Source organism: Zea mays, chromosome 3 (assembly GCF_902167145.1).
Source record: "Zea mays cultivar B73 chromosome 3, Zm-B73-REFERENCE-NAM-5.0, whole genome shotgun sequence".
NCBI classification, from domain to species: domain Eukaryota; kingdom Viridiplantae; phylum Streptophyta; class Magnoliopsida; order Poales; family Poaceae; genus Zea; species Zea mays.
Genome location: NC_050098.1, coordinates 194,949,527 through 195,021,014, shown reverse-complemented (window position 1 = coordinate 195,021,014; position 71,488 = coordinate 194,949,527). Strand labels below are relative to the sequence as shown.

Genomic DNA, 71,488 nt, shown 5'->3' with positions numbered 1-71,488 from the left:
CTCTTCTCCCTACACCCCACAACAAAATGGTGTAGTGGAGAGGAAGAATAGAACTCTATTGGACATGGCAAGAACCATGCTTGATGAGTACAGGACTTCGGATCGGTTTTGGGCCGAGGCGGTCAACACCGCCTGCTACGCCATCAACCGATTATATCTACACCGAATCCTAAAGAAGACATCATACGAACTCCTAACCGGTAAAAAGCCCAATATTTCATATTTTAGAGTCTTTGGTAGCAAATGCTTTATTCTTGTTAAAAGAGGAAGAAAATCTAAATTTGCTCCTAAGACTGTAGAAGGCTTTTTACTAGGATATGCTTCAAACACAAGGGCATATAGAGTCTTTAACAAGTCCTCCGGACAAGTTGAAGTTTCTTGTGACGTTGTGTTTGATGAGACTAACGGCTCTCAAGTAGAGCAAGTTGATCTTGATGAGATAGGTATTGAAGAGGCTCCGTGCATCGCGCTAAGGAACATGTCCATTGGGGATGTGTGTCCTAAAGAATCCGAAGAGTCTCCAAATGCACAAGATCAACCATCCTCCTCCACGCAAGCATCTCCACCAACTCAAAATGAGGATGAAGCTCAAGTTGATGAAGTACAAGATCAAGCAAATGAGACACCTCAAGATGACGGCAATGGTCAAGGGGGAGATGCAAATGATCAAGACAAGGAGGATGAAGAACCAAGGCCGCCACACCCAAGAGTCCACCAAGCAATCCAACGAGATCACCCTGTCGACACCATCCTCGGCGACATTCATAAGGGGGTAACTACTAGATCTCGTGTTGCTCATTTCTGTGAACATTATTCTTTTGTTTCCTCTATTGAGCCACACAGGGTAGAGGAAGCACTTCAAGATTCGGATTGGGTAGTGGCGATGCAAGAGGAGCTCAATAACTTCACTAGGAATGAGGTATGGCATTTAGTTCCACGTCCTAATCAAAATGTTGTAGGAACCAAGTGGGTTTTCCGCAACAAGCAAGATGAGCATGGTGTGGTGACAAGGAACAAAGCTCAACTTGTGGCCAAAGGATACTCTCAAGTCGAAGGTTTGGATTTCGGTGAAACCTATGCACCCGTAGCTAGGCTTGAGTCAATTCGTATATTATTGGCCTATGCTACTTACCATGGCTTCAAGCTTTACCAAATGGACGTGAAGAGTGCCTTCCTCAATGGACCAATCAAGGAAGAGGTCTATGTTGAGCAACCTCCCGGCTTTGAAGATAGTGAGTACCCTAACCATGTTTATAAACTCTCTAAGGCGCTTTATGGGCTCAAGCAAGCCCCAAGAGCATGGTATGAATGCCTTAGAGATTTCCTTATCACTAATGTCTTCAAAGTCGGAAAGGTCGATCCTACACTCTTTACCAAAACACTTGAAAATGATTTGTTTGTATGCCAAATTTATGTTGATGATATTATATTTGGGTCTACTAACGAATCTACATGTGAAGAGTTTAGTAGGATCATGACACAGAAATTCGAGATGTCTATGATGGGGGAGTTGAAGTACTTCTTAGGATTCCAAGTCAAGCAACTCCAAGAGGGCACCTTCATAAGCCAAACGAAGTATACTCAAGATATTCTAAGCAAGTTTGGGATGAAGGATGCCAAACCCATCAAGACACCCATGGGAACCAATGGGCATCTCGACCTCGACGAGGGAGGTAAGTCTGTGGATCAAAAGGTATACCAGTCGATGATAGGTTCTTTACTCTACTTATGTGCATCTCGACCGGATATTATGCTTTCCGTATGCATGTGTGCAAGATTCCATGCCGACCCTAAGGAAGCTCACCTTACGGCCGTAAAACGAATCTTGAGATATTTAGTTTATACTCCTAAGTTTGGGCTTTGGTATCCTAGGGGATCCACTTTTGATTTGATTGGTTATTCGGATGCCGATTGGGCAGGGTGTAAAATTAATAGAAAGAGCACATCGGGGACTTGCCAGTTCTTGGGAAGATCCTTGGTGTCTTGGGCTTCAAAGAAGCAAAATTCCGTAGCTCTTTCTACCGCCGAAGCCGAGTACATTGCCGCAGGCCATTATTGCGCGCAACTACTTTGGATGAGGCAAACCCTTAGGGACTATGGTTACAAATTAACCAAAGTTCCTCTTCTATGTGATAATGAGAGTGCAATCCGCATGGCGGATAATCCCGTTGAGCATAGCCGCACTAAACACATAGCCATTCGGTATCATTTTTTAAGGGATCACCAACAAAAGGGAGATATCAAGATTTCATACATTAATACTAAAGATCAATTAGCCGATATCTTTACCAAGCCACTTGATGAACAAACCTTTAACAAACTTAGGCATGAGCTAAATTTTCTTGATTCTAGGAACTTCTTTTGTTGTTTTGCACACATAGCTCATTTATATACCTTTGATCATGTCTCTTTCATATGCTATGACTAATGAGTTTTCAAGTCTATTTCAAACCAAGTCAAAGGTGTATTAAAAGGGAATTGGAGTCTTCGGCGAAGACAAAGGCTTCCACTCCGTAACTCATCCTTCGCCATCACTCCGAGCAACACTCCGTCTTTGGTATAATCTTCACTCATTTATTGATGACCAAAGGGGGAGAGAGTTATTCAAGGGCTCTAATGACTCCGTTTTTGGCGATTCATGCCAAAGGGGGAGAAAGTATTAGCCCAAAGCAAAAGGACCGCACCACCACCTAATTTTAAAAAGAGTTTTTCAATTGGTATGATTCTAATGATTCTAAATTGATAAAATAAAAAATTGGCATATTATTGTGTTCAAAAGGGGGAGAAAGTAGCTTTCAAAATTGATATATCAAAACCCTCTTGAACACTAAGAGGAGAATTTCATTTAGGGGGAGTTTTGTTTAAGTCAAAGGAAAAGCATTTGAAACAGGGGGAGAATTTCAAATCTTGAAAATGCTTCTCGAAATCTTATTCATTTACCTTTGACTATTTGCAAAAGGACTTTGAAAAGGATTTACAAAAGAATTTGCAAAAACAAAACATGTGGTGCAAGCGTGGTCCAAAATGTTAAAATTAAAGAAACAATCCATGCATATCTTATGAATTTATATTAACTCAATTCTAAGTAACCTTTGCACTCACAATTATGCAACCTAGTTCAATTATGCACTTTTATATTTGCTTTGGTTTGTGTTGGCATCAATCACCAAAACGGGGGAGATTGAAAGGGAATTAGGCTTACACCTATTTCCTAATTGATTTTGGTGGTTGGATTGCCCAACACAAATAATTGGACTAACTAGTTTGCTCTAGATTATATGTTCTACAGGTGCCAAAGGTTCATCTACAACTATACTAAATCGACTGTCCGGAATACCGTAGATTATTCCGGACAGGAGAAGCTTTTTGGAAAAACAGGCCAAGCGCGGACCGTCTGGGCTCTTGAGGCGGACCGTCCGCAACACCAGGATGACCCTCGGACAGAACCAATGCAAAAATCCAAGTCTGCACTACGGACCGTCCGGAGGAAAAGCAAGGACCGTCCGAGACCTCGCGCGGACCGTTCGGCCTCAGGCGCGGACCGTCCGGTAGGTGAGGAACCAAAAAACCCGAAGGTGACGGGTTCGGAAAAATGAATTATAGCGTCCTCGCGGACCGTCCGGGGTGCACGACCGGACCGTCCTCGACTGGCTTTATTTGACATCTGACGACGCATTAAATGCAATATAGTCGTTACTGCTGACTGTTGCGTTTTCAGCCGTTGATCTACAGGGGCGGACCGTCCGGACCAGGCGGGCGGACCATCCACGCTCAGCAGAATGGAGCAACGGCTAGGAAGTGGTTGGTGGCTATAAATACAACCCCAATCACCTCCATTCACTACACCCAAGCATTCCAACCTTCAACATTCAATACAAGAGCTAGCAATCCATTCCAAGACACATTCAAAGCCTCCATCTCTCCAAGTTTCACAATTGAGAAAAGATATCATTAGTGATTAGTGACTTGAGAGAGAAAGTGATCCGTGTGTTATTTGCCGCTCTTGTCGCTTGGCTTTTGCAATAGTGCTTTCTTTGATTCTTCATTGCGATCAAACTCACTTGTAATTGAGGCAAGAGACACCAATCTTGTGGTGGTCCTTGTAGGAACTTTGTGTTCCAAGTGATTGAGAAGAAAAGCTCACTCGGTCTGAGGGACCGTTTGAGAGAGGGAAAGGGTTGAAAGAGACCCGATCTTTGTGACCACCTCAACGAGGAGTAGGTTTGCAAGAACTGAACCTCGGTAAAACAAATCCACGTGTCTCACTCCTTATTCGCTTGCGATTTGTTTTGCACCCGATTATATTTCTAACGCTAACCCGGCTTGTAGTTGTGATTATTTTTTAAGAATTTCAGTTTCGCCCTATTCACCCCCCTCTAGGCGACTTTCAACCAGCACGGGCACCGGACATGTCCGATGCATACCAGATTGTCCGGTGAGGCCCAGTCTAGCCCAAGTTTGTCCACTTTCGAGCCAAACTTCTTAACTCTTTTTTTGCTCGACTTTAAAAGTTCCCTAGCATTTAGATGAACATTGTTAGTAACTAAACAATTTACTAAGTGCTAGAATCATACCTTTGCAACTTCATTTCAATAGAATTTGCAATATGTGTAAACTCAAGCCCAAAAAGTACTTTTCTCTACAAAATGAGTTAGAGTCCAAACACAAGGATTAGAAACATTGTAAAGGACCTATGCAACATATTTAGAAGTGCAAACCTCACACTTATACTGTTGCTCACAAAGTTGCATATTTGGGTCAACGTTTGTTGCTCTTTATACACATGTGCTCATGCTCATTCCAAGATGGTTAGTTCAAAGTGGTGTGTTGGACAGTTAATCACCAAAATACTTAGAAATGGCCCAAAGGCACATTTTACTTTCAATACTAGCAAACAATATTATTCCAAATGTTGACGTTGTTCATCAAACACAAAAAATTAAAATTAATGGATACAAAATAAAAATATACTATCTACTTGCTAGGATGCAATGCAAGAGCAATATTATTGTCGGAACTTGCTCTCAGAAGAAAAGAAGCCAACAAGAGTGAACAGTGGTGACAACAGGGTTACGTGCTCGGGGGCAATAGCTCTGTTAATCTAGCCTCTCACGGGCACTGTGCGGGGGTATTTATAGGTATCTGAGTGCCCAGCGCCTTGTGTTAAGGACGCATGTGCCCTCAGACACCTAGTTTATCCCCAGAATATTCCCATAAAGCAGGGTTACAAGCTGTAATTACAAGAATGCCTTTACAAACTAGGCCCGTAACGCAAAGGCGGCCACGCGGGGCCCGTTACAATGGGCCAGATCGCACGTGGGCCTCAGAGCAGGACGAGGCCGCGCTGCAGGGAGACGTCACCGCAGGCCTTCGTCTGGTGCTGAATGAAGCGAAGGGTGTCCCTGCCCGTTTTATCTCTGTCAGACCAGCGACTGCAGCGAAAGGCGACGAGCGAAGGGTGGCGTCTTTGCCTTCGCCCCAACATTTGCCCTCCGAGGGACCAGTTCGACAAAGTCACCTGGTGCCGAAGACGTCGCTAGATGGCGGAGACGCTGCCCTCGCTCGAAGTGGTTCCGCGGGGGTTTTCGATGTGACCGTTGATGGACGACGTACTGTTGGATTGCGGGTTTCCCGAAGCGCCGCGCCCTGTCGGATTGCGGGTTTCCCGAAGAGCCGCGCCCTGCCTATAAAAGGGGGCGGGGGTCGGTGCTTTTTGAACTTTGCCTTCCGCGCTCCGCGAAAACCCTAGCCGCCCGCCGTCTTGCTGCTCGTCTGCCCGCCGTGCTCTTGATCGCCGGAGATCTGGCTCGAGTGAAGCAGACCGCCCGCCGCCGCCGACGATACGTAGCAATGCCGTCCTCTTCTTCTTCCGCCGACACCACGCCGCCGGCGGCCGCCTCGTCTGAGGAGACGTTGAGTAGCTTGATGGTGGAGGAGTTGCACGCCGGCGACTCTGTTGATTTTGGTGTGTCACGGATGACGTCAGCCCGCGTTGAAGATATGCAGCGGTTGGGCTACTTTGGCGGCGGAGTTGCTCGTGCTCCGGGGACGGAGGAAGTCCCCGAGCCGGAGGGTGAGTTGGTCGTTTTCGAGGCGTTCTTCGCCGCCGGTCTCCGCTTGCCTGCGCACCGGTTTGTTGGCGAAGTCCTGCGTAGATTCAACGTTCAAATACATCAGCTGACACCGAATGCCATGGTGGCGTTGGCGAAGTATGTCTGGGCGACGACTTCGTACGGCGGACAGCCGTCGGTTGAAGTTTTTGCGAAGAATTATTGTTTGCATTGGCAGAAGAGGATGGTTGGGGACGGAGTTGCCCAGTTCGGGTCATGCACATTCACGCCGAAGACCGGCAAGACCACAATGCCAGTAGTGGAGTTGGTTCCGTGCGCCCGCAACAAGTGGGGCAATTGGAATGAATTTTGGTTTTACGTTGCTGAGGGTGCTGTCGAAGACCATGAGGGACTCCCCGTGTCTGAGATGTGCTCTCATTATTACTCTGCGTATCCGCCCTTTGAAGTGGCAGAAGAGGATGCAGACGAAGGGGCCCTTCGGTGCGCCGCCGGTCAGAGCAGTGGGCGTGATTTAGTTGAAGAGTTCGTGGCGTACGGGGCCTGGCCCTTGGCGCACGGCTGGGCGTTGGGCGAAGTGTGCCCTCGCCAGATGCCTTTTCACGGAGGAAGGGTGGTGCGAAGTCCTGCCTTCGCACTGAACTTGCGAAACCGTGACCCGGCCGCCTTTGTGCGTGATGCGGAGGACTTGGCGGTGCGGCTCGTGGGACGTTACGTGCCGAGGACGGAAGGCCAGCGCAACTTTGATATCCGCGGGTCAAATGACCATTTGAACAGGGTCTTCGAATTAAATCAATTGTCGTACGACGGCTATCCCGGTCAAGACGAAGCGGACCGCCGTGGGAAGAAACCGGCGGTGGAGACTAGAGACGACCCTGCGCCGGCGGCCGCCCCTTCCTCGAAAAAGAGAAAATTAGGTACTGCGATGGGAGGACTTGGGGTGTCTGACAGTTTTGCTAGAGAGTTGATGAGGACGTGTGCGGCCCCGGGGGAAAGGATGTCTTCGCCCGAGCTCCGGGAGTCTTCAGCTCCGATGCTGAGGGTTACCGGGGGCTGCTGGCCTAGAAATGTTCCTATCCCCTGCGCGGCTGAGGAGGACTGTTTTACATCTCGTATGGTTCATCGGTGGAGAGTTTTTCCTTACGGGCGAAATATCGGTGCTGTTGTGTGGGCAGTGATGGACAAGGATCGCCAAGGTGCGGCGCAAAAACGCCAGGCGACTGTCAGGCTGCATGAAGCTAGGCCGAAGAGGCAGCGGGGGGCTCCGAAGGCTGTGGCCTCCGGCGGAGGCAAGCCGCCGCTGGCGGCGAAGGCGGGCGCCTCTGCACCTAGCAAGGCGCCGGAGGCAACGGCGGGCGCTGGAGGCTCCAAGTCAACGAAGGTGGTGCCGCCGGCCAGCGGAGTGGCGGAGGCCTCGAAGGCGGCCCGAGCGTTGCCGTTGTCGGGCAAGCGCGTTGCCGACTTCGGCACTGATATTACTGTAGACGACTATCTTGGTGGTAAGTCTTTGGCCTATTATTATTATTATTTATTTATTTTATTTTTTTTAATTCGAAGATGCGTTGCAGGGTCGGACGAGGGGCAGCTTGCTATGGTTGCGCCTGGCGCGGAGATCGCGACGGCGGCCATAGTGCCGAGGGCGAGGGGCGAGGCCCTTGGCGCCGGAGGCGAGGTGTCGGCCCTCGCGGTGGTTAGGGACGAGGCGAGCGCAGCGACCCGCCGGCTGAAGGGGGTGACGGAGGCGCTGAGTCAGGCGACAGAGGCGCTGAGTCAGGTCCGCTGAGTTATACTCTCTCCCCCACCTCTTTCTTTTGGGGCAACGGCCTTACGTGTGCTCCGCAGGTGGCTGACTTCGCCAGCCGTACTGCATCGGGGGCCCTCACGGCAGCTGTGTCTGCCGAAGTCGAGAGACTTCGGACACAACATGCTGACGCTGTCCGTGAGAAGTCGGCCTCCGACAGCAAGTGCCGTAAGCTGACGGACAGGGTGGCCGCCCTGGAGAGGGAGAAGGCTGACCTCCGGCGCCAGCTGGCGGCGGAGAGGAGGGAAGCCAACGAGGCCGTCGCCAAGGGGCAGGCTACGCAGGCGGAGGCCAAGCTGGCGCGGGCGGAGGGCAATCTTGCCAAGGAGCTCGCCGAACATCTGCAGGAGCGGCTCACCGCCCTAGAGAGCCGCGCGAAGGAGGCCGAGGCCGCGATGCATGCGGAGGCCGAACGGACGCGCACGCAGCTTATGGATACATATCGTGAGCTGGGTGCGCGGACCGGTGACTTCGAGGTGCCGGACCGAGAGCCCGGGCTTCGCTGCCTGCAGTGGGTGCAGGAGGAGCTGCTGGAACTTCCAGCCGTCGCGGGGGGGTTGATGTCGTACGCCTCCCTGGTCACCTGCGAGGGGGCGATGAACGCGCTCTCCCGCGAAGGGTGCCGGCACTTCGAGGCCTTCGACCAGGCGGATGAAGAATTTGAGCGAGATATCTATGTGTTTGCTGAATCTGTGTGTGTTTGCTGAATCTGTGTGTCTTGTCCTAGGCGGAGCGCGGCGAGCGGGTGGACGACTTCGGGGCTCTGAACAGCGCGCTGCCAGACCCGGAGCCGACCCTCGCGGAGGCTGTGACTGGGGTCGCCCTGGAGCCAACCCCGGAGACCGCAGCGATCGCGACGGCTGCCCCCACATCCGCCGTGGTCGGCGAAGACCTGCCCCCGAAGGTGGCCGAAGGCGCCCCTGATGCCCCCGCAGCTGCTGTGCCGAGTGCTGAAGATCCCGCGGCGGTGGCGGCGGAAACAACGGCGGAGGCAGCGGCGGAGGCTCCCGCAGCGTCAGGGCCTTCGCAGGTGGCGTAGTAGGTGTTTAGGGTTGGGGAATTTTTGGATGTTGTGCTGAATTTTGGTTGCTGCGCAGGTTCAAGATTTTGGGCCTGCGCACGCAACCGCTACTACTGAGTTTTTGGCGGCTTCGACCGTGGAAGGTGGGAATGAATATGGTGGGTTTGCATCTGAGTTTTTTGATTTTACGGACTCCGGGAGCTCGGTTGAGTGGACTGAGGAGTCGTCGGAGGACTTGGATTATTTTGCGGCCTTGGACGTGGCTGCGGCGGAGGCTTCGCCACACGCCGCGGACGCGCCAGACGTGCCAGGCCCTAGCACCGGGCGCCGCCGACGAAGGGCGGTTGCAAAACGTAGGGTTAGCGCGGAGGAGGGGGCTCGGCTTCGTGTGAGCAGGGCTGGTCGTCAGGAACTGTTGTCTTTGCCGGCCGCTGCGAGTACAGGGGAAAGGGAACTGCGAAGTCTTTTTGCGGGTGAGGAGCTTTGGATAATGTTATTTAATTATAGAGAGATGGGAATTATTCCTAAGGTTGAGCCGATGTAGAGTGTGGTGCCCTCGCTTGTATATGTGTAGAGGTTTGTACGATGAAGTTGTGTGCCCTCGCGTGCCTGTGCCTGCGAGGACGTTGTGTGCCTTTGTCTGGTATGGTTGGTTATGCTGTGCTGTTGTGATTATAGTCGTTCTTAGCACGGATGGTTTGATGCTATCGTTTCTGCTTTTGTTGTACTAGTTCGGCTGCGCCCTTAGGCGGCTTCTGCGCGGAGTCTTTGCGATAGACTTCGGGTTTTTTCGCGCTTGTTGTGCTAGTCCGGCTGCACCCTTAGGCGACTTCTGCGCGGATAGTCTTCGCGATAGACATCAGATTTTTTCGCACTTGTTGTGCTTAGTCCGGCTGCACCCTTAGGCGACTTCTGCGCGGATAGTCTTCGCGATAGACATCGGATTTTTTCGCACTTGTTGTGCTTAGTCCGGCTGCACCCTTAGGCGACTTCTGCGCGGATAGTCTTCGCGATAGACATCGGATTTTTTCGCACTTGTTGTGCTTAGTCCGGCTGCACCCTTAGGCGACTTCTGCGCGGATAGTCTTCGCGATAGACATCGGATTTTTTCGCACTTGTTGTGCTTAGTCCGGCTGCACCCTTAGGCGACTTCTGCGAGGATAGTCTTCGCGATAGACATCGGGTTTTTTCGCACTTGTTGTGCTTAGTCCGGCTGCACCCTTAGGCGACTTCTGCGCGGATAGTCTTCGCGATAGACATCGGATTTTTTCGCACTTGTTGTGCTTAGTCCGGCTGCACCCTTAGGCGACTTCTGCGCGGATAGTCTTCGCGATAGACATCGGGTTTTTTCGCACTTGTTGTGCTTAGTCCGGCTGCACCCTTAGGCGACTTCTGCGCGGATTTGTCGCACGCGAGGGTGGCTAGCGCTTAGCCTCGCGGTGACTTCGAATTGGTCGAATGCTGAAGACCGTTGTCACGGTCTTTTTTCGACACATGTTTTTGCGGGGGATTTTTCTCACATATATTACATGGCTCCGCCTCGTTAAAAACCTCACCCCCCGGGAGGAAAAGAGTGCAGGCCGGTACAAGATTGTTTGCGGCGAATTACAAGGGCGAAATCAGCCCTAAATGGGTCAAACAAAAAATTTGCGAAGGTTGTCGATGTTCCAGGAGTGCTCCAGGTCCTCGCCATTTGGCGTTGTGAGCCTGTAAGCGCTGGGGGAAGCTTTTGACTTGACTATGAAGGGGCCCTCCCACTTGGGCTCCAACTTTCCCTTGGACTCCGTCCGAGCTGTTCGGATGAGTACGAGGTCCCCTTCGCTGAACTCTCTCGGGATGACTGCGTGGTCGCGCCATGCTTTGGTCTGGGCTTGGTATTTGTTTAGGGCCTGTAGGGCGAAGACCCGGTCTCCGTCAATGAGATCTTTTGAAGTTGGCTCGTCCACGTCGGGGACGGCTGACGGAACTGTATGCGGGGACCCATGCTTTATTTATTGCGGGGTCATTGCCTCCGATCCGTATAGAAAGCGGAAAGGAGTGAACCCGGTCGCCCTGCACTCAGTTGTGTTTAGCGCCCAGACTGCCTCCAGTAATAAATCGGTCCATCTGCCTTTTTTTTCATCGAGGAGCATCTTTTTGACAGCTGTGAAGATTTTCCCATTGGCACGCTCCACGACCCCGTTGGACTGCGGATGATAGACTGAAGCGAAGGCAAGCTTAGTGCCGATGGAGAAGCAAAAATCCCTGAAATCTTGGCTGTCGAACTGCTTGCCGTTGTCAACTGTTAGCTCGGACGGTACTCCGAAGCGGCAAACGATGTTCTGCCAGAAGAATTTTTGGGCAGTCTTTGATGTGATTGTGGAAACAGCCCTCGCTTAAATCCATTTGGTGAAGTATTCAACGGCTACGAAGGCGAACTTAAGGTTCCCCTGAGCGGTGGGCAGGGGCCCGACGATGTCCAGGCCCCAGCACTGGAGAGGCCATGTATGGGCAATCAGCTTTGTATATTGCGAGGGGTTGCCTGACCGAGGAGAGAACTTCTGGCAGGCTTCGCAGGACCTTGTGACCCGATTTGCGGCGTAGATCATTGCGGGCCAGTAAAACCCTTGTCGGATCACCTTGGCAGCCAGGGCCCTTGGCCCTGCGTGCGAGCCGCACGTGCCACTGTGGACTTCGCGTAGGATCTGCATGCCTTCGGTTTCGGTGACGCATTTAAGCATTGGCTGACTGACCCCTTTCTTGTATAATTGGCCCTCAATCAGTGCGAAGTCCCGGCTTCGATGTCTGAGGCGCTTTGCCTCACTGACGTCAGTTGGATGATAGTACCCCTGTAGGAACAGGGTTATTGGTGCCCGCCAGTCTTCGGTCATGATTAGGTTGACTATACGGTGGCCCTCGCTGTCATTAGTTATTTGGAGCCCTTCGGGGCTCCGGACGGCAGGCGTGCCGATGGTGTGAAAGAACACGTCGGAGGGCAAGGGCTCGCCCCTGGCGGCAGCCTTGGCCAATGCGTCGGCCTCCTCGTTCTTGGCCCTATCCACATGCTGCAAGGTGAATCCCTTGAACTGTCTCTCGAGACTTCGGATAGCCGCGAGGTATTGCATGAGCGCGGGGTCCTTTGCTGCATAGTCTTTCTCGATCTGGCCGGCAACTATCTTGGAGTCTGTCCTGATGATACATGTGGTGACTCCGAGGGCCCTTAGCTTGCGGAGGCCGAGGATAACCGCTTCATACTCTGCGATGTTGTTTGTGCATCTGTCGGATTCCAGAGCGAAGCTGAGGCGTGCTGTATATCTGTGTTTGACTCCGGTTGGTGAGGTGACGATTGCAGCGATGCCTGCCCCCGCATGGCACCATGCGCCGTCGCAATGGATGGTCCAGACCTTTTCTGTGGACGGGTCCGGCTGTGCTACTGGCCCAGTCCAGTCGACGACGAAGTCTGCCAGGACTTGCGACTTGATGGTTGTCCTGGGCTCGAAGCTGATGTGGTAGCCGGAGAGTTCGGCTGCCCACTTGGCAATCCTCACCGATGCCTCCGGGTTTCTGAATAGTTCGCCGAGCCCCCTGTCAGAGGTGACTCGGACCTTGAATGCTTCAAAGTAATGGCGCAGTTTGCGCGAGGACATGACAACTGCGTAGGCGATCTTCTCCAACTCCGTCATGTTGCATTTGGACGGTGTCAGGACTTCGGAGACATAGTAAATAGGGCACTGTCTGACTGTGCCTTCAACAGTCTGCTCCTGCACTAGTGCCGCGCTGACCGCGTGCGGCGAAGCCGCGACATAGAGCAATAGGGGGAGCGAGGAGTCGGGGCTTGTGAGGATGGCCAGCTCTGATAAGTACTGTTTTAATGAGGCGAAGGCCGCTGCTTGCTCCGGCCCCCAAGCGAAGTCTTTCGCACCGCGAAGTGTTTTGAGGAAGGGGAGACTTCGCTCGGCGGACCTGGAGATGAATCTGTTGAGAGCGGCCAATCTGCCTGTCAGACGCTGGACGTCCCTGACGGACTGCGGAGGCGACATGTCGACGATGGCCTGGATCTTGGTTGGGTTGGCCTCGATGCCGCGGTGCGACACCAGGTAACCCAATATCTTGCCCTGGCGAACACCGAAAACGCACTTTTCCGGGTTCAGGCGGAGTCGTGCATCTCGCATGTTCGCGAATGTCTCGGCGAGGTCGGCGAGGTGGTCATCCTTATTCTTGCTGGCGACGACGATGTCATCCACATATGTAAATATGTTTCTACCGACCTGCCCTTCGAGTACTGTTTTGGTGAGTCTGGAGAAGGTGGACCCCGCATTCTTGAGTCCCTCCGACATCCTGATGAAGCAATAAGTGCCGAAGGGTGTTATAAAGCTGGTGCTAGCCTTGTCTTCCTCCTTCATGTATATCTGGTGATAGCCGGAGAAGCAGTCGAGGAGTGACATGACCTCGCATCCGGCCGCGCTATCGACTATTTTGTCGATCCGCGGCAATGGGAAATTGTCCTTCGGGCAGGCCTTATTGAGACTGGTGAAGTCTATGCACATTCGCCATTTCCCGCTTTTTTTCTGCACCATTACGACATTGGAGAGCCACGTGGGGTAAGCCACTGGCTCGATGAATTTAGCTTCTAGGAGGCGGTGCACTTCCGCCTTGGCGGCCTCTGTCTTTTCGTCGGACATTTTGCGGAGCCTTTGCTTTTTTGGTCGCACCGAAGGGTCAATTCCCAAGCTGTGCTCAATTATGGATCGGCTGACTCCGACCAGGTCTAGGGCGGACCAGGCGAAGACATCTTTATTCTTGGCCAGGCAGCAGAGAAGCTTCTCTTCTTCATGTGATGTAAGGTCTTCGCTGATAGTGACTGTCTGCTTGGGCGTGGCCTGATCAAGGGGAACAGTCTTGGTTCCGTCTTGGCTCTGCAACTGTGCCTTCTCGTGCTGCTTGTCGGTTGGGCTGGCGGGCGCAGGGACCTCGCGCTGGGTCGTGAGACAGTGTACGTTCCTCTGACCAGGCACGAAGTCTCGCTCTATGTTGTGCGCCGTCTGCTGGTTGCCGTAGATCGTGATAGCGCCTAGCGGACCTGGTATCTTCATACATAGGTACAGTCCGTGGATGGCAGCTTCGAACTTATTGATGGAGCCCCGGCCCATGATGGCGTTGTACGGATATACCATGTCGACAATGTCGAAGGTTACTTGCTCACTTCGGGCATTGGGTGCTACACCGAAGGAGAGGGGAAGCTCTATTTTGCCAACGGGAAAGGTGCCTTTGCCGCCGAAGCCATACAACGGATTGTCCGAAGGCTTGAGCAGGCTGTGGCTTATACCCATGCGGTCGAAGGCGTGGAGGAAGATGATGTCCGCCTGACTGCCGTTGTCGACTAGGACTTTGTGTAGGTCCCAGCCTGCCACGCTGCAATTGATGACCATAGCGTCGATGTGGGGGGCGCTGCGCAGGTCGACGTCTCGTGCGTCGAAGGTTAGCGGTATGTGGGACCACTTCGTCTGCACGACTGGGCCGGTGACCGTGACATGGTTGATGCTGCGGTAGTGGTCCCGCTTCTGCCGCTTGGTGTCGAAGTCAGTGCTGGACCCCCCTGTTATCATGTGAATGACTCCGCGATATGGTTGATCGGCGAAGTCTTCCTGCTTTGGGGCGTGGGGGATGTTTTAGTGTTGTTGGTGTGGTGGTGGGGGTGGAGGAGGTACGATTTGTACTTCCTGATGGTGTTGGTAAGCGTGGTGCGGTGGATGCGGGGCGGGAGCGTGGATATATGGTGGAGGGGGTGGCTGGTAATTATGCGCGACAATTCTGGGATTGTCGGCTGGCTGCGCCCGCGCCATTCTGTCTCTGGTGGCCTTCGTCTCGGGGCAGTCTTTGGTTTGGTGGGCGCAGTCTTCGCCGTGGAAAAGGCAGTAGAACCGGCGCGGCGGCTGCGCGCCCCCTCGGCCCCTGCCACGAGTTCCGTTTCCGCGGCCCTGGGGGGGATATTCCTGGCGACGAGGGGGATCAGCAGCAGGCTGCTGGTTGGCGATGTTGTGCACTTGCTGCTGACTGCGGCCATCTCGACCGGAGTCTGGTTGCGGAGTCCTCGTCCACGTGCGGCTGGACTGCGGGGCGTCTTTGGGCTTCCGCTGTGACTCAACCTTGCGCTGGTGGAGCTCTTCGGATTTGGCATATTTTTCAAAGAGCTGATATAGCTCCTGGAGGTTCTTGGGTGGATCTCTGATACAGTGGCTGTATAGGACGCCGGCCCGAAGGCCACTGATGGCGTAGTGGATAGCCTTGGAAGTTGAGGAGGAACTTGTCCCTGAGACTTCTCCACGAATCAATAGACAGCGGAGGCAATCTGGTGAACCAGGTGAGTGCTGGGCCCTCTAGGGCGATGATGAAAGACTTCGCCATTGTGGCGTCATCCCCTCCGGCGGATGCAACGGCGACTTGGTAACTCATTATGTATTGCGCCGGGTCGGTGCTGCCGTTGTACTTGGGATATGCCCCTGCTCGGAAGTTAGCTGGCCAAGGCGTCACTTGCAGGTGTGGCGCCAGGGGACTTCGCTCGTCGAGGTAGTTGACCCCTTGGAATGGCGCGCCGTGCTGGAAAGCGTAGTCATGCTGGGGGAAACGCGGGTTCTCCGGCTGCGCCCGGTGTTGCAGGGGTGGGCCATGCTGCAGGCCGAGGTGGCCTTCGCGCGTGTCTTCCGGTTGCGCGTGCTGCTAGAGGGGTGGCTCTTGCTGTAGACCGAGGTGGCCTTCGCGCTGCATCAACGCGATCTCGCGCTCGAGGTCTTGGGCCTTCTGCTCCTCGTCGCGTATCATTTGCCGCACCTTGGCCAGTGCGGACACACGCTGGCGCTTGGCCTCCAGTATCTCTTTCTGCCTCTGGAGATTGCGGTTCTTGAGGCGCAGGGCGCGCAGCTGTAACTGTTCTTCTGTTGAGACGCCGAGGACCTCGCCGTCCTCGGTGAGATCCGCGCCCTCCAGTGGGGTGAAGCCTGGGGGCGGCTGCGATTGTCCTTCGGGCCCGCAGGTGCGGAAGGTGTCGTCCTCGCAGGTGCGGGGAATATTGTCTTCGGTGGGCTCTTGATGGGTGGATTGGGTGAGGGCGAGGGCCTTGCCCTTCCTTGCGGCAAGCAGTGCTGCCTTCGCAGCCTCGTCAGCCTTCGGGTTAGCTCTCTTGGGTGCCATCGCGGGTGGTTTGGTCGTAGCACGAACGGTGGGCGTCAAATGTCGGAACTTGCTCTCAGAAGCAAAGAAGCCAACAAGAGTGAACAGTGGTGACAACAGGGTTACGTGCTCGGGGGCAATAGCTCTGTTAATCTAGCCTCTCACGGGCACTATGCGGGGGTATTTATAGGTATCTGAGTGCCCAGCGCCTTGTGTTAAGGACGCATGTGCCCTCAGACACCTAGTTTATCCCCAGAATATTCCCATAAAGCAGGGTTACAAGCTGTAATTACAAGAATGCCTTTACAAACTAGGCCCGTAACGCAAAGGCGGCCACGCGGGGCCCGTTACAATGGGCCAGATCGCACGTGGGCCTCAGAGCAGGACGAGGCCGCGCTGCGGGGAGACGTCACCGCAGGCCTTCGTCTGGTGCTGAATGAAGCGAAGGGTGTCCCTGCCCGTTTTGTCTCTGTCAGACCAGCGACTGCAGCGAAAGGCGACGAGCGAAGGGTGGCGTCTTTGCCTTCGCCCCAACAATTATATGATGTTAAAGAATATTATTTTTAAGAAAGTTTGAATATACAAAATCTTGACATAAATGTCCCTTTATGTGGTGTTACAAATGTTAGCCTCCACCTATATCCATAGTCCACTTTCTCCCATTCTTGGACCATGCACCAAAATAAAATTCGACAAAATTCAATACCACTAGCAAGCTTAAAAATTTGAATTTATGATTTTGGTATTTATTATGGGTTGGTCTTGCTGATTTGGTATTTCAAATTCTCCCCACTGGAATCAGACACCAAAAAGGAATATATTAGTTGCACTAGGGAGGGTAAAGTTTTTATGATCGACATATGTGGGAAGGAATTGATCACAAAACTTGACTCTCATATTACATAGATAAGCTCCCTCTGAGTGTATACATACATATGATGGATGGCAAATTATATGTATAACTAGTATTTTAAACACAAAGAGAGTTGGTGCTGTCTCTTTTATAGGTTTAGCTATAAAAATATTGTGAACGTAGTGCAAATGTGCACTAGCTATGGCTATCTTTCCTACTATCTGGACTTTCATATTGTTGATATTGCTATGTTTTTCTTCCCTATCTGCTTGAAGGTTATAGCAGCATGAGTTGCTTGTAACCCTGGAAACCAAATGAAGCCTACTCTGCTTGGATTTTGGATCTTAAAAAATGGGAAGGTCAGGTTTAGTAGTTTTAATTTGCAATCATAGCATTTTGTGGTGTGAGATTTTGTGGCTAGAGACTGGATGATGAAAAAGTTTAGATTTAATCTAGGAAATGACACTTTAATTGTGAAGATCGCTGGGCTGCTAGGTGATGGAAATAAATGCTAGGATTGACTCATATTCAACCATCAAATTCAGAAATAAATCTGAAATTCTGTAACACACAAGCTTAACTCAACATTGGGCAAATCAAACATGCATGTTACTTATTATAACTTTGACCATAATGACTGAAACATAATAAATTCTTCTTCATAGAGAGTACATAAAAGATATTTCTTAAATTGTACTTCCATATCAACTTTGACGCCATTGGCGACTCTTTTTTCTTTATCAACTTTTCTTAGATTAATGTCTAAGTATTCCTTTTTTCATTTCAAGCCGTTCTTTAAGGAGAACACAACCACCATGCAATGACTTTCTTTCTGAGTCACAAGTACTTAGGACATTTTCTTATTGCCTTCAAGAATGAAAGCATGGAATTTTTTGTCTGAAAAATATTCAACAATAATCAACATTAATGCTCATTAAACTTTGACATATTTGTGTTCAATTCTATATAACCGTTAGGCAGAAATAGAATAAAACATCATTCTTCTACATTAACTCCACATCACTGTTGGGCATAAATAGAAATAATGTACTCAATATCTTGAAAACATGTGACTACTCAAATTAAATTCTCCATTTGGTTCGAATTTAATTAGAAGATAATCATCATTATTATGATGCAAAAAATACATTTCTTTATCATCATTTTTCATGTTAGCCCAAATACATTTCTTTAGTTTAAGAACGTTTCTTGATCTCTATGTATTCTCTGGAAATTGGTCACTATGATGCAAAAAAAATAGAGATTTGAGCTTTAATGTAAAATCATAAAATCATGATATTGCTATCATCAACGTTGGTAAGAAAATAACAATACCACAACTAACTTTAAAAAAATCTATTTATTCTCCTCTAATTAAATATTAATAAACATAATCTCAATTTTTTGAAATAACTTTGCAACGGAAACAATAAATATTCTATTTTTTCAGAAGCAATTTCTTTCTCCAACAACCCTAGCCACTGGATGCAAATTACGAAACAGATCATACCTTTTACCGTTGTTAGATCCATCACGTTCACTAGTGAAGTTGTGCGCTAAGACAACGATAGTTAGGGAAACGAAGTCGCTAACAATGAAGATCGACGATGAACTTCTTGTTGCCGATAGCCTTTCCTCTAGATCGGTTAGGGTTTCAGGGGGAGGAACGCTTGGCGAAAGTGGACCTTGTGTTTTCCGTCAACCTCCACCTCCCTATTTGTAGGGCTGCGCAACAGGGGGTCCACCAGCCTCGTCTTGGGCTGGACGCCCCCGATCAGGGCGCGAGGTCAAGGACCTAGTTAAAAGTTGGGTCAAGTGGTCGATATCAATTCTAACATATGTTGGATCTCTTACATTCTACAATGTGTATATAAATAAGCTACAAGATGATTTTGGGATAAGTTAAAAAAATGTTTTGCCTGCACGCCTGCATGCTGGCCAGCATCCTCATATCCAAGCAACCAATAAGAATTTCGTGCTTGGTCAAAGCACGTGGAGAGACTGGTTATCTCTATACAGGCAACCAATCACGTAGTATGTGAATCAATATGTCCTGTAATGAGACCCACCATCCATATGATGTGCTCATTGTCAGAGGCGGAGCTAGGTTATAGAGTGTAATCGAAAAACTAGTTATTGCCTTTAAAATTTGAACACATTTTCTTAAAACTTAGACATGTCTTCTATTTCTATAAAGTGTCGCATCCCTCTAGTTCTATCTAGCTCCGCCCCTCTGCTCCTTGTACTCTTCAAGAAGAAGAAGAATTCATGTCATCATGTGTTCTAGCGACGTGGCCACGTGGATGGTTGTTATTGTCTACGTTGGCTACTCGGCTTACAGGTTTCTAGATGCAGGAGCAACGTTTGTTTATTATGGTGCTAATGACAGCACAGTACAATCAGTAGAACTTTTATAATTTCGCTGATCATTCCTGGCATGCTCTTGTGGGTGCCAATGAAACTAATGATCATGTCTTTCTCAAGAGTAGCAGGAAAAGACAAAATTAATTCTTTCAGAAAGGAACAACTGGCCAACAAAACGAAACCTCCTACCTTGTTGACCGTTCCCGTTTGCACGAAACCGATCTGCGTAATCGTGCCAAAGCTTAGCTGAACATCTGCAAATGCTTCACCTGAAATATTTTTTGCGTAAAACTCAAGTACGTACGACCATTAATGTGAACCATTTCGTGCGTTCATAAGATAACCATCCAACTGACTTGTCGTTAGATATTGTACTAAGGGCTTGTTCAGTTAGCTCTCAATCAACGTGGATTGAATGTGATTAGGTGGATTTAAATCTTAAGCAAGTTAAACTTATTTTTTATTTTTTTCCAATCACCATCCTATCTATGTGTAATTGAAATAACCGAATAAGGTCTAAAATGGTTGTACCTACGTATAGCAGTATTTCCTGAGCATTCACATATAACAGATTTTTTGTGGGCAAAGTATTTTGTGGATGCACTCATGAACAGATTTCCAGTGAGATAGATTCGTCGTTGTGGACAGCTCAAAGCATTCAAATTATTTTGTGGATGCACTCATGAACATATATATTTTTCCCCGTGGGAGTAAATAAACAAGTGAAGATGACAATTCACACTATATAAAACCTGAAAATTGGAAATTACAATGAGTGCCCATGCACAACCAGTCCTACTCCGGCCTCTCTTTCCAGACATTACAAGGTGAAGAGCACAAACGCAAAACCAAAACGAAGCCCATAACACCGAGCAAGATGTCAGCAAGGTAGCTTGAAGCCCATGTATTCCCCGGTGGTGTACTGCATCCAGACGTCTAACGCTCCGAAGCAGGTGACGATGACAGCGCTGAGCGCCATGATGGCGGTGACGAGGAACACGATGAGCGAGACCCGGCCAGACTTGCTGACGGCTCGCTCGATCACGACGACCCCCGCGACCGAGCCGGCGAAGCATACCCCGGCGTAAACGCAGGCCTGCCCGACGCCTTCCACGCCCAGCAGGATGAACTGGACCATGGACATGGACGCACAGAACAGGACCATGAACGAAGACGTCGCTGCCGCGGTCTGCAGATACATAGAATTGAATGATTCACTGGTACGGTACCTATATATATGGACTTTGCAGCAACATTAGGGAGGAACGCGAATGCCCGGGGCGTCGTTGTTGTGTACCGTACGACCTGCGGGGGAATTCCGATCTGAAGAAGGACAGGGTTCAGAAGCAGCCCTCCTCCGATGCCGAAGAGGCCGCTCAGAGCCCCGGTGACGAAAGCGGCGAGAGGTAGTGTAGGTAGTGGCAAGGCTTCCACTCCTGCGTCCGCAAGGTCTGCCTGCATGAGCATGCATCATCGTCAATCCAGATTGCTTTGAGCTTTGCCACGGCGACGGTATAATTAATAAAGGCAAATTACGATGCTACGACCTTGCTGCCGTCCTCTTGGCTTTCGCTATGAACAGCGCGTTTCTTCCTCTTGGCGTATACAATATACCCTGTGAAAGCCACAGCGGCAGGTAGCTGGAAGAAGGTGATCAGCCAGTACGCGACGCCGCAGGGCCTAATCCTGATCACGCCCTGTGTGCAGATGAGATAAGACACATGTTGGACTGGAACATATTATATCAGAACGAGGACAATGTAACTGACGTCTACAATAATAAACATTTGCCATGCGAGTTGCATTGCATTGGAAGATTGCAATTAACATTTTCAGAGGTCTGAATTTGTTTGTGTACAGTGAACATGGAGAAACAAGATGTTAGGACTCGGATAAAAGGATTCAGAAATGGCCCAGAGCGCAAGTCGGCCTAGCTAGCTGCCACAAACATGCATGCATTTGACGCGAACCTTCCACTAGACTAGATTAGTGGCTGGACAAATCCAGTTTGGCAATCTTCTAGACTTTGGCTTTATCTCTATATGAAATATATGAAGAGGATACGAGATGATCTAAGCATGATCTAGATAGGACGCCGACGAGACGAGGCAAAACAAAAGGTGGCAGCACGATAAGGCCGGTTACTATCTCGCCTAAAAATGACCGAGACGTTCCACTCAAAGCAGAAAAGCAAAATGCAAACAGGGCTAGGCACTACACACTACTTTCCGTTTCCGCTATTATTATGGAGAGAAAGAAGGCGCATGATGTACAAGTTGCAAAAAAAAGCCCAAGTTACGAAAAGGCACATTACTTTACTTTCTTGCTATGTTTGTGCTTCTCATGGATCTGTTTCCCAATTAAGATTTGTTCGATTCATCCTTAATCCATATGGTGGATTGAATTAAATTAGGTGTGTTTAAATCTCAAACAAGTCATTTTTTTAATTTTTTTTCTAATTACCTCCAATCCATATGTAAAGGCGCCCCGTTGTTACAATGTTCGATGTCTGTACTTCCGGGAATGGCCATACTACAGGCCGATCGAGAGGCTCACGCGCGACGGAACACGTCGAAGTGCGGTGAGTTGATGGGAGGAGCCATGCGTACGTACCTTCCCGTGCTTATCGCCAATGAGGACATGGAGGGCGAAGAAGCAGAGCCAGATGATGACAAGCAGAGCCACGTCTCCCCACGGGAACCCCGCGCCATTTCCGCCGCCGCCCTCGGCGTCGCCGTCGCTGGTGCCGCGGGGCAGCAGGGGCTCCTTGCTGTGGCTGTGTCCACCGCGCGAGGACCTAGCCCCGGACCCGCACCCGCTGCTCTCGGACCGCCAGATCTTGACCCCCGCGCGGCACGTCTTGGCTGTGCAGAAGGCGAGGAACAGGGAGAAGAGCAGGGTGATGAGCCACTCCGGGAACATGACGTTGCACACCACCCCGATGCTCACGCCCAGGAGCAGGCACGGCTGGAACAGTAGCGCGATGTCGTAGTCGATCAGCCTCCCTCTCCCGCCGCCGCCCGTGCAGGCGAGGTTGTAGAGCACGTTCGAGGCCGCGCCGCCGGTGACCATGAAGGACGAGTAGGCAGTGGCGCGCTTCAGGCTCAGCCCCGCCACCAGGTTCAGGATGGGCAGGAACAGCGACCCGCCGCCCACGCCGCCGGCGCTCGACACGGACGCGGCCAGGAAGGAGAGCGCCCACGCCACGACGGTGCTCGGCCGGACGCCATGCGCCGCCGCCGCGCCGCCGCCCAGGTGGATTTCCCGCCACTGCGACACTTCGGCGACGAGGCTTTGGAGTGACGTGGTGGTGTTGGACGCGGCCGCCGCTGACAGGAAGGAAACCGCGATGGCGGCGACGAGCTGCGTAGTCCTCGTCATCTTTGGCTTCGGCCTCTGTTTGCTTCTCGGAACAGAGGGGAGATATGTCTGTGACTACTTTTGTACGCGATGAACCTTGTGTCTCACACACAAGACTGGGTTATAAGACTTAAAGAAAGATGTGTAAGGCCTGTTTGGATCCTACGAATTGAAACTAATATCTAATAAGTGCTTTCTATTTTATTACTAGACTGGTGTATGCCCGTGTTTTGCTACGGAGTAAACGTGTAATGATAAAATACATTAAGATGTAGAAGCATTAATTATCGTTCTATGCTCACGTGTATTTTTTAAAAGTTAAGTAGGTTTACATAGCTTAAAAATCTGCTAGAGAATATAAAAACATCATATTTGCTAGTGCAATATAATTTTTTGCTACAATGATTGAGTCAATAAATAGCATAGGCATATATAGGTGAACAGAATGTAAACATCGCCTGGTCCACGTCAAAGTCGTTGTTCGCGGTTGTGAGAAGTTTCTCGTTAGCAAAGATTGAGTTGGCCCCACCAAGGAAGCAGAGTGCTTGATCTGGCATGGAGAACCATATTCGGCCTGCTGAAAGCCTCACCGTTGCCCTTGGCATCACGATTCGAGCAGTGACGACCATGCAGATCATTCCCCATATCTCTGTGGAACATTAGTTAGCTTGTGCAATTGAAGACTCGTATATCAGAATTATTAAAAGACGACTGTTTTGTTGTGCTCTCCGAGCTTCACGGTGCCGCCACGATTCACGTCGCGACACGCGTCAAGCGTCCACAACCTCTCCCTCACGCCCCGGCCTCCTCCGCCTCTTCCTTTTCTCACTGTGCTCCACCTACTCGCACCCGTGGTCGGCCTCCTCCGATCTGCCCCCACCACGTACCTACAACACACCTTCATCCTTTTTTAGATTTCCTAACGACCATAATGTATCAAGCACAAACATAAGCGGTAGATGTAGGATTACGAAAAGCGTCAAGAGAATGGCTACATCAAAATAAGATGGGTGGTTTCAGATTTCCTAACGACCATGCTAAACAAGTTAGTAATAGATTTCTCAGGCACATCCGTGTATCTAGATCAGTTTTACCCAACAAATGAGAACAGGAAACCCACAGAGAATCTCTATGCTAAATAGCACCATGTTATTCGATGAGAGGAAAAATCACACCATGTCTCGTGACGCCAAAAACTACAGAAATATTGCATCGAGCTGTACCTCATGCTTCCTCCCCACTGCAGCCATCGTAATCCATCTGCTCCTCACACCCCTGCCTCTGCCATGACCATGAATAGAGGACAAATCCACCAACATTTAGAACATCAAAATTATTTGTCAGATTCTTCACACAATATATTTTGGTAGAGAATTTATATGAATGCAGAGAAAGCAATTTATTTCTATAAATATGGTCAAAGTTAGAGATTTGACTTCAAAATCAATTTATATGAATGGAGAGAAATCAATAATTTGTATGAGATGAGTTCAATGGATCCACTACAACCGATCAATATGATTTCCAATTTGCAAAGAAAAAACGAAACGAACGGATATCAAGGGATTTCAATGGAAGACATTGACATGTACCTAGTGCGTGTGAATTTTAGAACTCAATGGTGTCAATGAGGTGGGCAACAACGCACGTGGCCTGACATTTTCTAATCAAGAATGGCATGGACAGCTAAAACCAGAAACGATAGGCAATTTTCCACTCCCCATACCAAAACTAATCGCCTTAACTTGTTAGCTTGTTTTGAATGCAGCAGCAACAAGTGACAAGTAAGAAAACACGACAAAACTTTTATCTTAGTAAATAAACAGTATAGAAAAGTGCAATATATATAAGTGTAGAAACAAATAAGCCTCAGAAAGCTTATCCTAATGACATATAGATACATATAAAATGGTGAATGAGTGTGTTCATTGTTCAATAGAGAGCTGATTCAATATGTAATAGAAAGTATGAAAGTGAAGTACCAGTAAGGATCAAAAGATAAGAATTACTTGCCCCAAAAATAAACACAAAGAGAATAAGGTGGTTTGCCCTCGAGGCCTGAGCTGTAGGATAGTTCCCTCAGATATGTGCACATGCACATGATTAAGCAGGGAAGGGATCATTGAAGGATCAAGTCAATTTTTTAGTACTGACATATATAAAGAAATCATCACGATGTGAGGCATTTATTTATAAAATCTTCAAGATGCAAGTCATATTGATTAACTACAAAACATGATTTGAACAATAAATAGTGAAATTGAGATGAAATACACATGTGCAAATACAATATTCTTAAAATCAATGGAAATCTTCATAAGTAAGGTACAATTTCATAGAAAAAATACAATAGAGTGGTGGGACATTCAATTTAATTTTTTTAAGTAGACCAGACTTAGGAATAAGTACAAGAATATCATTGAGAAAGATCTGTGGTCACACCTGCTTGCTTTGGTCGAAATATGGTTCTCCCGACTTTGCCATGACCACAACATAATGATGAATTGGATATCTGGCTTTAATTTGGGAGATCGTCAATTACCTCTCCAGACTCTATAACAAAAGTAACATGGTTGCCAAAAGCAGATATGTTTACATTATACACTAGATCGATTCTAGTCATCACACCTACAACAGATGTCAATGGACATTTGCTATACTCAATGCAAATCAAACAAATAAAAAGGATAAGAAATTGGTAGTTCATGGATATTCAGAAGCATACCGGTTGTCGTGTGCTCAGGAGGGAAGCCCACGTAGGGGCTGTCGCCACTGAAGAGCTTGTCGAGCAGGGTCCGCAACGGCGTCACCGGGTACTGGCTCACCGCACTCCTCCTTGAACAGGAATAGGACATGTGGAGACGATCGTGGGTAACTCAACGGTCAACACAGCTGCAATGGTCTTGTTCCTCCCTCCGAGACAACACTGCAAGGGGAACAGTCCAAGCCACCACAGTCCGATCCAGAGAGCACGAGGGGAGGGGGAATTTGACAAAGAGCGACTCGTCGAAGTCCGTGGTGACGTCGCATACCCAGCACGGCGGGGTCTGCACTAAGCCATCCCTAGTCTCCACCTTGTGCACAGACAGCGAGGCGGAACCCCTCCATGGAGGCCGGCACGCCACGAGTAGCATCGACCTCGACCGAGAACAGGCACCCCGTGTGGTGCTTCCTCAGGTACATGAGCGCAAGCGCGAGCATCGGCTTCCACCCCATGACCTGCGCCATAGACCGACTCTGGCGAGGAGTGCGTCGACACGAGCTCCGCCACCTTGACGAGGGTGTTGCTGGGAACGGTGGCCATGCGCTTGATTGATTGACGGAGACACGCTCCCCACCGAGGTTTGGCTTGGCTTGGGTGCGGCGGAGGTGGGGCGCGATGAACACGAACAAACGACGATGTGTGGTGGTGTCGGGGAGGTGGAGCTTGATTCAACTGCATGGGGTGGTCGGGGGCCGACGGGGTTTTTCTGACCCTCCTTCCTCTACCTTAGTGCCACAAGGTGAAAGGGAGCAGTTGCGGGGGAGGGGAGGAGGAAGAGAGCGGAGAACAAGGAGACACACCCGGAGGGAGCAGACGCATGAGAGGGAGCAGTTGTCACGTGAGCGTCGTGCAGAGAGGAGAGAGCGATGCACGACACTGATAGGGAGCCCGCCGGAGCGGCATGGTGGTTGAGGTCACGGAGGCCCCATAGCATCGCAAGGGGGTGGGGCGCACGGTGTTTGCGGTGGAGGTTGTTGAGGGGCGGGGATCCGTGCGCGGATCAGACATGGGGATGAGGACCGGGGGCACAAGGACGGACGATTTAGATTTGATGGATGTAGATGGACGGTGTAGATTTGTGGAAGGCAGAACCAGGGGAGGCAGGCTATCTCTTGCAGTCTTAATATAGTAGTATAGATTAGTCACTGAGAGCCTGAGACCAACAAATGTATGTTTCCCTGTGCAAAAGTGAATTAATCCAACCTAGGTGCGGTGAGCATCTTAAGTAGTTTTTGTCTATGAAATCAGATTCCTATGTGCAGCAATTGGGCAAAGTGATTAAGAGAAGCGAGGGCGATGGATCTGGGACCTAGCTCAGCGCGCAGTGGAAAACGAGGGTGTCCTTGCCGCTGGCGGCCCGCACCAACTCCATGCGTGGATTAGACGTGGGGGCAAAGACCTGGGGCACATGGACGGACGGTTTAGATTTGATGGATGTAGATGGACGGTGTAGATTTGTGGAAGGCAGAACTAAGGGAGGCAGGCTACCCCTGAAAGGGAAATATGCCCTTGGGCCATTTCTATAAGTGTTTTGGTGATTAAATGCCCAACACATATTGATTTAGTTCTTATGTGCTAAATGAGTGAGAAGTGCAAATCGAAGAAAAAAGGTATGTGTCCGGCCCTAGTAAACTGTTTTTCAGTACTAACATATGCATCGAGGTGCCAGGAAACATTGCCGAGAAGAAATGATTTGAGTTGAAGAAGAGTTGGCTAAGTCAGCCAAACCAGCGCAGTCTGTTGTGCACTGGACTGTCCGGTGCCCCAGGCTGGCCTGGCAGCAAACTGGCCGCTCTCGGGAATCGGTGGGGCGATGTGGGTAAAAATCGCCGGACTGTCCGGTGGTGCACCAGACTGTCCGGTGAGTCTTCAGCGCCCGCGCCCAAGTCCTTCGGCGACGAACTCGTCGCTCTCGGGAAAAGGAGAAAGCACCACGGCTAAAAATCATCGGACTGTCCGGTGGTGCACCGGACTGTCCGGTGAGTCAGAGCCGCCCGAGCCAATGGTCGCCAGCGCAATCAGTGGGCGACGCATGGCCCGCGCCAATGGTCGGTTAGGCACACCGAACTGTCCGGTGTGCACCAGACAGTGTCCGGTGCACCAAAGGGACCGCCGGCCCAACGATCGGATGCGCCAGATAAGGAAGGAGATCGAGCACCGGACTGCTACAGGACCTGTCCGGTGGTGCACCGGACTGTCCGGTGCACCACTCAACAAAAGGCAGGATTTGCCTTCCAAGTTGATCTCCAATGGCTCCTAGCTGCCTTAGGGCTATAAAAGGGACCCCTAGGTGCATGGAGCAGGACACCAAGCTTGCAAGAAACATTCTAAGACGCCTAGACTCTGCAATCACGCAATCGGGTCATCATTCTTGAGATTTGAGCATCGTTTGATTTGTAAACTCCCTGCGCCGTGTTTGTGTGCTCACTTCTTCCCTTGTGTGCGCGTGTTTGCTGCGATTCGAGTCTTATGTGTGTTGCTTTCCCTCCCTTACTCTTGTGCTTCTTTGTGATCTATATTGTAAGGGCGAGAGGCTCCAACTTGTTGAGATTCCTCGCAAATGGGAGAAGAACACTAAACAAAAAGACTGTGGTATTCAAGTTGATCATTGGATCACTTGAAAGGGGTTGAGTGCAACCTTCGTCCATTGGGATGCCACAACCTGGAAGTAGGCAAGTGTTATACTTGGTCGAACCACGGGATAAACACCGTGTCTCTTGTGCTGCTTTTCTCTGTGATTGTTTTGTTCGCAAGAACTCGCTTCATAGCAACTTGATTAACTCGCACTAACACTTTTATAATCAAGTTTGTGGCTATTTAGTGTTTGATTTCATAGGATCACCTATTCACCCCCCCCCCCCCTCTAGGTGCTCTTAATTGGTATCAAAGTCGTACTCTTCATCTAAGGGACTAACCGCCTGAAGAGATGGATCATAAGGGTAAGGGGATGGTGGTCAACGACAAAGAGAAGGAGTCCATCTTCAACGAGCCAAGAGACGACAAGCCAACTGACTCAGGCTCGAGTCACAATAAGGGAGACGGGAAGAAGAAGATACGCATCAAGAAGGTTATCTACTACGACAGTGATGCCTCTTCCTCTTCACCAAGGGATGACGACGACGACGACTCCTCGTCCAAATGAAAAACGGTTAACCAAAATTACTCGTTTGATTATTCTCGCATCCCTTATAATTCAAATGTTCATTTGCTATTAATTCCACTTGGGAAACCCCCACACTTTGATGGAGAAGACTATTCTTTCTGGAGTCATAAAATGTGTAGTCATTTATTTTCCCTCCATCCTAGTATCTGGGAGATTGTTGAAAACGGAATGCATTTTGATAGTACTGACAATACCATTTTTATAAATGAGCAAATTCATAAAAATGCCCAAGCCACTACTGTTTTGCTAGCATCTCTATGCAGGGATGAATATAACAAGGTCAGTGGCTTGGACAATGCCAAACAGATTTAGGACACCCTCAAAATATCTCATGAGGGTAATGACACCACCATGATCACCAAGATGGAACTGGTGGAAGGCGAGCTGGGGAGGTTCACGATGATCAGGGGAGAGGAGCCAACACAGACCAACAACAGGCTCAAGACCCTGGTCAATAAAATCCGAAGCTACGGGAGCACAAGATGGACGGATCATGATGTCGTCCGACTCATGCTCAGGTCATTTACAGTTATTGATCCCCATCTTGTGAATCTTATTCGTGAAAACCCCAGGTACACCAAAATGACGCCCGAGGAAATCCTCGGAAAATTCGTAAGCGGGTGCATGATGCTTAAGGAGGCAAGATATGTGGATGACGCATTGAACGGTCCACTGCCCGTCTACGAGCCACAGCCCGTTGCTCTCAAAGCAACAAGCAGCAGGGAGGCGCTACCGAGCAAGGTAGCACAAGTAGAGGCTGCCGAGCTCAATGAGGATGAGATGGCACTTATCATCAAGTGCTTCAAGACCGCGCTAAAAGGACGCAAGGAGTACTCCAACAAGAACAAGTCAAGGGAAAAACGCTCCTGCTTCAAATGCAGTAAGACTGGTCATTTTATAGCTCAATGCCCAGATAATGATAATGACCAGGCACAAGAGAAGCATGGGAAAAGAGAGAAGAAGAAGAACTACAGGAAGGCCAAGGACAAGGCGCACATCGGGAAGGAATGGGACTCCGACTGCTCCTCCTCCGACTCTGAGGATGAAGGACTAGCTGCCTCGGCCTTCAACAAATCTTCGCTCTTTCCCAACGAACGCCATACATGCCTTATGGCTAAGGAGAAGAAGGTAAGTATTTGAGATACCCCTAAGTACTCTTCTTCTAGCGATGAGGAATCTTCCGATGATGAAGTAGATTACACTGATTTATTTAAAGGACTAGATAGAGCTAAAGTAGACAAAACAAATGAATTAATTGATGCTCTTAATGAAAAGGATAGACTGCTAGAAAAGCAAGAGGATATTTTATATGAGAAACATGACAAGTTTGTTAGTGTTCAAAAATCTCCTGCTTTAAAAATTAAGAAAAATGAAATATTGTCATTTGAGTTATCTTCATGTCATGAATCTACTACTAGCTTAAAGGATTTAAATAATGATTTGAATACTAAGTTAGAAAAAGAAAATGCAACTAGTTCATGTGTGGAACATGTAGTTATTTGCAATAGGTGTAAAGTGTTAATTTTGATGAACATGCTGCCACTATTGCCAAATTAAATAATGATGTTGCAAGTCTTAATGATCAACTTAAGACTTGCAAAAATGATTATGATAAACTAAAATTTGCTAGGGATGCCTACACTGTTGGTAGACACCCCTCAATTAAGGATGGAGTTGGTTTTCGAAAGGAAACCAAGAACTTAACAAGCCAAAGAACTTCTGTTCTCAACAAGGAGAAAGGGAAGGCCCCGATGGCTAGTAGTTCTCAAAAGAACCATGCCTATATTTATGATAGGAAATTTACTAGTCATTCTTATAAGGATAGATGCTATGATCATGATGCTACATTTAATTCTCATGCTATGGTTTCATCTAGTTCTGCTTTTGTTCATGGTAGAAGTAGGCTGTCGGTGTTTTGGGTCCGACCGCGCACCCAGGGTTGCCCCTCGAGGTGCTTTTCGGAGTAGGATGGTGTTACCAACTGTAGCTCGATGGTTCGTGCCGAATGCACGAGAGACAGCGGACGGTTTTGTACAGGTTCGGGCCGCTTTCAGACGTGTAATACCCTACGTCCTGGCATGGATATGTTGTGTGGTGGGTTACAAGAGGGTTCTCTAGTATCGAGGATGTTAGAGAACTGAGTAGATGGCTAAGTAGTGAGATGATCTTGAAGGGGTGCCCCCTAGGCCTTATATATTCGACCGTGGGACGTTACATGCGGATACGATAACCACGTATTCCTAAGTAATAGTGAACCGACTGAGTTTATCTTCCTATAACCTCGCCGACTTATAATCCTTCGGCTCCGACGTCTGAGGGCGCTGCGCGGGAAAGTCGGATCAATGCTGCAGATAGCGTTTGAGTTCAGCGTACCGCATGGGCTCGAGTTGATCCGTTCTGTTGAAAGTTCCTCCCCTAGCCCATGAAGGGATGGCCTCACGAAGTAATGAGCCTGGGGCCTTCCGCGAGGCCTTCTTGCCTTCTAGTGGACCCGAGGGATATCTGTCCCCCACAAGCCCCCAATCTTTGTGCTGATTTTGAAATAATCGGCCCAAAGATTCCAGGTCCAGTTTACGATTTTGGAACATGTCTGCTAAGTTGTTACCTCCAGCTCTGAGTAACTTGGTAAAAACAATCTTCTGTCATCTTCTTCTGGCATCATTCTACAGTCTTTTACTTTTAACCTTCAATAATCGGTGTCCTGTTTATGCTTTGGAGGTCGACGTTTCATTCTTAGGGGTTAAGGATTCATTGGGTGTAGCCCCCGAGGTTTGAGTGGATTACTGAAAATAATCCATTCAAAGGTCTTCATCCCATACTTCTTTAGGAATCGTAGCTTCTGACTTAGACTTATGCTTTAGAAATCAGCATTTTGCCATCAGCTTTAGAGATCAGTATTTTGTTTTCGGGGTCTTATGACTCATAGGGTGCATCGAAGGTGCACCCAATGGGTGTAGCCCCCGAGCTTTGAGTGGATTACTGAAAATAACCCACTCAAAGGTCTTCATTCCACGCTTTTTTAGAAACCATTGTCTTTGACTTAGACTTATGCCTTAGAGATCAGCATTGTCTCATCTTCACTTCGTGCCTTAGATTTCAGCATTACATCATCAGTTTATGCTTTAGAGATCAGCATATAGTTTTTATCTTTTTGTGATCATCAATACGGCCTAACCATGCACCAGCTTGAAATTTATTTGATCAGCGACGGATTGGACATCCGGTAGATGGCCCTTGGTTAGTCTTCCTTTCGCTTCATGCTTCAATGCTTCTGTTGATTAGACTTGTACTTCATCAGCTATTTTTTGGCTTTCTTCCGATCTCCATGGATATCTTCTTTTTGTCCTGATACATTCATTGCGTATACTGTATGGATGCGACTGCTTGGGAAAATCTATTGAAAATTCCTGGACGTCCCCCCAATGGGTGTAGGCAAGGCACGGCTTGGTGCGCTGAGCGTTTAGCGAACTGTCCCTGAGTAGTAACTTGATGTGACCGCGGGTGTAATCATATCATCCATGCAGTTGACTTGAGTCCCAATGGGTGTTGTGTTACGTGAAACGGCGTCAGCCGCCTAACTTGTTTCCAGGCGATTTGAATTGCTTATTGAATACTTGCGACTGTTCAGTGACCGTGGTAGGAGATGAGCGGTTGCTTTCTTCTTCTATAAATAGAGCGCTTGCTTCACTGGTGTCTTCACACATTTCTCAACCGTTGCTTGCTTATTCTCCTCTTTCCTGTTCCACCATGGGCAAGAGCAAGAAGAGCGGAAGTTCGCCGCACCACTCTGGTGACAAGCGGAAGCGCGAGCCGACCCCTCCCTTGGAGGATTTCGGTGATTCTGAGTACTCGAAGGAGGAGTTCTCCTTTGAGTCTGAGGGATCGCCGGTCTACACCTCGCCCCCGGCATCGTCCGAAGACTCGGATGATTCCCAGGGGATCGCCGCCGAGGTGTGGTCCTACATCCGGGCCGTCGAGCGCTCTGGGCTCGAGAGCTCGGATGAGTCGGATTTCTCCTCGGACGAGGAGGATTCCTCTGACTCGTCCGAGGAGGGGAGCGGCGGTGATGGCAACGGCGAGGGCGACGGCTAGGACGGAGGCGATGGCGGGGGCGATTACAGCAAGGGCGACGGCAAGGGCGGTGACGGCAGCAGCGGCGGTAAGGCCAGTGGCAAAGCGCCACTGGCTTAATAATATTAGTATAGATAAGTAGTATTAGTATTAGTAGAATAATGTATTAGTAGTTAGTAGTATAGTGTAGTGTAAGTAGTGTAGTAGTAGTGTAATGTAGTAATGCAATGTGTCGAAAAGTGGGAAGAAATCCGGCTCATAATGAGTCGGCCTTTTGCTTTGTGTGAGAAATTCCCCCTTATATAATGAAGTGAACTCGGGCTTGATCTTTGTGCACACCTTTGTCTTTGCCATGCTTCTTTATAGTTGATCGACAATTTGTGCTTGTATCCAATGCAGCCGTTGTTCTTAGAAGTAACTCTTGAGTAATGACTTGCCATTGATGTGTCACATTTTAATTCTGTCTGCATTTACGTGGAGAAAGAACGGTCTGGTTTATTGTTGGTGTCTTCAGAGGTAACAGCCAAACGGTTTTTGGCGACGTCGGCGTTATAGAGGTAACAGCCGAGTCACTTCGAGCCACGTCAGCGTTTTAGAGGCAACGGCCGAGTGATTAGGGGTGATGACAGTGTTTTAGAAATAACCGCTGAGTTACGCCGAGCCATGTCGGTGTTTTACAAATAACGATCGAGTGATGACTGGGCACTTTTTAGAAATGGTACCTGACCCGAGAAAACCCCACTTGTACCGCGCCGCCGCATGCCTCTGCATTTTGAGCCCTAGCTTTACTTTCTACCTCCAGACTTCCCCTATTTCCCTTTGATCTCGCTTCCGCTCAGTTCGCCGACGAGATTGAGATGGCGCCCAAGCGGAAGAGTCAGAATTCCGTCGCTGCTGTTATTCCTCCCATCGATCCTAACAGCCAATTGCCTTTCATAGGTAATCACATGTCTGTTGTTTCCGAGCCAGATCTTCTCCACCTCGTCAATGTTGGAGTTCTTCCTCCGAAGGAGCTTTGTTCCTGGCGGATTTGTCATGGGGTTACTGTTCCGACGGAGGATACTCACAAGTCTGTCGTTTACATTCCTTTTCTTCTCCGCGGCCTTGCTCTTCCAATTTCTCCTTTCTTTCACAGTCTCCTTGACTTTTACAATCTGAATCTGACTCATCTGAATCCCAACTCTATTCTGTAAATTTCTATCTTTGTCCATCTGTGTGAGGCCTACCTTGGAATTCTCCCTCACTTCGGTTTGTGGAAACATTTGTATCACTGTCGTCCTGGTATGGCTGGGGGCAGCATCAGCTCGTAGGCGGTGCGAGTTTGGAGATGCGTCGTGGGAGGAAGACAGAGTACCTAGATATCCCACTCAAAGACAGCATTAAAGGATGGCGCTTAGAGTGGTTCATTGTTGAAAATCATGGCAAGTCCCTCCCTCCTCGGTCAGGGAGACAGCCTGACGTACGCACTCCTAGTTGGATTGAGTCCCCCACCACCTTGGAGATAACAGAGGCCAGAGTTCTGCTTGATGAAATTCATCTACTGAAGGAGAGAGGTCTAACCGCTAAAGCTGTGGTTGCAGACTTTGTTTTTAAGAATATTCAGCCCCTAAAGGATAGGGCGTACCCGGCTTACTTGTACAGTGGTGCCACTGACTCAACCCAGGTTACTGACAAGAGGATTCCCACTGTTGATCTGGTGAGCCGACTGGAGATGATATTGAGGGGCAAGGTATCGAATATTGGTGCTCCTGTTGCATATTCTGCTTGGAATTTGCCATCTTCTAAGCCCTTTTTCAGTTTTGTGTCTAAACCTCCTGCTGGTGACAGTGGTTTGGGTCTTAGAGTGCGACCCTCTCCCGAAGAAGTTGAAGCCCTGGTTGCTTCACTTGGTGGCCTTCCCAATGATGAGAAGCAAGTTCACTTTGAGATACCTAGTAATCCGAGTGATGCAGAGATAGGTGCTATGCTGGATATATTGGCGAGGGATTCCTCTGATTCTGCCCTTGTTGAAACGGTGGTTGTTGGAACTATTCCAGAGCCTGAGAAAGCTGTGGATGCTCGAAGGCCTGAGGGTACTCGCCTGAAACGTCTTCGCCAAGTTAGTCATCCAACTGCTCCTGCCGAGGGGAAGATAAAGAAAAAGAGACGGCTTCGGCGAGTATCGTGCTTAGATCATGATGCTGGCCCTTCTGCTCCTGCTGCTGAAGAAGTACCAGTGGAACTCTTTACTAGAGCTGATCCCAATGAGTGTGACCCTATGGATGCTGATCCCAATGGGTGTGACCCTGCTGAAGCTGATCCCAATGGGTGTGGCCTTGCTAAAACTGATCCCAATGAGTGTGATCCTGCCAAAGCTGATCCCAATGGGTGTATTGTTTGTATTGTTGATGAGGGTGAAGAAGAAGAGGAGGAGATCCCCTTAATTCGGAAGAATAGTCGGCGTTACATAGTCAGTGGGGAGAGTAGTGACATCCCTTCTCCAGCTTTGTCTGCTCTCGTCGGTCTGCAAGAATTATCCCTAGAGAATTTTGATCAGGCCCTCGAGGATGTTGTTCCTGAAGACTTGCTGTCCGAGCCCATGGACGGTGGTATGATGGATGTTTGCTCTGACATTCCAGATGTGGGATTAGAGTTATCCCGAGCGGCGTCTCGTGCCTCGTCGACCTTGGAGTGCAGTCTTCGGGGCCAAGAAGCTGGTCATGGTTGTTCAATTCCCATGGAGGTGGCTGAGACTTCTCCAGCCTTAGAGGTGGCTGCTGCAGAGAACCTGGTCCCCAAGGATGGCGCCAGCGGTTACCCAGCCCCCGAGGGTGTTGTCGGTAATGATCCGGCTCGGGTGGGCAGCGCGAGCTACAGCCCAGCCCCCGAGGGTGCTGCCGGTGGTGATCCGGCTCCGATGGGCAATGTGGGCTGCGACCCAACCCCCGAGGGTGTCCACGCGGGCTCCCCTTCTCATACCTCCATGGATGTCCACATCGGGTCTTCTTCTCCACATTTTGATTGTATGGCAGCAGCACGTGCTTCAAATCATGAAGTTGCCTTAGAGACCGGCGCACCTGACGCTAGAGTTTTGATTCCTGCTGGTGATGTTGAGTTCACCCCCAATGATGCTCTTCAGATTGCCTCAGTTGATATTCCTTCGTCGAGTCACCATCTGGCTTCTCATGATTTGGGGCTTCCTTCATTCTTCTCCAATCTTTAGGTAATTTGGCTTTTCCCGATCTGGCTATACTCCGGACAAAATATTGTCTTTGCACTCATTCATTTTCAATATCAGTCTTTGGTTGACGAGATGGCTGGTCAGCTAAGATCACAGGGTGCCTCTGTCCCAGAAAGAGCTCTATCTCTGATGCATTGGAATCCAATGCTGCTTCAGCGGCGGGTATCTGATTTGGAGATGACAAATGCTGGTTAGTGCATTTGTTTTCTTCCTTGATTTCTTGACTAGTCCATTTTTAACGGTGTGCTTTTCTTCAACTATTTTTTGTTAGATATGTCCCGTCGGTACTCTGAACTTGAGGAGAAGTATTCTCAAGGCCAGGACGACTTGGCTCGAGTTTCTGCTTCCTTAGATGATGCCAATTTATTGAATTCCTCTCTCGGTGCTCAGCTTGATTCTGAAAGGGTGGCTAATGAAGTAAGTTTACTTGACTTTCTCTGTTGTGTTCTTACTGCCTGCTGGGTGTTTGAGAGCCGATTCTTGTCTGCAGGAAGAAAAATATGCTCTCGCAGCTTCTCGCGATAACCTTGATAGGTTGTATCGTGACGCCAGTAATTCCTTGACTATCTTGGAGAGGAGCCATCGTTTCACCATGGCAGATTTGGATCATCATCGTCACGAGCTGCAATTATCCCAGGATGAGGTCCTTCGTCTCAGGCAGTTCGTGTCGAGCAAAGATTTAGTCATCAAGGATCTGTGTGCTTCCAAAAGATCGGTCGTCTAGGAGCTAGAAGCTGCTCGACTGGCTATCAAGGTGACACTTCCATCACTTTGAAGGCTCAACGCGACAAGGCTATGGATAAAGTCATTCGCGTAGGGCGGATCTTGATGAGAAGGTCGAGCGTGATCGTTCCTGATGACATAGTTGCTGATGTCAACGCTGCTCCTGACTCCTCGAGTCGCCCTTCTTCGTCAGTTGCTCCTGAGAAGAACATTGCCAATTAGAAACACTGAATGCATTTATGAATTGTATGTGTATGTGGTCAATGTGCTCGCATGTTCTGTTAGAAAGTGTTCCGGGTACTTATTGTTGTTTCTCTATTGTTTGAATTCAATAGTTGTTATGATTGCAAAAGTAAACTAGTGTGATGGTTTTGAAACTTCTTCCTATTTCGTGGGGCATAGAGATCGCCCTGAGATGAGTAATCGTAAGCATGTTTATGCTGGATCAAGTAGACGTGAGCATGTCACACCGCCTTAAGTCATCGCCGACTTAAGCCGATTGCTCCGTTTAGTAGGGTATAGTGGTCACCCTGAGCAAGCGTGAGCATGTCGCACCGCCTTAAGTCATCGCCGACTTAAGTCGATTGCTCCGTTAGTAGGGCATAGTGGTCACCCTGAGTTAAGTAAGCGTGAGCATGTCGCACCGCCTTAAGTCGTCGCCGACTTAAGTCGATTGCTCCGTTAGTAGGGCATAGTGGTCACCCTGAGTTAAGTAAGCATGAGCATGTCGCACCGCCTTAAGTCATCGCCAACTTAAGTCGATTGCTCTGTTAGTAGGGCATAGTGGTCACCCTGAGTTAAGTAAGTGTGAGCATGTCGCACCGCCTTAAGTCATCACCGACTTAAGTCGATTGCTCCGTTATCAGGGCATAGTGGTCACCCTGAGTTAAGTAAGCACGCGAATTGGCAATAGGTCGGGTTCTTTCGAGAATGAAGTCATTTTATTGATGATGTGCTTTTCCCATTACGGAATACAATGCTACCCTGATAGCTTTTGAAGTCTAGCTAGGGGTAAAACTTCCTGAGATGTTCTATATTCCATGAATTCCCTATTTCCGTGCCATTCATTTGAGTAAGTCGGTATGACCTTGGCCGAGTGACTTCTGCTACCATGAATGGCCCTTTCCATAGTGGTGACAATTTATGTCGTCCTTCCCCTGTTAGAATTCGGCGAAGGACCAAGTCTTCCACTGCGAAGGATCAATGTCATATGGCCTTATCATGATAGCGCCTCAGAGTTTGCTGGTACCTAGCCGACTGAATTATTGTATTCAATCGTTCTTCTAGTACATCAATATCCTCCAGTCTGGTAGCTTCTGCCTCAGCTATGTTATCGAAGATTAATCTTGGTGCCCCAAACCTAAGATCGGCGGGCAGCACTGCCTCTGAACCATAGACCATGAAGAAAGGAGTGTTTCCATGCAGAGCTCAGCTAGGTTGAGTTCTTAGACTCCAGACCACGTATGGCAATTCTCTGATCCACTTTCCTGCGAACTTTTCATTCTTGTCGAAGACTTTCTTTCTGAGTGCTTCCAATATCATTCCATTGGCTCTTTCTACCTGCCCATTGGCTCTTGGGTGTGCCACTGATGCATATTTGATCTGGATGCTTTTTTGTTCACAGAAATCAAAGAACTCTGAACTAGTGAAATTGGATCCTAGGTCAGTTATGATGCTATTTGGTATTCCAAACCTGAATATTATGTCTTGTATGAATTCCACTGCCTTAGCTGAAGTTAGAGAAGCGATGGGCTTGTACTCTATCCATTTAGTGAATTTGTCAATAGCAACCAGTACATGAGTGTATCCTCTTTGAGCTTTCTTGAAGGGTCCAATCATATCTAGTCCCCAGCATGCGAATGGCCATGTTACAGGTATGGTTTGCAGTTGCTGTGCTGGTAAATGCTATTGTTTTGATAAGTATTGACAAGCTTCACATCTCTGGACTAACTCGGCTGCGTCACTCTTTGCCGTTGGCCAGTAGAAACCAGACCTGAAGACCTTCCCAACCAAAGTCCTGGATGCTGCGTGTATCCCACATTGCCTAGCGTGGACCTCATCTAGCAGTTGCTTCCCAGTAGCTGAAAGAATGCATTTCATGAGGACTCCTGTCGCGCCTCTTCTGTATAGTGTTTCCCCAATGAGAGTATAGTGAGCTGACTGCCTTGCAATGTGCTCTGCCGCATTTTTGTCATCCGGCTCCTCCTCATTCTTTATATATCTGATGATTGGTTCCCTCCAGACATCATAATCTGACTTTGGTTGGCTCAGAATATTGCACTCTTGTGCCCGATCCAGTGAAATGCTCGGGTGTAGTACTTTTTGGACGAAAACTCTAGACGGGACCTGAGTCCAACTTGATCCCAGCTTTGACAATGTATCAGCTGCCGCGTTACGATCTCTTTCCACATGATGAAATTCCAGCCCTTCGAATTTGTCTTCTAGCTTTCGGACGGCGGTGCAATACTTGCCCATAGAGTCATTCGAGCAATCCCATTCATTATTTATCTGACTTATGACCACCAGTGAATCTCCGTATACCATCAGTCTCTTAATTCCCAGTGACACGACAATATTCAGTCCATGAATCAAAGCTTCGTATTCTGCTGCATTATTGGATGCTGAGAATAACAACTGAAGAGCATATTTGAGTTGTCCACCTCCAAGTGCAATGAAGAGGATCCCTGCGCCTGCCCCTTGCAGCTTTAACGAGCCATCAAAATACATCTGCCATACTTCCACAGTCTCTGGGTTATCCGGCACTTGTTGCTCCGTCCACTCTGACACGAAGTCAACTAGTGCTTGAGTCTTTATTGTCGTGCGAGGTCAAAACTCGATGTCGTGAGCTCCTAGTTTGCAGGCCCACTTGGCTATTCTTTCGATGGCTTCCTTGTTGTGGAGAATATCTCCTATTGGAAATCCAGTGACTACTATGACTTTGTGGTCGTCAAAGTAGTGACGGAGCTTGCGTGCAGTTAGAAGTACTGCATATAATAGCTTTTGAACTTGAGGATATTTCTTCTTCGAGGGCCCTAGAACCTCGCTGATGAAGTAGACGGGATGTTGTACTGGATATGCATGTCCTTCTTCAGCTCGCTCGACTACCAACGCGGTGCTCACCACGTGAGTCGTGCAAGAGATATATAACAGTAGATCCTCGGCCGGCTGACCCGACGTGGCCCAGCGTGGTGGTTTTAGTACTGGTGGTGTTGTCAGGAATTTCTTCAGTGCATCAAGAGCTTCCTAGGCTTCTGAAGTCCATTGGAACTTGTCTACCTTCTTGAGCAATCTGTAGAACGGTAAGCCTTTCTCTCCCAGCCTTGATATGAACCTGCTCAAAGCTGTCATGCATCCAGTAAGTCTTTGTACTTTCTTCTGCGACCGTGGTGCTTCCATTCTCATGATAGCCTCGATCTTTTCTGGGTTGGCCTCAATTCTTTGGTGGCTGACAATGAATCCGAGTAATTTTCCTGCCGGTACCCCGAAGACACATTTTTCTGGATTAAGCTTCCATCGATATCTCCGTAGACTGTTGAAGACCAGTTGCAAATCTTCAATGAAGTTTTCTAAGTCTTCTGTCTTGATCACCACGTCATCCACATAAGCTTCTACACGCTTGCCCTAGTGGTCGGCTAAGCATGTCTGACTGGCTCTCTGGTAAGTCGCTCCAGCGTTTTTAAGGCCAAACGGCATGGAGGTATAGCAGAAAGCTCCAAACGGGGTGATGAATGCAGTTTTTTCTTCATCTTCTTTTGCCAGACTGATCTAATGATACCTAGAGTAGCAATCCAAGAAAGACAACATAGAGCACCCGACGGTTGAATCTACCACCTGGTCTATTCTAGGAAGTCTGAAGGGATCCTTTGGACAATGCTTGTTGAGATCTGTATAGTCAACGCACATGCGCCAATCCACTTTATTCTTTTTGAGTACAAGAACAGGATTCACCAACCATTCAGGATGCAGCACTTCTCTAATGAACCCTGCTGCGACTAAGCGAGCTAGCTCGGCACGAATGGCTTCTCTCTTGTCAGGCGTGAAACGACGTAGCTTTTGTCGAGTTGGCCTCGCCTGAGGGTAGACTTTCAGTTTGTGCTTGGCCAGCTCTCTCGGGACTCCCGGCATATCCACAGGTTGCCACGCGAATACATCTCGGTTGTCTTGCAGGAACTGGACGAGCGTGTTTTCCTAATTCTCTTGGTTTCTTTAGTCGGCCGCATAGAGGTCATGACTTGAGCTTCATTCGCGGGTACCACGAGGTCTTCCTCAGGCTTTGAGTTCGCCTGCGCAGAAGAAGTTGCCGATGGCTTGGTGGTGAGGGCCGCCTGAATGGCCACTCGGAAACACTCTGCGGCGCCTTGGAAGTCAGCACGCACAGTTATGATTCCTTGTGGTCCTGGCATCTTCAATATCATGTACGTATAATGTGGAATGGCCATGAATTTCGCCAGTCCAGGCCTGCCAATCATGGCGTTGTATCCGCAGTCGAAGTTCGCCACCTCGAACCTTAGGAACTCGGTTCTGTAGTTTTCAAGAGTTCCGAAGGTGACTGGCATGTAGATGTGTCCGAGTGGATATTCTCCTTCAGTCGCCACAATGCCGAAGAAAGGAGTGTCTGACTCGGGGAGCTCTTTGAGGGGAACCCCCAAGCCTTGAAGTGTCCGGGGGAAGGTGACGTTGATGCTGCTTCCCCTGTCTACTAACACCTTCTTCACCCTGCTCTCTCGGATCACCGGGTCGACAAGGAGTGGGTACTTGCCCGGGTGATCGAAGTTGAGCCACTGATCTGCCCGAGTGAAGGTGATCGGGTGTTCGGACCATCGATATGGGGTGGGAGGGCCAGTGGCCGCCACCAGTATCTGACGGTTGTTGAGCTTCTGTTGCCTCTTACTTTCCGGCGATCCATGTCCGCCGAAGATGATGTTGACTTCTCCATCGACGCGCGGGAACGCTCCGCCTCCCCCCTCCTGCTGTTGAGGTTGTCGAGGTTCTCCAGGTCCTCCTCGTGGTGGGGGAGGCGGCAGAGGTTGGAAGGGTCGGTCGTTCCCCACGGAGTGCTTGAAGTCTCTGCAGTTCCGGAGGGTGTGGCGCATGTCTTTGTGGTACGTGCACTAGGCGTCGAGGATGTCGTCCAGTGTATGTTCGCCTCCACGAGGTCCTCCTCGGGAGAGAGAGGCGGGTGGTCTAGCGGCGTGGACTTCTTCACGAGGCCTCTTCTCCCAACGTTTGTCGGGTTGTTGGTTCGTGTCACGCCGTGGTGCCGTCGGTGCAAGCTTTGCTCCTCCGATGAGGTCCTGAGCTCGTTCGTCGGTGGTGATGTAGAGGTCGGCTTCCCGGAACAGCTGCTCAGAGGTAGTCGGTGCCTTCTGCAATATGGCTCGGATGAAGGCCGAGTCATTAGATCCCTGGTAGAAGTCCTCGATCACCGCTGCTTCCGCAACCTCGGGGATCCGATTCCTCATAGTCTGAAATCTTTTGAGGTATGATCGAAGAGTCTCATCCCCTTGGCGCTTGATGGTCTTGAGGTCCCATGGCTGCGCTGGCTTATCGGAGAGGGATTGGAAGTTGGCGATGAAACGCTGGCTGAAGTCGCTCCAGTCGTCGATGCAGTGTCAGAGTAGGTGTCATAGCCACTGCAGTGCATCTTGCCCGAGGACGATGGGCAGATACGCAGTCATCACGTCTTCAGTCGCCCCAGTGGCCCGAGCGGCGGTGGTATAGACGATCAGCCAGCCTCTCGGGTCCTGCTTAGGCTCGTACTTGTCAACGTTGGAGACCTTGAAGTTAGGGGGCCATTGAATGGCCCTTAGACGTGAAGTGAGCGCCGATACCCCACACGTGTCCTCCTGCCGACGATGATGATGTCGGCCCCGGGGAGGGGAGTCGCTGACGTGGTGCTTGACCGTCCCTGGGTTGTGCCGCCAGTTGAAGCCATTGCCGACTCAACCCTGGTGGCCTGGCTTCATGCGGGTATGTCGTGATCCTGGTCATACTCTTCTCAGCGCCGGATCTCGTTCTCGTGCCGTCGTTCGCGCGAAGCATTGATGGAGCTCCGCACGTCCCATCGACTGTTGATGGCATGTCGTAGGTCGCTCGGAGGATGGGCGAGAGGTAGAAGATGATTAGCTGCCCGAGTAAGCAGCTGTCGATAGCCCTCGGCATCTGGAGTTCGGGGGAGGCCATCAGCTATCCGAGCTAACACTCCACCGACCTCGCTCGGTGTGTTCATAGCTCGGGCGAAATCAGGGTTTAGGTTTTGGCCGAGAAGAGGGTTCTCTTGGCGTTGTTTTGCTTCCTGTTCGGCCTGCTCTTGAGCTTGCCGACGATCACGCCGTCGGGAATTCCTTCTTTCCCTGAAGACTCGTTCATCCGGGGTTTCTCCCACCTCCGAGACCTTATCCCGCGACACGGGTTGCACCAGATCGCGTTCTCTGGCTTCATGATGTCTCCGAATATTTCGGCGTCGGTTCCTTCGTCGGCGAGATTCTCGCTGAAGGGGTTCTTCTCCCGGCGCGGTTGGTTCGTCATCGGAGACGGGAGAAAATTCTACTCTTCCTTCAATAAAGAGGACGTCGGGGTAGAATGGCGCCACCGTAGTGACAAGCTTCTTCCTGTTCTCCTTTAGGGGTGGAGATACCTGGAGAGCAGCTTGACGAGCTTTTACCTTGTTTGGTTCCTTTTTCCTTGTGATCTGTGTCCATTCTTCCGTGGAAGAGGTGGTCAGCGGAGTTCTCCGGGTAGATGGACCCTCTACTCCTGGCTTGCGGGAGGGAGTCTTCGCTTAGAGCGCTGGAGGTTGCGCTATTTTCGGCTTTGCTCCGACTTTTCCGGAGGTCGTTGCAGAAGGCTTTTTCACCGGCCGATCCGCGATGCGATGCAGAATTCCCTTTTCGTCTGCTATGGATGAAATGGTTCCAAAGCAGAACATGGACCCAGGGCGAAGGACAATCGTGTCTTGAAGGTGATGGCTATTGAGCTAGCTTGGATCAGTGACACACCCCTACCTGGCACGCCGGCTGTCGGTGTTTTGGGTCCGACCGCGGACTCAGGGTTGCCCCTTGAGGTGCTTTTCAGAGTAGGATGGTGTTACCGACTGTAGCTCGATGGTTCGTGCCGAATGCACGAGAGATAGCGGACGATTTTGTACAGGTTCGGGCCGCTTTGAGACGCGTAATACCCTATGTCCTGGCGTGGATATGTTGTGTGGTGGGTTACAAGAGGGTTCTCTAGTATCGAGGATGTTAGAGAATTGAGTAGATGGCTAAGTAGTGAGATGATCTTGAAGGGGTGCCCCTAGGCCTTATATATTCGACCGTGGGACGTTACATGCGGATATGATAACCACGTATTCCTAAGTAATAGTGAACCGACTAAGTTTATCTTCCTATAACCTCGCCGACTTATAATCCTTCGGCTCCGACGTCTGAGGGCGCTGCGCAGGAAAGTCGGATCAATGCTACAGATAGCGTTTGAGTTCAGCGTACCGCATGGGCTCGAGTTGATCCATTCTGTTGAAAGTTCCTCCCCTGGCCCACGAAGGGATGGCCTCGCGAAGTAATGGGCCTGGGGCCTTCCGTGAGGCCTTCTTGCCTTCTAGTGGACCCGGGGGATATCTGTCCCCCACATAGGCCTAGGAGAAATTATGCTCCTTCTCATGCACCTAGGAAAGTTTACAATGGTTCTACTACTATTTGTCATGCTTGCAATGCTTCTTTTGTACTTTCATGTAAAAATGCAAAAGTAGTAGCTAGAAAATTGGGATACAAATACAAGGGAGACAAGACTTGCATTTGGGTTCCAAAAGTTGTTGTGACTAACCTTGTAGGACCCAACAAGAGTTGGGTACCTAAAACCCAAGCTTAAATTGCCTTGCACGTTTATGCATCCGGGGGTCAAGTTGGATTATCAACAGCGGATGCACAAACCACATGACGGGGGAGAAGAAAATGTTCACCTCCTACAACAAAAACAAGGATTCCCAGGATACGATCATCTTTGGAGATGGAAACCAAGGCAAGGTCGAAGGGTTGGGGAAAATAGCCATCACATCCAAGCATTCTATCTCTAATGTGTTTTTAGTTGAATCGCTCGAGTATAATTTGTTGTCTGTGAGTCAATTATGTAACATGGGTTATAATTGTTTATTCACAAATATTGATGTATCTGTCTTTAGAAGAAGTGATGGTTTTTCTCCTAGGCGGCAAGCTCTATTTAGTAGATTTTTCGAAAGAGAATGCCGATCTAGATGCATGCTTAATAGCTAAGACTAATATGGGTTGGCTTTGGCATCGCCGTCTAGCACATGTTGGGATGAAGAACCTTCATAAGCTTCTAAAGGGATATCATGTGTTAGGACTAACCGATGTCTATTTTGAGAAAGACAGACCTTGTGCAGCGTGCCAAGCAGGGAAACAGGTGGGAAGCACTCATCATAGCAAAAATGTGATGACGACGTCAAGACCACTGGAACTTCTTTATATGGATCTCTTCGGTCCCGTTGCCTATCTCAGCATCGGGGGAAATAAGTATGGTCTTGTAATAGTCGATGATTTTTCCCGCTTCACTTGGGTATTCTTTTTACAGGACAAAACCGAAACCCAAGGAACCCTAAAGTGCTTCTTAAGGAGAGCTCAAAATGAGTTTGAGCTAAAGGTAAAGAAGATAAGAAGCGACAATGGGTCCGAGTTCAAGAATCTTCAAGTTGAAGAGTTTCTTGAGGAGGAAGGCATCAAGCACGAGTTCTCCGCTCCCTACACACCACAACAAAATGGTGTGGTAGAGAGGAAGAACAGGATGCTAATCGACATGGTGAGAACGATGCTTGGAGAGTACAAGACGCCTGAGCGGTTTTGGTCGGAAGCTGTGAACACAGCTTGCCATACCATAAACCGGTTCTATCTGCACCGTATCCTCAAGAAGACCTCCTATGAACTCCTAATTGGTAACAAACCAAATGTTTCTTATTTTCGTGTATTTGGGAGCAAATGCTACATTCTGGTGAATAAAGGTAGACATTCGAAATTTGCTCCCAAGGTAGTAGAAGGTTTCTTACTAGGATATGACTCAAATACAAAGGCGTATAGGGTCTTCAACAAATCATTAGGATTAGTTGAAGACTCTAGCGACGTTGTATTTGATGAGACTAATGGCTCTCCAAGAGAGCAAGTTGATCTTGATGATATAGATGAAGATGAGGTTCTGACGACCACAATGCGAACTATGGCGATAGGAGATGTACGACCATAGGAACTGCAGGAACAAGATCAACCTTCTTCCTCGACAATGGTGCATCCTCCAACCCAAGACGATAAACAGGTACCTTAAGAAGAGGGGCAAGATCAAAAGGGAGCACAAGAAGAACAGGTTATGCAGGAAGAAGCACCATGGGCCCCTCCAACTCAAGTCCGAGCATCAATACAAAGACATCACCACGTCGATCAGATTCTGGGTGACATCAGCAAGGGAGTAACTACTCGCTCATGATTAGCTAATTTTTGTGAGCATTACGTTTGTCTCTTCTATTGAGCCTTTCAGGGTAGAAGAGGCCTTGCAGGATCCGGACTGGGTGTTGGCCATGCAGGAAGAGCTCAACAACTTCAAAAGGAATGAAGTCTAGAGCCTGGTGCCACGTCCAAAGCAAAACATTGTGGGAACCAAGTGGGTGTTCCGCAACAAGCAAGACGAGCATGGGTGGTGACAAGAAACAAGGCTCGACTTGTGGCAAAAGGTTATGCCCAAGTCGCAGGTTTAGATTTTTAGGAGACTTTTGCTCCTGTGGCTAGGTTAGAATCAATTTGGATTTTATTAGCCTATGCTACTCACCATTCCTTTAAGTTGTTCCAAATGGACGTGAAGAGCGCTTTCCTCAATGGGCCAATCAAGGAGGAGGTATATGTGGAGCAACCCTATGGCTTTGACGATGACAGGTATCCCGACCATGTATATAAGCTCTCTAAGGTGCTCTATGGACTTAAGAAAGCCCCAAGAGCATGATATGAATGCCTTAGAGATTTTCTTATTTCTAATGCTTTCAAGGTTGGGAAAGCCGATCCCACTCTTTTCATAAAGACTTGTAATGGTGATCTTTTTGTTTGCCAAATTTATGTTGATGACATAATATTTGGTTCTACTAACCAAAAGTCTTGTGAGGAGTTTAGCAGGGTAATGATGCAAAAGTTCGAGATGTCGATGATGGGCGAGTTGACCTACTTCCTTGGATTCCAAGTGAAGCAACTCAAGGACGACACTTTCATCTCCCAAACAAAGTACACTCAAGATCTTCTCAAGAGGTTTGGGATGAAGGACGCGAAGCCCGCAAAGACACCAATGGGAACTGACGGACACCTAGACCTCAACAAAGGAGGTAAGTCTGTTGATCAAAAGGCATACCAGTCAATGATAAGCTCATTACTTTATCTATGTTCTAGTTGACCGGACATTATGCTTAGTGTATGCATGTGTGCTAGATTTCAATCTGACCCCAAGGAGTGTCACCTTGTGGCCGTTAAGCGAATTCTTAGGTATTTAGTTTCTACGCCTTGCTTCGGGATCTAGTATCCAAAGGGGTCTACCTTTGACTTAATTGGATACTCAGACTCTGACTATGCTGGGTGCAAGGTTGATAGGAAGAGCACATCAGGGACGTGCCAATTTCTAGGAAGGTCCCTGGTGCCCTGGAGTTCCAAGAAACAAACATTCATTGCCCTATCCACCGTCGAGGCCGAGTACGTTGCCACAGGACAGTGTTGCGCGCAACTGCTTTAGATGAGGCAAACCCTCTAGGACTTTGGCTATAATCTGAGCAAAGTCCCACTCTTATGTGACAATGAAAGTGCAATCTGCTTGGCGGATAATCCTATTGAACACAGCCGCACTAAGCATATAGACATCCGGCATCACTTCCTGAGAGACCACCAGCAAAAGGGAGATATCGATGTTTACCATATTAGCACCGAGAACCAGCTAGCCGATATCTTTACCAAGCCTTTAGATGAGAAAAGGTTTTGCAGGTTGCGTAGTGAGCTAAATGTCTTAGATTCGCGTAACTTGGATTGATCTATAGCTTACATGTATTCTATGTCTTTGATCATGTTACTTTGAGCATTTACATCATTTATTGTTTATTTGTGGTGCTCAAGTTGTACAAGTCATCCCCGGACCTCACAAGTCCATATGCAAATGATGCACATGTTTAAGGGGAGATAAAGCTACAACTTGACCTTTTTGAGACTAACTTGGTTGTTTGAGTAAACTTGAAATAGTCTCGAAGGAACATTGAAAGGGAAAATGAACTTGGACGACGAAAAGACTTCCACTGCACTCCGGTTTTAGTGTATTTAATTCCAAGTTCATACTAATGCTCTCATTGAATTTTTTCTCTTATTTGACATATTAGTGAGGCAATGGGGTTAAAGGCCAAAAATGATCTCGTTTTGGTGCTTAATGCCAAAGGGGGAGAAATTAAGGCCAAAGCAAATTGATCAGCCAACCACTTGTGAATTTTGAAAATAGAAGAGTTAGAATTTGTATTTCGTCCAAAATCCTCTTATAGCAAAATTTGGTCTCTTATGGGGGAGAATCTTTGATTATGGAAAAAGGGAGAGTTTTTGGCACTTGATCAATTTTACTCCTGGAATATCTCTCTATTTGCCCAAACAAGTGTGTTTGACTTAGAGATAGGGAAAAGAATTTAATTTGCAAATACAAACCAAGTGTTGGCAAAGAGTGGTCCAAATATGCAAAATCCTAAGTAAAGAGAATTTGGTCTTCAATTTGCATTTGATGTTGCACGTCTTTTGTTGTGTTTTAATGTGTTGACATAAATCACCAAAAAGGGGGAGATTGAAAGGGAAATGTGCCCTTGGGCCATTTCTATAAGTGTTTTGGAGATTAGATGCCCAACACATATTGATTTAGTTCTTATGCGCTAAATGAGTGAGAAGTGCAAATCGAAGAAAAAAGGTATGTATCCGGCCTTAGTAAACCGTTTTTCGGTACTAACATATGCATCGAGGTGCCAACAAACATTGCCGAGAAGAAATGATTTGAGTTGAAGAAGAGTTGGCTAAGTCAGCCAAACCAGCGCAGTCTGTGATGCATCGGACTATTCGGTGGTGCACCGAACAGTGTCTGGTGCCCCAGGCTGGCCCGGCAGCAAACTGGTCGCTCTCGGGAATCGGCGGGGCGATGTGGGTAAAAATCATCAGACTGTCCGATGGTGCACCAGACTGTCCGGTGAGTCTTCAGCGCCCGCGCCCAAGTTCTTCGGTGACGAACTCGTCGCTCTCGGGAAAAGGAGAAAGCGCCGCGGCTAAAAATCATCGGACTGTCCGGTGGTGCACCGGACTATCCGGTGAGTCGGAGCCGCCCGAGCCAACGGTCGCCAGCGCAATCAGCGGGCGATACGTGGCCCGCGCCAACGGTCGGTTGGGCACACCGGACTGTCCGGTGTGCACCAGACAATGTCCGGTGCGCCAACGGGACCGCCGGCTCAACGGTCGGATGCGCTAGATAAGGAAGGAGATCGAGCACCGGATTGCTACAGGACCTGTCCGATGGTGCACCGGACTGTCCGGTGCACCACTCGACAGAAGGCAGGATTTGCCTTTCAAGTTGATTTCCAACGGCTCCTAGCTGCCTTGGGGCTATAAAAGGGACCCCTAGGCGCATGGAGCAGGACACCAAGCTTGCAAGAAACATTCTAAGACGTCTAGACTCTGCAATCACACAATTAGATCATCATTCTTGAGATTTGAGCATCGTTTGAGTTGTGAACTCCCTGCGCCGTGTTTGTGTGCTCACTTCTTCACTTGTGTGCGTGTGTTTGCTGCGATTCGAGTCTTGTGTGCGTTGTTTTCCCTCCCTTAATCTTGTGCTTCTTTGTGATCTATATTGTAAGGGCGAGAGGCTCCAACTTGTGAAGATTCCTGCAAACGGGAGAAGAACACTAAACAAAAAGACCGTGGTATTCAAGTTGATCATTGGATCACTTGAAAGGGTTGAGTGCAACCTTCATCCATTGGGACGCCACAACGTGGAAGTAGGCAAGTGTTATACTTGGCTGAACCACGGGATAAAACACCGTTTCTCTTGTGCTACTTTTCTCTATGATTGTTTTGTTCGCAAGAACTTGCTTCATAGCAACTTGATTAACTCGCACTAACACTGTTATAATCAAGTTTGTGGCTATGTAGTGTTTGATTTCACAGGATCACCTTTTCACCCCCTCTAGGTGCTCTCAACCCCTTGCAGCCTTAATATAGTAGTATAGATTAATTTGGAATTCCTCTCGATTCATGGGAGCCAAATAGAGCCCTAAGAAAATTCACATTGACATTATCTGGCTAAGTATAATAGTAATTTGAAAAGGCCATGGCCCCATGCTAAGTTATTGTAACATTATTCATCCAGCATCCCAAGAGGGTGAAGACATTAGCTTTTTCAAAAAAAAAAGAAAAAAGTTGTTGCGATAATAGTCAATGGTCCATACATTGCTACGGTTTCTATATTACACGGGCAACACTTTATATAGAGTAAAGGGTCTAATGTTATCTGAAAGAGAAACATTTGTCATCCCAGTGGGCCCACCGCTCATAGGCTAGGTTTAGCGACTACCTATTGCCTACTGACTACGTATATCTATGCAGTCGTCGATCGACTTTGGGTATTTAAGGCTCGTCCTCAAATCTAAACCAACACTTCATGTAAATATAAGCAAATAAGAGCTCCAATGGTTATATGAGGGAACATGTATTCGGGTGGTCAGGATTTTATCCCTATAATTTTTATATATCTTATCCGTAAAATTTGCTTAATAGAATATTTATTCAAACATAATTATGTTTTTCCAATAATTAATGTGTGTATATATAATAACTTCCTTTAATATGAGAAAAACGCACAAGAGTTGTGCGGTCAGAACCATCCCATCCCTGTTGAAGGGGTCGGTGGATCAAATCCTAGGTGGTCCTGTGCCCTCTGCAATTTTTGTTGCTCACGTGAATTTGGGCAGGTCGCACGCATGGAGATTCACGGGTTGGTTATTGCTAAAACTTGGCTTCCACTAATAATAAATACCTGACCAACTAAAAGCAATTGCTTTGAGCTTAACTCCACATATAGTCCACCTAGCCAAACGGGACATTTGTTGAGTACGTTGATGTGTACTCACCCTTGCTTTCACAAAACACTAGGTTGCTTTTATTGCAACCTATGCTCAGATAAAGAAGAAGAAGGTATCAAGATGGATCTCCAGGAGTTCTAGGACTTTGGCGAGTTCGAGGATTTGGCTAGCGACCTCCCCCAGTCAGCTACCTGTGGTGGGTTAATTTACGTTGGCTATGTTTCCATTATGTGCACTTTGATTCATACTATATAAATGACTCTAGTCTTTAATATTACTACTTACTTTTATTGTTATTCGAAGCATTGTGTTATGATGAGTCATTTATGTAATCGCTGTGTACGTGAATTTCTGATCCTGGCACGTACTTGGTTCGCATTCGGTTTACCTTCCAAAACCGGGTGTGACAGAGTCCTGGCTAAGTCTTGTCTTGGCAACAGGGCTCCGACCTCTAGGTCCTCATCGGCGCTTCCTCCTCCTCTTTGTCGGTCTATCTAGGTGCCTTCTAGTCTAGGGTCCATCCTTGTGGGTGCATCCGAAAGAAAAAAAACCCACCCCCAACATGGAGGCCAACCCCTCCCTTTTATAGGCCAGGTGAGGGGTTGGCCAACGGTGGCTTCCCCAAGAAGGAGCCATCATGCAAGGATAAAAGCAAGCGTTGTACCCGGGGTAAAGCCACTTATGCTCGTGAGCCCCGGGGTCGCATGGCTATCTTGTATTCTTCATGGTGGACGACGCGGGCAGTGTGGGTCCAAGCACCATCATTTGGGTTATGTCGACCCTTGGTCTTCATAGCTTGAGGCTTGGCGTGGCTCGGCGTGTTGTGCTTTACCAGCACACTCCGGCCTAGTCACAATAGGTCATGAGTGCTTAGTGAGAGCAAAGTGATGCTCACTTTCATGAAGCCCAATGATAGGTCCAGGTTGAATTGTTGGATATGATTTGGCAGGAAATTATTCATGCATCTTGTAGTCCATCCAAGGGGTGTTTGCATGCTCCTTTTATCATGAAGATGATTGAAGTTGTTACACAAACCTGGTATGAGAAGGGATGCAAGCATACTCCTTACACTCCCTATTGGATTGACCCTAGTAACCCTACCATATACCTACATTTGGGTCGGGCCTGATGGGCCGGCCCGAAGCACGGAAAAAAAAGCACGCCCAGGCACGACACGGCCCAAAATATTTTAGTGCCGGACCGACATGGCCCGATATATCGGGCCAGGTTTGGGCCAAGGTCGCGGCACATGGGCGGGCACGAGCATGGTCCGTTTAAGGCAGACACGAAATGGCCTATATAGAGGGACAAAAAGGCCCATATATTTATTAAAACCACAAAGCCACACTTTCATGTACTTGTTAAAGAACACAAAGCTAGGGATAATGCTAGTTAGATATTTTTTGTAGCTTTGAATTATAGTATGTGATATAATTTTACTTTTGTTATGAACATTAGATAATGAACTGAACTTACGAACTTTGTATAGAGCTGATTATACTCTTTTTCCTTCTAACAAAATGATTTGTAAACGAGGTAGTCATTGCATAGCTCTGGTAACTTAATACAAATATTAAGTTTGATTTTGGTCAAATTTATTTGTCTTATCTTTTATTTGTTTTATTAAATTTGTTTTGAATTTAGGGCTCTGATGTGAATTTTGAGCCCTAATGTGAATTTTGGGTCAAAAACTGAATTTCGGGCCAAAATTTGAATTTTGGGCCCTAATGTGAATTTCGGGCCAAAAATTGAATTTCTGGCTTTTATAATTTTGGGCCACCCAAAATGAGCCTGGCACATTTAAGCAATTACTTGTCGGGCTGTGGGCCGAGGGCTAGGCACATGGGTTGGCCCGGCACAGCCCGAAATTCAAACAATACAAGCCTTTTCGGGCTTGGGTCGGGCCGAGCGGCTCGAATGTACATCTATACCCTACCAGTCGGTTAAAGTGGGCTCCTGCTAGCTTTGAAGAACCTGCTTCTACTACTCCTCACCATCCCCTTTCCTCTCATGCTACTACTGCAACACGTCTTATGGACCGCGATGGGCGAGGAAGAGGTCGTGGTCGAGGTTTGGGATCATGTTTGGCGCATGGTAGTGCGGTCATATTCTCTATGTGCCGTGACATATCTGTCGACATGCATGAGTTGGCTAGGCGCCAGAGAGCGACTGATGACAACATATGCCTTCAATCAGCTTCCCTAGTGTGCAGATACCACCTCGCTCTTAGGATGTGCCTCATCATCAATCTTTCATCGACATTGATCAGTGTCACCAATATCATTATGGTGTCCCATTCATGACTGCTAAAGATGAAGAAGAGTTTGTTGTTGGCGATGATGTTGATCAGTCAGCTCCCTCCCCCTTTCCATGGTGATATGTGCCCTTCTTCTCATCCTCCACCTTCCTAGGATCCTTTTGAAAGTGCTCCTACTCCAGCTCATCTAGGTGACCTAGGCTTTGTTGCAGATCTCGATGATCAGCTTTTTGGTCCTCCTGGTGCTGGCTCTTATGGTGGGTGGTGATTATGCTTCTTGCTTCCCTTTTGGTGCTTGTTGCCAAAAAGGGGGAGAAGAAGTGGCTTTAGCAAGATGGGTAGGAGATGCTATCTTTATCTTTTGTGTAATGTGTTGAACTCTTGTGTTGTAATAATCTCTATGGTGTCTCTTGGACAATTCGGTTAGAATGTTTGAGATGGATGATGATGGTTGTTAAACTCTTGATTGATCTTCCATCAACTATTGTAATAGTAAAGTAGGGATCATATATTATTTGAGATTGCTATGTTCTGTTATGTCATACTTTTTTGTTGGTTGATTGGTGCATAATATGTCACATGCATTATCACGGATTATATCTGACACAATTTTGCACCCCTTGGATTTTTGTGTTGAGTGATCAACTTCTCTAAATGTGATGCATAATTGACATATTAGGTCAATTTGAAAGTCCATCATATGCTCACATTTAGGGGGTCTCAAATACACAGAAATGTAGAAGTCTGACTAAATTTAAAACTTTTGTGTATATTCTCCTTTTTTGTTTTTGCATCAATAACCAAAAAGGGAGATATTGTAAGTGCAATCCACCTATAAGAGAGTTTTGGTGATCAAATGACAAAACAAATAAAGACTCTAACAAGTTTGCTCCTGGTATGTGCTTAGTTTGTGTAGGATGAAAGAAAGCACAGGCGATATTGCAAAGCAAAATAAGGAGCTTGTGGTTAACAAGGATCATGCATATTCTTTTATCTCTTACAAGTTGCAAGAGGTTCCACGTAGGGATAGATTTAAAATTTATATTTTTTGAGTTACAGGAACCATCGTACAATAAAGAGGGATTCGTAAAAGGTAATGATTTTTGCAATGAGCTCAAACACTCCCCCTTCCAAATTCTTTTAAAAAGGGTTGAGGTTTGGACTATGATGTGCTTAGCTTGGTCCTTATATTTCTTTGACTAGAGAGTTCCCTGGGAAATGCCAGATGAGATAGTCTTTTGAGGTAGCCCAACAAGGTTTGTGGACTTCTCTGGTCAAAGTCGGCCCAATGGCCCTAGTGTCGGCTTAGCCGGGTAAGGTCGGCCGACCTTGTTGCTCAGTTGGGAGATCGACCAAGATGCTCTATGGTAAATCCCAGTTCAGCTAGTTTTAAAGCTGGTTCAACCGGGTTTGGCTCGGTCGAGCCAGGTACTCAGCCGAGTACTCGACCGAGATGCTCTCTGGTCGATCCCGGTTTAGCTGGGTTTAGACCCGGTTCAGCTAGGATTTATCTGGTCCACCTGGCTACTCAGCCGGTAACTTGAACCTGGATCAGCTCTGCTGGAAGCCGGTTTAGTCGGGTTCCATCCCGGTTCAACTAGGATTTACGCAGAAAGTCCAAATGGTCACCAACTTTTAAGGGAGCCCTTTATATACCCCTTGGGCTCTCTCTCTCTCTCTCTTCATTTACTTCAACATCTCCCACGAATTTACTACTGACCAACTCTCAAACAAGAGCATTCACTCCATCTCTCACACCCCAAATCACATCCTCTTCAATCGCTCGGAGGATCCTTGGTGTGAGGTGAAGTTTTTGTGAACTCATTGTTGATTTTCTCTCTCTACTCTCTCCCTCTCTTGGAGCTTGTTGCAAAGTTCAATCTTGTGCGGATTTGTTGCTCTTGGAACCATCGTGTTCCTTGACGGTTTAAGGTTGCTTTGGAGTCTCCAAATTTGTGGATGTCCCTAAGGAGTTTGTATTACCTGCTCTTTGAGCTAAGTTGAGAAAGAGTTTGTCTTGACCTTGGTGGACTGCTTGTGGAGGATTAGGGTTGGAAAAGACACAGCCCTTTGTGGGCTCCTCAATAGAGAGTAGGCACCGTTGTGGTGTGGCGGAACCTCGGGATAAATCTTGTGTTCTTAAGTGCTAAACCTTTAGCAAGCAAGTATTCAAGCTATCTAGTGTGTGTGGAGTTTGGGAAATGTTTCACTTCAATCCATCACCTATTCACATAGATTTTCTCTAGTACTGGTCATAAGAAGGAATCTCTCATTATACTTCGTGTTGTTCTTGATTTACTAAGTCTAATCTAGGTTGAGCTGGTTCAAGGTGATTCAGACGGTTTAATGCCAGTTGAACCGGTTTGCACCAATGCAACTAATTATTTGACTCTATTTCGATGTTTTTGGTGAGGAATTTCAGGTGAAGCCTATTCAACCTCCACCCCTCTAGGTTACTTTCAATTACTAAATGCTCTAGGCTGAGAGCCGAGATTTCTAAAAAACACATACTCCCTCCGTCCTAAAAAGAATGTACTCCCTTTATCTTTGTGTAACGATATCAGGGTAACGTATGTGCCCAAGAGAGATAAAGGATAAAGCCAAGGATGTAGGCCGCTAGAGACACCCTGATCGTGGGTATTGCCAAACTACCAGCTCACAGAAGACTTATATAGGTTCGGGTTATAAATGTGTATACTGTTCAACATAAAGGTGAAGAAGATTACACGCTCAGATATCAGTTGAGCCTCAATACCATCTAGATCTACCTTCTTTTTGGTTCTAGTTGGAGTTCTAGACTGACTGGTCCTTAGTTCACCTATGTCTCCTATGGTTTGAAAGTAAGAAGAAATAAAGAAGTCCTTTCAAGCTTGGGATCCCTTCTATGTTGCTCTATCTCCCCTTTTATAGCTCAAGGGAGAACAGAGTGTTACATGCATGTTGGACAATGGTCTCTGCCTAGTAGAGATTTAACTACTCTTATCTCGTCTTAATCATGAAGTTGTACATGGTGCAAGCTTTAGACATACTTTAGACATACCACAGTGTTGAGATTGTCATGTTGCACCAGTAGATATATCTCATCATAGTGGTAGATATTAAACCCATGTTGTTAGGTACAATGTAGTTGGTAAATGGTAAAAAATCTAAAAATATAGACAAATGAAAATTTTATGGTAAAAAATCTAAAAATGTAGACAAATGAAAATTTAAACCATAGTTATTAGTTCAAAACCTACATTTACACTCACCTAGGTATCAGAACAAATATATTTGTGATTTATACTCTAATAAATTGGAACCGTAGCAATATGGAACCTGACTAGTTTGAGAGGCACGAAGTACAAAAGAAAAGACGCGTCTGAAATGGTGGAAGATGTCTCGTACCTCAGTTGGACACATTATGATTTAAATATTCACAAATTACGTGCTATTATTGCATGTTATTTACAACTTGTAAGATATCGAACTAACATCACCAAAGCTTCCACACCCATAGGGCCAGAATTAAACCTCCCTTCCTATCTTTTCTCTCGGTAAAATTTTCATGAATGCCTATGAATAGAACTATAGATAGAAGAGAGGTAAAGAACTCAGGATGGAGAAATGAAAGAATTCAGCTACACACGCACAATGAAGACTTCAGCGATTAAAGAGGCTCCTCCATCACCATCGACCATCTGCAAGCATGTTGAAAGCCTTAAATGTTGAGATTGAAAGCTAGTGGGGTTTGCTTTTATAAGATACATAGATATAGACATTTGAATGGTAGGATATTAATTATCAAACACATTATCTCATGTAAGCTAAATTACTTACCTTGACATAGTCAACATCACAAGTCTGGGAGTTGCTCTCCACCTCCACCATCCTCCTCGCTATTTACAAATCCGAGCTGGGCCTCTGACTTGAGGCTCCCAGTATTATTTACAAGCTCGGCATGAAATTTAACACTTGGGTTGTTAATTACAGCAGAACTGTTATCATCTACTACATATTTACTGAAAGCACCGTCATCAGAGCTTTTGGGCCCTTCAGACATGCAGTCCAAAGAACTACAGCTGCTTCTGCGAGAGAGTCTACCATCTTCTGAAATCCCAGATTTCTGTCGCTGCAGCAGCCCGCACCTGCTGTTATCAGGAGCGTTCAACCTGGAGGGTAAAAATATAAAAGTCACCACAGGAGAAATCTAATCAGACAAAACAATAGCAGCAATTTCCAAAATCAGGATGAAGGCCTGAATTATCCAGCAATAATTACCCAGCCTTTATCAACCACATAGATGAAATACCTTATGTAGCAGTATTGGCATTAATCAGCCACTAACAAAAGTGCTCAAGTGTACAATTTGAATATACCTTGTCTGTTGAAACCTTGATGTATGGAGGGAGTCGAAGACTGGTATGAGATTCTTTGACCTTGATTCTATGTTGTGGGTCTGGACTTTTTCTACTTCAACTTCCCCTGAAATTACATCAGCATTGTCTGCTTCTAAAGTTTCACCCTCCATAACTTGAAAGTGTATCTGGCATCAGTCAATAAGCAGGCATTGCACTTTATGAGTCCCAGCATGTCAATCAAACATAAAATATAAATGCAGCATTGAAACAGAAAATGGTGCAAGAAAATACCCTGGATTTAGACCAGAGTGGAGTTTGCACAACATGAGTCTGCAACTCACTCTGAGAAATATAGAGATTACGGTTTTCATCAGCACTGAGCTTTTGCCTTTCAACAGAACAGTCAAATGGGTAGATACTAGTCCCTTTCCACATAGCTTTCAGCAAAAGTTTATTATTTTCTCCATTCTCAAAATCACTATATGCAAAACTCTCAGCACTGTCTCTTCTATTTCTTTTATAACAAACATCCCACTTCTGAAGAGCTTCAATAACAAATTTTGTATCAGTTTCTCTCTCTGGCCCATAAGAAATGGGGCTTGTCCGGAAATCCAATCCAGAATCCTGTTCAGCTGAGAGATGGAGAGCATACTGTATGATGCTTCCTGATGGAGAAAATACTAGTAAATAATACTTCATGCGCAAACTGCCATCTGAATCGATGTCACCAGCCATGCGGTTGTGAAAAGTTGAAGCAATCGCACCAGAAATTGGAGTGGAAGCACCAGTTGCAAATGCAGCAGCACCATGGACAGCACCCTTAAACACGTTACTCCCATTTCTTATCCTACTAACAACAGACAATGTGACAGGGGGTCCAGATACGAAGAGAGTCTTCTGACTCAGACTCAAAGAGGTTGCTGAATTTTGGGACCAATGAGCAGTATGATTAACTGATGAATCCACTGTGTAATCATTTTCTACAGGGTTGTTATCACTGTAACGGAATCTTGTTGATCCACAATATGGAGAGATTGAAAACAAATGGCTAGTTCCTCTTGAAGAGCTAATCATTATCCAGTCACTATCATCACTAAAGCTGATGTCTTTTATGATCTGCACAAGGGAAGTGATACTTTTACAGGTCAACCAACTTCACAGATAATGAGCAATAAATAGGTATGCCAACTTACCGCATTGGTTATGCCTCTTTGCAGTTTGTACAGATGAACATAGGTTCCAATTTGACCAGCTTCTGATGTCCCATGTGGAGGTATAATGCGGAAAACATTCATGTTTTGACCATGAACAGATGCTGTCACCAGCAAAGTTCCACTTGGATCAAAGCAAAGTGCAGAAATGGGACTAGTGTGTGCCCTGAACTGAACTATCAATAATTTAGAGACAATATCTCGAACTATGACCTGCCATTGCAATATCAAAATCATGTGAGATAAGTAAAGAAAAAAAATAAAAAATACAGCATGATCATATTAATTGAACTTGTAATGGCAAAAAACCATTTGTATACACTGAACACTTAATCACGGAGATAAGAAAATTTCCATCCATCCGCATCCATTAGGCTACTCTACTTTTGAATTCCATTCCATCCAGATGAAGAACTAATTACCCACCTTACCTGCTATACTATCTCGTCTAGTTTCGATGGATAATATTGTTCACACTTCTGCCACGGATGTAAAATGAAAGCAAACAACTGAACAAAATGGCAGGCATGTAAAATGAAGTACACAATCTGCCACGGATATATTTCTGTAAAGCGTGTATACAAATGCAGGAGACAGAAGATCAGCCGTGGCCAATTCCTGAGGAAGAATAGCAAGATCATCAAATTGTTAGCAAACTGGCCAGGTGAATTCCGTGGTCCCTGACAGCCTTAGGGTTGGTTAGTTCTTACTAATACTAGTATACAGAGATGACATGGTAATGCTAGCAACAATGTTAATCAAGTTTATTGCCAACTCCAGGATAACAGAATTAACGATGAAAATATGTACAAGAGGTCTGTACCGTTCCAGCATATTCACTGTCAATGAGGTGGCCATTTGTTACACCATTTGCTTTGTAAACAGAACTTCTTTGCTTTATGGTACCATTACCATTTGGAATGAAATCTGCATAGTACTTGGACAGCTTATTATATCCAACCTCACCAAGTGTTGCAATGCCAGCTGCCAGTTGCTTGCTTGATTCTTTTGCATAATATGCCACCACACTACCATTTGAACCAGGAGGTGGAACAGAGGGAGATAGACTAAGAAGCTGTGGGCTAACACGTCCAGTATCTGGAACCGGAACTGGATTCCCAGAATATGCAATCCATCTAGGACCCAATCCAAGTGGGCCATAGCCTGAAACTTGTGCAACCGTAGGACTGGTAAGAACAGTATATTCTCTCTCCATGGTCGCGGCATCAAAACAATGTATCTGCAAAAGGTATTTTCCCCATCAGGATCACTCATGATCCAAGAACTGCTCTGGAACAGTGAAAATTGCATACCTGAGTAGCCTGTGAAATAGCTACGACTCTCGGACTGCACCTTATGGAATAAACAGCTGATCTGAACCTCAATGTATGCACATATTCATGGGTTCTCAGTGAATAAAATAGTAAGACAGTAGGAAGGTTTTCACCGCCTATACTATGGAAAGCACCATTGGTTCCATCAAAAACAGGAACATTAGTATCATGGTTCTTTCCACTTCCTGTGTGAGTTCCTTCACAGGCAAGAGCTAGCAATGGTCGTGTGTCTGCAAATCTGTCTCCAGATTCTGTTGTGAAAATTGGATCCTTCAGCACTTGAATAAACGAAACAGCACCATCGTGTCTGGATTCTAGCTGTCTTACATCATCAGCATGTTCCACATCCCACACTTGGAAACCAGATTTATAAGCCAGCAACAAAACTTGCCGTAGCAAGCCACCCCCACATTCAAGTTTATCAAAGCCAGCCCACTGTACCTGCAGATCATGACAGGTAAGAAGGGTTTTAGTTCATTGTTTGTATGGATTAAATACTCAAAAAATTAAAAAACCAAACCTTAGATCATTTTATTGATTTGATGTATATACAGCTTTCATTACAGTATACAACAAACATATAGACACTGCAATTTGTTTTATACACACTATGCAAAAAGCCAAAGATGGTGGTCAATTTCAACATAACTCAAAAGTCAAAACATGCATAAAGAATGATGTGTACAAACAAACAAAGAGTTGCAAAAGATTACATACAATTTTACATGGTTGAGAGACTGGAGGATTAAAATGTGGAGCATACTTTTATTTTACTATATGTATTTTTCAATATGGAACTATAATGTGAAGTCACAGTTTATAACCAACTTTTTGCTCAGCATTGGAGTCTATCTTACATACAGTTCAGACCATGGTGAAATTGAAGTTCGATTTTCATGACAAAGTGGGAATCCATAACTCAGTAAACCAGAGCATAACTTCAGTCCTCAACTTGATATTATAACAATTTAATACAATAACAAACCATTAGAGGGGAACAAAAGGATGTAGCATATATAGTGTCATAGTGTCTTGTCTTGACCAACCATCACTTTCCAATCCCAAGATTAAAAGCAGGACCCAAAGTTAACTTGACTAATTGTGAAAGCTGCATGGTTCCATATCTGCAGCTTGGCTTGTACGATTATACCCGAATCATCTCAGCGTATTTGCAAACTTCTTAGTTCTGAACAAGCACCACTAACTACTAAAATAATACAGTAGCCCGTCTGATCAGCAGTCTCTCAGTATGACACTTCCTATAGCAATATCTTTGAAAAATATGTTGTCGTAAATGGGAATAGCTATATACTAGTATGATAGTATTTTCCATAATGAACCTAGTAACAATGTGAATTGTGTTATCAGTCTATGTTAATTTTTAGAAAAAATTGATAGTCAAAGGTAAAATAGTTTGAATTAGGAGTAGGACAAACCTAAATGGACTTGATAAGACGAAGCACTAAAAGAGCATCTAGTTCAAATAACAGAGATGGTATACTGATTGTCAGTATAAGTGCATGAAAAAACTGACAATAACCCTAAATCCTAGTAGGTATGACTTGGGGCAGAAACAGAAACGGAAGTGCCTTCCAGTTCCAGCCATCAACACACTTTTTTGCTCATTTTAACTAACGCACACGTGAACCAACTAAAAGCTTCCCCAGTGCCCTATAATTAGCAGGGTATCAATATAAACTACTAGTAAATCTTATATTTGCACACACAAAAAAGTAGGGGAGCGACATACTAGTATCGATTAAACAAGCAAAGGTTAACGAACCTGGTCACGACTTGCATCCTCCTCGTGGCTGGCCATCGAGTTGACCAGCGATGCCCCGGCCGAGCGCAGCGTGGAGGCGGCCGTGGACGCCCCCGACGACACGATCCTCATGCAGTTGGAGAGCGACCGCGCCGAGAAGAAGCCCCCGCCGGCGCGAGGAGCCGGCGCGCCGTCCCGCATGAAGCCGGTCCGAGAATCACACCCGTGCACGCTACCGCCTCCCCAGATGCAATCCACACGAAGCAAGCCCAGACTTGGCTTCCAAGCTAGATAGTTGAGGAAGCCGAGGCCGAGACGAAACCACCAATCCGGCAATCAGACCGAACCAAGGCGTTCCGAATCGATCGCTGATGCCCCCGGGCTGTTTCTGTGGGGACTCGTGGGACTCTCGCAGAGAAACAGCCCACTGACCGTATCCTCAGGTGCTCGCCATGGGCGCGGGAGGAGGGCGGCGCTCGAGGTGGGGGAAATCGGCACGCGCGGGGCGAGAGGCCTAGTAGATCGTCCGGCGGGCGGGGGCGGGGAGGACTGGTGGTGGGGAGCGGCCGAACCGGTGGTGGTTGCACGGGGACGAGCAATTCGATCGGAGAAAGCGAGGGTTTGCCTGCGGTTCCGTGTGTTTTTTTCCTCCTCTTTTCGCTGGACGAGACGACGGGATTAAGAGAAATAGAATACTAGCTGCTAAGCAGTGTTCAGTTCGGGTTTGTTTGTGGGTAGGAGAGAAGAGAGAATACGGCGCGGAAGCAGGGCGAGACGGGTGAAGTGGGGTGGGGCGGCCGCTGCCCGTTGGCTTGCCTGGGGAGATAAACCAAACGGCTGGGGGATAAACCAAGCGTCATCTAGCCGTCTACGAGATAAATGTGTACAGCTTGCCGTGTAGGGAAGTACAAGTACTCGCGTCGTTGGCTGCCGCCTACTTTTTAATTTCTGAACGTTGGGGCCTGGGGGTCAGAGCTGAGCAGATCTGGCGTTCTCGACCGGACTTTCATGGCATACCCGTACGATGATTACGTACATAATGTCCCGTTCGGAACACACGGAGTGGAGCACGAACCACGAATGCAGAAAATGTCGTAGCACGAACAGGAATCTTGGTTCCCAAGGCAAATTTGGCTCCTAATAAAGCCCGGATATTGCAAATGCAAGCTGCCAGGTAGTTTGAGTACCCATCCCAACACCCCGCAACTAGGAGTGTAGAATATGTCGATTGCACATGCGAGGATACGACCATAACGTGAAAGCATGCTTTGTGGAACACGCAAGGGCCCGTGTTTAGCATGGGAATCACTTGAGATCCAGCTGAATAAACCGGGCTCTGCTAAGCAACAGAGCGTGCCTGTGGATACTAGTCGCAGCCAAAACAAAAATGCTGCAACGAGCGTGCCGTGATTTTTTTTTCCTTCGCTCAAGAGATCAGGGGAGAGAACAGAGAAGGCATGTACCTGCACCCTTTGGATCCATTGCATTTCTTTTTGCCTTTTTCACTAAGGCCTTGTTCGGCACTTCTGGAAAATTTTTCAGATTGGTTTTTCACCCCACATGGATTGGGTGAATCCAAGCCTTTCACCCAATCCCTTGTGGGATTTAATCCCAAAACTCAATTAACCAATGTTTGTTCGTTTGGTCCATATGGATTATATTCCAAAACCCAAACAACTATGTTTGTTCGTTTATTCCATGTGGATTAAACCCCAAACTTAAATACCAACAAAAGCCAATAAAACCAACAAAATTAAAGCATAGAACAAGTCATTTCTCAAGAAATTTATGTGTCATACGATTCTCGATACATATATTAATTTGTTCAAAAAAATTAAGCATGTAATGTCTCTGTGTGAGCTATATTTTGTTCAAAAATTTAAGCATGCCATACAAGTCTTGCAACAACCTGCCTTCAGGTTCTATTACATGATGAGCCCAAACATGAAGAAATGCAACATATATATAGCTCATACTGGTGTGCAAGGCTCTGCCTCCATATGACCAATATTCCCTGTCTGTAAAGTTTAAATAAGGAATAAAGCAGAAATCAACAGATAAAAATTTGAAATTTATGTAGAAAGCAAACCAAAATAATTCAAATGGTGCTAACTGTTATCAAATTAAAAGTGCAGAATAATGTGCTACCATATTAAATGAACTACAATTAGAAAAAAGCTAGCTACTGGACAAAAGCGAAGCTTTAGATAAGAGATACCAGTTTTCAGGTGCCTACACTATTTGACATTGTTGTACCTATTTGTCTGCACTATTAGATATAGAGATACCAATTTTAAGTTTTCGGGTACAAGTTTTCAACTAGCTTGTTTGCAGATTCTCAGGAAGCTGTTTTGGTTTAGTTACATGTCAACGATCCGCAAAGCAAGTCGAGCTACTGTCACTGCATCAGTGCTCTGCAAGTATAATATAAGTGTTCACTTGTAGATTTCACATTACAGTCTTCAACCTAACAAAGTCTAAAATTAGGCTACAAATCACAAAGGTACAACTTATGGCACAATCTTCACAGGAAGCGTGATGTTGAAGTTCATGTTCTAAAAATAATTTACTCTTTTGTATTACCTTTTAGCTATTAGCTAGAACAAGGAAAAATGACACCACCTGCGATAGTGGATCATGTATCTAACAATCATAGTCAAGCATTTTTAAAAGAGAAGTTGACGAGAAGTTGACAGTTTAACTATGGATCTATGTATTAATAGAAGAGTGGAAAACATAATAAAAAACATTTAAACACAAAACAAAAACAATATCTGCCAACGAAGACAGGTAGCCATACATGCCGTCTCTTCAATTAATCACATCAGGAGATTGATGTAGCAGCAGAACAGTGAAGTAGAGCCACTAAATATAAACAAGTTTATCTCTGGTTAGATGGTAGCTATTGGATCTGTGATCATGTTTATATTCAGTACAATCGTCAGTACTCAGGAGCAACTATCGGTCTTCAGTGTTCACGGGGCATCCAAAATATGGTCTACTTAAAATATGAGAAGAAACAACCATGCGGCTCGCTCGGTGGCCAGCGGCCCAGAGACTCAACTCTTCATTGCTCACGCTCGGCAGTCAGCATGGCACTCGCCGCCATCTCCGGTGACCGGTGCCCCGCGACCCCCGACCCCCTCCCTCAACCACGGCACCGCCCATCTACCATGAACACCGGGACCAAGAAATGACTCGAAACCCTAGCTAACAAAAGAGAGAGGTACCTACTAGAGAGAAGGTTGCCAACACAGTAGAAGTTGCTGGCGACGCGGAGAGCCGTCACGACGACGGCATGCCGCTCATCGGCCGGTTGCGCCGCCGCCGTCGCTCGTCACGCGTATACGTGTTATCGCTCGCTCTGGATTCGTTTCCATACCCTTCGAGTCCTGGCTCTGTTCCATGACCTCCTCTGTCAAAAAAAATCCAAGCCCATGGGTTAAAAATCCTAGTGGGCTTAACCGAACCGAAAAACAAATAGGATCACAGAAATTTACTGGGCTTGGATTTCAGCCTGGATTGGCCCCCAATCCAGACCCAATCCGGACTGGTTGGGTACAACCGAACGAGGCCTAAAAAGGTTTGTTTTATGAGTAGGTCTGTGTAGTGAACATATCTATATACTAACTAGACTGCCCCCGCTCCCTACCCGCACGTGCAACTGCCTCCGTACCGTACGCCTAGCTGTCTTCCGCACGCCGCAACCGCCGCGAAACCCCTGCTCCCTGTCCGCAACGGCCTCCCGCACTGCACGTCCAGCCGTCCTCCGCACACCATGGGGAGGAGGCGATCGGGGCCCGGGCGCCGGCAAGGAGATCCACGCGCATCGTACGTTTAGGCTGCAACCACGACGTGTGCTTTAGGGCGCGTTTGGTTGGATGTACAAGGAGGGATGAAATGGGGCGGCCACAATTTCTATAGTGTTTGGATGAGAGTCAAGCGGGAGCGAGGTGAACACCGGAGTGATTTTTGGGGCGGCGTGATCCCAAAAAATCGAGAGGACGGTGTCATCCTCCGACCTATCCTACTTTGACCTCAAACCAAACACACCATTAAAGAGTAGATAATCCACGTGCTCGACATTATCCACAAGCAAATATCGGATAAGTGCAGGGAAGAAACTACGATATGTCCCCCCAGTTTCGTCGTCTTCATCAATGTAACACCCCAAAATATCATTTTGGGTAATTTAGAAAAAAAAATATTCTGAAGTAAAAATAGTTATGTTTTAAAACAAGTGGTTAAATAAAAAGGTCCAATATGAATGATTGTCGTAGTAAACTATGTAGAATTAGTTAAACAATCTATTAATAAAAGATTATGTATTAGAAAATCATTTCTATCAAAATAGATGAATATGAACTTTTGAATATACTTTTAATTTGACTTCAAACAATGTGTGTATATGTTGCATATTGGAGACATTCTCGAATAAATAAAGTATTTAATATAAAAATACAATTGCATTTCATGCTGAATTTTTGTATGTGCATTTGAACTCAAATCCTAAATTTGAATCTTGTGTGAAATTATAAATTTCAAATAGAATTCAAAAGAAATAAAATAGAAAACTTAAAAGAAAAGAAAAAAAGAGCAGACCTGCGCTTGGGCCGTTTTCCTCACTGTTGGCCCATTAACCCTTAACCCCGTACGGCCCAAACATCCTCCTTCCGTCGCACGCTGACGGCTAGGTCCCATTGGACAGCTCCTGGCTCTCACCCGTGCGCACGCGAACGTCTTCGTGGTCGCCACCATGTGGGTCCCAGCCGGCAGATCCATCCCCATTCCCTCTCCTACCTCTTCTCCGCTTCCTGCGCGGGCGGATGGAGGAGTGGCTCCGCGGAGCTCGGGTCGTTCGTCATGCGAATCTCGCTCCTCGCTGACCGCTTCTCCCCCTGGAATCGAGCTCGACTCTGGGATAAAACCGAAGGCCGCCCCTTCCCCAGCAACATCCACCACGGCTGCGCGGGCGCCATCCATCCCATGGCGGAGGCTCCCTGCCCGGACTGCTCGACCAGACCTTCCTAATCCCCATGGCAAGCTCCTCTGCAGCGCCCCTGCTTTCCCATGGCCCTCGCCAGCCGTCGAAGCTCCACCCTGCTCGCGTCCGTAACAAACCGAACGCAACGGCCGGCGTCGTCAGCTTCTTCCTCAACTGAATCCCGCGCATGGCGGGCGGTCTCCTTCCCCTTCTTCTGGAGCTGTTGGTCGACTCCGATTCCGTTGGTTCAGGACGTTAAATACGTGCTCGCCCGCGAACCCTAGATCCTAAAACCGCATGAACCCAGTCGTCATCCCCCGTGACCGAGAAAACCAATACGTGTGGTCCGTCCGCCGTCGGAGCCGTGTCTCCACCTTCACTGTCGTTTGGAGGCCGGTGTGGGGTCGTAGGTGTTCGGCACTCCGTGTGGAGTGCGTGTGCGAAGAATCAAGACCGGAGGTTGAGACCGGCGTCCAGAATTCCTCGCCGTGACTAATCTCCGCCGTGGCTCCGCCATCTCCCCACGACCAGCGTTCTGCGCGTCAAATCCTCCCGGTATGATGGCTCGATCAACTTCGCAGTGATTCCCTTATCTCGTAGAAGTGAGCGGATTGGAGAATAGGGCATTCGTTAGCCGGTTTTGGGTCTCTCCGGTGAGCTTCGCCGCGGCCTGGTGGGCGGCGCCGCTGTGCGCATCTGCCCAATTGGGGCGATAACCATGCGCCCTCGGATCATTGGCGCACGGCCGAGATTAGAACCCCGCGTATCCTTTCGCATTGAATCAATCGCGTCCGTCGATCTGGAAGTGGACGGTACTGGTTAGGGCGAGGAGGTCGCTGGGCGTTGCGCCGTTGATCAAACCACGGACGTCTCGGATCGGGTCAGGCGTACCTGTTCGGCTAATGGCATCGTGACCGTTGGATCGGTTCCAGACGTCTAGGATTAGATCTGGGGGTAAGCAAATGTGAACCGTGGATGCTAGATCTGGCGGTCGAAAATAGTTATACGTTATTTGCTGCGTAGACATAATCTGGGCCGATGGGCAGAGATCGGACGGTCTGGATTCCCGGATACCCCTTCGTGTGGCAAACTTCATAAAGAGACCCTCTGTTTTCACATAATAAACTCGCCGTCCATGTTCACTGTGTTCTGAGTCTCGGGAAAACTTACGCGCTAGCCCCTGATTTTTCTGGAATTCGAGGCCCAGTCCAGAAGGGATTAAAAATAGAGAAATAATTATAGAAATTAGTTTTTAGAAAAAAACAATTCTAGAAACTTGAGAAATTCATATATAATTCATTTTAGCTCCAAATTGAGTCATTCCTGTTGCAATAATTTTGTATTAATATTGTCTACCAACTAGTAACACTGTTTAGCCATGAGACTTGAATTAAAACTATTCATTTGGATTAATCTATTCTAAGCACTAAATAATTTCCGAAATTCATAACTTGGTAACCGCAACTCCGAATTTAGTGGTTCTTGTTTCTACGATCTAGTAACGTCGCGTAGATCATTATTATGCAGTATATTCTTATGTTTGGTGTGATGTTAATTTTGTCTATATCATGTTTGTCTGTATTGCTACGACTAGCAACGAGGTTACGTGTCATCTGAAAAGAAAGTTGGTACCTGGAATCTCAAGTCCCAGGCAAGTTGTGCCCTTGACCACTTTTTACCCAATAATGTTCTTTAATATCATTTATTCATGCATAGGCTAGTTTTGATGGGACCCAATAGGTTACCATAGATTGTTTATCTTCTTACCTTGTTTACCCCTGAATCACTTGGGTAGTTTGCTATTGCTTTACATGGATTTGGGATAATTATTTATCATATCTATGTTCCAGTTATTTTGTTATTCTATTTATGTTCATGTCAAGATCATTAATGTTAATTGGAACATAGACCTTAACTTGAGAAACACGTGCCACCACAAGGGTTTATGGACGCCCTTAGCTGATTAATTAGGAAAGCTAGTGGAGGACTACCTTACCCGAAAGGGGCAAGGGCAGTAGGGGAGTGGTCAGTGTAGGGAGGTCCTTGGTTGATTTTGCTGCGATGGTGGTCAGGCAAGAACCCTGCATTGGAGCTTCCTATAAACTGTAGCGGGTTTTCTGAAGCTAGTGGAACTTTGTAAAGGCCTCGTAGTGTTACCCTGCCTCGCCTCCTCGGTAGAGGTGTATGGGAAGTCGCGATCCCTTGGCAGATGGGTAACATGACTTGTGGGTAAAGGGTACCACCTCTGCAGAGTGTAAAACTGGTATACTAGCCGAGCTCACGGTCATGAGCAGCTCAGGACTCTCTGATGATTAACTTATGGAACTAAATTCAATTTGTCATATGCATTGCATCGCAGGTGATGTTGTTACTTTTGTTCTACTACTTAATTGGGTTGGTATTTACTTATACTTAGTAATTGCTAATAAAATTTTGACCAACTTTAAAAGCAATGCTCAGCTCTAACCATCCTCTTTGGTAAGCCTTACACTTCACGTGAGCTCCCACCTTTGGCGAGTTCATGCACATTATTCCCCACAACTTGTTGAGCGATGAACGTATGTGAGCTCACTCTTGCTGTCTCACACCCCCCCACAGGTCAAGAATAGGTACCGCAGGATGAGGCGCAAGGAGGATGCTGCGATGAGTTCATGAGAGATCTAGGCCGTCGTCTCCCAGTCAACTTTGGGTTGCTGGACCGTTGTCTCCTTATATGTAATTATTTATTTTGTATAGAACTCCTATTATATAGTAAAGTTGTGACATTCGATCCTGTGCCATGATTCATCATATGTGTGAGACTTGGTCCCAGCACACCTGGTGATTATGTTCGCGCCCGGTCTTGGATCCCTAAAATCCGGGTGTGACAGAAGTGGTATCAGAGGAATGTTGACTGTAGGACGAAACCTAGATAGAACTAGACAACCCTTATTTACTTACCTCTGCTACTCTGATTCTTTCTAAACTTCTCTTAATCTTTTCTCATCTATTTCCGCTTTACTCTGATTATTCTTACCTTTTCATTTTTAAAGACAAATGTGGATTCCACACTTTAAAATCCTGCGCCTAAAGTGACCTTTAGGAATAGGAGACCTACTCATAGGAACAAAAACAAAACTATTTTTATAGGTATCTATGTGCTGCAATGTTTGTTCTTATGATATTTGTTTGATTTGGATCTTTGATTAAGTGTGATGGGTTGTGGAGTAATGTCCACAATTACATCTGCATATACATAAAGGAAAAAAATGCTATAAAAGTAACTAGACGAACTAGATTATCCCTCATTAAAGTATCTAACCTAACAATATCCATCTCATCCTAAAAGATTCTATACTACCCTCATAGATCCATCTTATCTTAAAAGATACTCTATTACCTTAGTAGATTCATCTTATCTTGAAAAAAACAATTATGTCATCCTAATAGATCTAACTGACCTCAAAAACTTCTACCTTATCCTTATGTATTTATCTTGTTCTAATAGGCATACATATCCCACTCTACAGTAACAACCATGATCTAGCCTAAAATAAATAGACCTTATCTAGTTATACCGCTGATCTAGATCCCATATAATCTAACATGATCTAATCCAAATTGAGATACTTAAATAAGTTAGATAATGTTGGCGATATAAATTAGGCCCTAATTCTACAAACATATCTTACCCTAAATTAATACCTTGGACTAACTCGACCGTAAACAATAACCTAACCTACAACATAGGTTGCCCAACCCATTTATCCCAAAAGCAAAGTAAACCGTGTTGGGCCTACCCATCCCAAGCACTGATCTTAACCATATGTCCTTAACACGGATGACAACTCTAGGGTTGAGGGCCAAAGAAGACCAACCACGTCCAGGGAGGATAAGCATCAACTCAAGTCTTCAAAGATCAAGTTGGACCGCCAAAGGAATCAAGATTCGCTATGCATGATGGAGTCCTTGCTTACCCTACTATGTCCTACCCAAGCCTATCCATGCTTTAAAGACATTTTTTTCTTACACATTTTGTGACTATACATATATACCCATGCTTTCATAACCACTTTATAAATAACATGAAACTTATTATTAATTAGAAGTTAAAGGTTAAACTATAAATAAAGCTTTTTACATCCCTGTCCTTACAAATCTCGGGGACGAGATTTCTGTTAAGGGGGTAGGATTTGTAACACCCCAAATATCATTTTGGGTAATTTAGAAAAAAAATATTCTGAAGTAAAAATAGTTATGTTTTGAAACAAGTGGTTAAATAAAAAGGTCCAATATGAATGACTGCCGTAGTAAACTATGTAGAATTAGTTAAACAATCTATTAATAAAAGATTATGTATTAGAAAATCATTTCTATCAAAATAGATGAATATGAACTTTTGAATATACTTTTAATTTGACTTCAAACAATGTGTGTATATGTTGCATATTGGAGACATTCTCGAATAAATAAAGTATTTAATATAAAAATACAATTGCATTTCATGCTGAATTTTTGTATGTGCATTTGAACTCAAATCCTAAATTTGAATCTTGTGTGAAATTATAAATTTCAAATAGAATTCAAAAGAAATAAAATAGAAAACTTAAAAGAAAAGAAAAAAAGAGCAGACCTGCGCTTGGGCCGTTTTCCTCACTGTTGGCCCATTAACCCTTAACCCCGTACGGCCCAAACATCCTCCTTCCGTCGCACGCTGACGGCTAGGTCCCACTGGACATCTCCTGGCTCTCACCCGTGCGCACGCGAACGTCTTCGTGGTCGCCACCATGTGGGTCCCAGCCGGCAGATCCATCCCCATTCCCTCTCCTACCTCTTCTCCGCTTCCTGCGCGGGCGGATGGAGGAGTGGCTCCGCAGAGCTTGGGCCGTTCGTCATGCGAATCTCGCTCCTCGCTGACCGCTTCTCCCCCTAGAATCGAGCTCGA

General features: G+C 47.1%; 2 protein-coding genes and 1 pseudogene across 3 annotated transcripts; all 3 read right to left on the bottom strand.

Annotated features, from left to right (window-relative positions):
- Positions 1–19,982: 19,982 nt before the first annotated feature.
- Positions 19,983–22,784, bottom strand: LOC100276828 (uncharacterized). Its single transcript, NM_001150537.2, has 4 exons — positions 21,867–22,784; positions 20,801–20,950; positions 20,559–20,708; positions 19,983–20,442 (listed from the first exon to the last, which is right to left on the bottom strand). Exons 1-4 carry the CDS (start codon positions 22,632–22,634, stop codon positions 20,134–20,136), a joined length of 1,377 nt encoding a protein of 458 aa, NP_001144009.2. The 5' UTR covers positions 22,635–22,784; the 3' UTR covers positions 19,983–20,133.
- Positions 22,785–22,966: 182 nt separating this feature from the next.
- On the bottom strand, positions 22,967–26,116 carry LOC100501353 (BATS superfamily pseudogene; annotated as a pseudogene). Its single transcript, NR_159509.1, has 5 exons — positions 25,646–26,116; positions 25,339–25,539; positions 25,056–25,241; positions 23,837–23,894; positions 22,967–23,500 (listed from the first exon to the last, which is right to left on the bottom strand). The product of NR_159509.1 is annotated as a BATS superfamily pseudogene (transcript).
- Positions 26,117–56,300: 30,184 nt separating this feature from the next.
- Positions 56,301–62,421, bottom strand: LOC103651130 (autophagy-related protein 18f). The gene is made up of 8 exons (XM_008676728.4): positions 61,602–62,421; positions 59,798–60,259; positions 59,308–59,724; positions 58,467–58,697; positions 57,565–58,389; positions 57,292–57,458; positions 56,753–57,084; positions 56,301–56,613 (listed from the first exon to the last, which is right to left on the bottom strand). The coding sequence occupies exons 1-7, from the start codon at positions 61,779–61,781 to the stop codon at positions 56,769–56,771; spliced, it is 2,598 nt and encodes an 865-aa protein (XP_008674950.1). The 5' UTR covers positions 61,782–62,421; the 3' UTR covers positions 56,301–56,613; positions 56,753–56,768.
- Positions 62,422–71,488: the final 9,067 nt, after the last annotated feature.

Coding starts and splice junctions, on each gene's coding strand:
- LOC103651130 (XM_008676728.4), bottom strand. CDS start 61,781: ATGCGGGACGGCGCGCCGGCTCCTCGCGCCGGCGGGGGCTTCTTCTCG. Junction 58,390..58,466: donor AAAGAGGCATAACCAATGCG/GTAAGTTGGCAT, acceptor TCCCTTGTGCAG/ATCATAAAAGACATCAGCTT. Junction 57,459..57,564: donor CACTCTGGTCTAAATCCAGG/GTATTTTCTTGC, acceptor GACTGATGCCAG/ATACACTTTCAAGTTATGGA.
- LOC100276828 (NM_001150537.2), bottom strand. CDS start 22,634: ATGACGAGGACTACGCAGCTCGTCGCCGCCATCGCGGTTTCCTTCCTG. Junction 20,951..21,866: donor TTGGCGATAAGCACGGGAAG/GTACGTACGCAT, acceptor ATCTGCACACAG/GGCGTGATCAGGATTAGGCC. Junction 20,443..20,558: donor AGATCGGAATTCCCCCGCAG/GTCGTACGGTAC, acceptor ATGTATCTGCAG/ACCGCGGCAGCGACGTCTTC.